At 36.9% G+C, this 72,089-nt stretch overlaps 1 protein-coding gene and 2 pseudogenes across 12 annotated transcripts; all 3 read left to right on the top strand.

Moving 5' to 3' along the window:
* Positions 1-14,075: 14,075 nt before the first annotated feature.
* On the top strand, positions 14,076-16,469 carry LOC114310756 (O-fucosyltransferase 30 pseudogene; annotated as a pseudogene).
* Positions 16,470-23,352: 6,883 nt separating this feature from the next.
* LOC145799679 (transcription factor KUA1 pseudogene) lies at positions 23,353-23,676 on the top strand (annotated as a pseudogene).
* A 14,021-nt stretch (positions 23,677-37,697) lies between these two features.
* Positions 37,698-46,697, top strand: LOC114310837 (E3 ubiquitin-protein ligase RGLG2). 12 transcript variants are annotated; one of them, XM_082887417.1, is made up of 12 exons: positions 39,147-39,330; positions 40,288-40,406; positions 40,934-41,088; positions 41,194-41,273; positions 41,394-41,499; positions 41,614-41,741; positions 41,828-42,011; positions 43,083-43,180; positions 44,376-44,436; positions 45,001-45,054; positions 46,080-46,277; positions 46,327-46,697. In XM_082887417.1, the coding sequence occupies exons 3-9, from the start codon at positions 41,020-41,022 to the stop codon at positions 44,398-44,400; spliced, it is 690 nt and encodes a 229-aa protein (XP_082743543.1). In that variant the 5' UTR covers positions 39,147-39,330; positions 40,288-40,406; positions 40,934-41,019; the 3' UTR covers positions 44,401-44,436; positions 45,001-45,054; positions 46,080-46,277; positions 46,327-46,697. The 12 variants fall into 12 exon arrangements, with proteins under 12 accessions (XP_082743545.1, XP_082743541.1, XP_082743538.1 ...); XM_082887419.1 differs by lacking the exon at positions 40,288-40,406 and having other exon boundaries at positions 37,698-39,330; XM_082887416.1 differs by having other exon boundaries at positions 39,089-39,330; positions 39,851-40,406; positions 46,080-46,697.
* The last annotated feature ends 25,392 nt before the right edge of the window (positions 46,698-72,089 follow it).

Raw genomic sequence — 72,089 nt, 5'->3', positions numbered from 1 at the left:
TCGAGTCTTATGTGTACATTCATTGAGTTTTGCACAAGCTTGCTTCTTTGGCTACCATGCATTGAAAATGCTTGGTTGGCGGCTCAAGAGTCAAGTGCCATACTCCTTTGAGCTTGAAATATGATAAGGAGTGTGGAAGTGCATACATTTCCTTGCAAATACACTGTCTTGCCTCTGTCTATGCTCTGTTGCAGCAACAGGAGGAATTTCAGCCCTCAAGGTGTTCTTGAGATCAGAAAGAAGTAATATGGAAATCAGTGTAATTTTCAAAGGTTCAAAAGAGTGCAAACAGAGGCGTCTTGAGGCAAGGCGGTAGATTTCCGGGAGGACGCAGCCAAGCATGCATATCTCCCTCGCCCGCGAGGCCATTTATCACTTTTGTTAGCTAGTTGTAGTTAATTACCTGTGCTGTAATTAATTCAACTTAGTGCTTTGTAATATTCTAATTAGCTTAAATTAGCTAGTTATTCAATTTGGTTTGTAATAATTAATTAGATAGAATAGTTAGTTAATTAGTTGGTTTGTAATAGTTAGCTTAATTAGCGTAGCTAGTTAGCTTTCATTTTATTCGGACCCTCCGTCGAGAGGGCAAATGTTGTAATAAGTGTGCGTGCGTGTGTGAATGTCTTCCAACCCCGCGTCTTTCTCCCTTTTACTTATCCGCTTTCGATGGTTAGTTTAGGGCATATTTCAATTAGCATACCTTATGCTTTGCATGTTTGCATCATTCATTTGTCTTGCATGCACCAGGCTCGGCGCATCATTCAAACTGCATCGTATTTCAATACTTAATTGAATACGTGATTCAAAGCATGTTATCGAGTGTTGCATTCATATGCCATCTTAGATAGCCAAGCCTACTTAATTGCATTTTGCATATGTTGCAATAGGCATTGTTGACATAGCTAGGATCATGCATTGATTACTAACTAGCTTCTGTTTTGGCTTGGAGTACACTGTGAGTGTTTATGCTTTAGCATCTTTGCATGCGTATAAGTGATTGCCATGACAACATGCTTGCCATGAGGCTATCTACTTAAGTGTTTAAACTGCCTGAATGCCTGTGAATGAAGGCTTCATTGCTTGAATTGGGACAATTCATCAAATGCAAGTTTTAAGCCCACTTGGTTGTGGCAAATCATCATGTTTTAAGCCATTTGAGGGTGGCAAATCCACGCTTTAGCCTACTTGAGGGTAGCACTTTCAAACCATTTTCAAAAAATAAACATGAGATGTTTTGTTCCAAATTGAGTGATTTAGTCTATACTTGTATGTTGTGCGCATCACATAATAAGTTAGCTAATAAATCAGAATAAGAACACATGTGTTTTCAAAAACAACATATCATGTTAGTAGAGGTCGATCTTTGATCGGGCGAGTGGGGGTGCTCATTTCAGAACCTTCCCTCCTCGTACCCAAGTTCCCGATCCGAGGCAACTTTGGTGATGACGGATACGTGGCCTTAGGCACGAGTCAGGGTTTCCTAAATTTTCCAAAATAAAATATTTAGGTGGCAACTCTGAAATCTGGCAAAGCAGTCCATGTTTGGCGCTTTTTGCTTAAAATTGATTTTTCAAAACCAATTGTCGGATTTAGACTCTTTGGTGATTTATCAGTCTCGCATTGCACTTTGCGAGATTAGATTCAGAACCGTGACAGGAGTCCGAACTGTAGTAGCTATGAACCCAATCCGCACCCTCGCGCGCAGAGCGCGTTCGAGGCGGTCTACACTAGGGGTTTTCACTCAATTTGCCTAAGAATCCAAGAACATTAACAATAATGGTACTAAAATCAATAATGAAACCTAAATTGAAAGCAAGAGAATATGATTAATGAGGGTTTTTCACTCAAATTGACTAGGAATCTGAGAACATTAACAACAATGGTACTAAAATCAACAATGAAACCTAAATTGAAAGCAAAAGAACATGATTAACTATAGTTTTCAGTCAATATGACTCAAAGTCTGATAATATTCATAGCAATCATGTCAAACTCAACATTGAAACCTAAATTGAAAGCAAGAGAATATGATTAAGTCGGGTTTTTGACTTAAATTGACTCAGAATTTGAGAACATTAACAACAATGGTACCAAAATCAACATTGAAACCAAAATTGAAAGCAAGAAAATATGATTAGTGAGGGTTTTTGACTCAAATTGATTTGAAATCTGAGAACATTAACAGCAATGGTACCAAAATCAACAATGAAATCTAAATTGAAAGCATAAGAACTTGATTAACTAGGGGTTTTCACTCAAATTGACTAAGAATCTGAGAACATTCATATCAATGGTACCAAAATCAACATTGAAACCTAAATTAAAAGCCAAAAGAATATGATCAATGAGGGTTTTTGACTCAAATTGATTCGAAATCTGAGAACATTAACAGCAATGGTACCAAAATCAACAATGAAATCTAAATTGAAAGCATGAGAACTGTTGGAAAATAATGGTTTTTTCGGCAACTTTAATTCGAAATTAAAGTGGGACCCAACCGCCGGTTGAGGTGGGTCTGAGTAGTTTTGCATTCTCTCATGTGAGAAGATTACAATATAAAAATGATGGGCCGAAACCATTGAGGTGTGAATGAGAATTGTCTCATAAAGTGGACATCAATAAAAGTTGGGCTTAGATTTGGACTTAATCTTAGTTTAGACTGGGCCTAGACTTGTACTTGTGCTTGTGCATGTGTTGGGTTTGGTCTTAGACTTAGACTTGGACTTAATCTTAAGCTTGAGCTAAGTTATGTTGTGTTGGGCTTAGCTTGTGCATGCGTTTGAGAATTGGGTTTGGATCCGGTTGTGACCCAACATTGGTATCCATTGTGTGACCCATCTAGTTGGTTTATTTAAACATCATTATATACATATTTATTTGTATATATTAAGCACATGGGAGGTTAAGACCTTTGTAACTCTCATCTTTTGATGATGGAGTTGATGACCATATTAGTGGCCATAGGTTTTCAACCTTTGTAACTCCAGCCCTAAAAGCTAGAATTGATGGCCATGGTTAATGGCATTTGATGAGCCTATTGATGTATAGCCTTTATGGATAGGGATTCCCCTACTTGTATAAATAGAGGCCTTTCCCCTCCAACTTAAAAGATATAAGTTTTGAGAGTTTTTTTTTTTTATGGAAAATAGAGATGGTGTTTTGATAAAGAGTTGGAGATGGTTTTACACCAAAGAAAATTTTCCTATCTTCTTTTGCTAGTCCCTTCTTTGATTCTTGTTAGAGAGAGTGCAACCATTATCAAGTTCGCCGAAGCTATTCAGAAGGTGTTTCTGCATTAGCTAGTTTTGACCGTCGTATCCTGCGAGACAGAAGTTGACATACCTCCAGCACCCATGGTGAGGCGGCTAATCTGTTTTTAGGACACTGTGGTATCACACAGGCTTCGGTTTGCTTCCTATTACTAGTTTTATTTATTATGAATTTCTATAAATTTTAGTATGTTCTTATTCTGAAATTCAAAGTAGTTGGTTCAATATGAATCTATTTATTTGATTTAAGTACACAATTTCACAACAAACTTAAAACAAATTATGTATTTCTCATGGGAAAAATAAATAGATTCATATGTAATTATTTTCCTGGAAATTTATACTTGTAAATCATGCTTTTTTGACCTGTTAATTATTTTCTAGATTTTAGTTTTCGTACATGATTTAATTTTTAGAATTATTTACATGTTAATTGCTCAATGATTATTGTTTTGTAACAAGCATATATAAGTTTTCCTATTAAAATGTTTGTAACTTGTTTATATTTATGTACATAGTTTATGTATAAATTAAACTATCAATTTAATTTTTTTGGAGTTTTAATTTTATAATTTTACAAGCTTATGGAAGTTACAAATTAAGAGTTTACTATTTTCTATGCACATGTATTTGCACAGTTTCTTTAGGCTGCCTTTGATGACTAGATCTCTAGCATATTTGGATAATCTGATTATATGAGTACTAATTTAGTTTTGTATCTTAGCATGCTCATGATTTATAACTTTATAATAAAATTTGCATGTTCAAAATTCCTGGATTTTAATTTTTATTACATGCTTATTGTTTCTAGAGTTATGTGTATGATATTTACATATTAATTGTCCATAAAGTTTTAATTTAATTTAGGAGTTACATATTTTAATTTAAAGTTTTAATTTAATTATGGAGTTACAAACTTTATTTTAAAAGTTTCAATTTAATATTTAGAGTTATAAAGTTTGTAATTTGTTTAGGTGAGTTAAATTTTGAATTAAATTTATTTATTTGGAGTTATATGTCTAAATGGTTATTGTGAATTAAGTTCATTCATAACTCATGGCTATTAACTTTTAAATTAATTGTGAAGTTACATATATTTAGTTAGGTAACTCATCTAGCATTTTAATTCATTGGTTAATTTGATTATTTAATAGTTGGCTAGATGGTTTCAATTAATTTAGTACATTTACATTTTGTTTAGATTGTTTGGTTTGTATTTTCTTGTGTTTTCTGCTAACTTTCTTTACAGGAATTCTTATGCGAAAGGAAATGGAAAAAAAAATACAAAACCAAATGAATAGTATTTGGGGTGTCAAAACAAAAAGTCTGGACGACTAACCTTTGTGATGAATAGGAATTTCTAAGCGTGGAAAAGTTTTTGGACTAAATAGAATCCTGATGGATTGGCTATTTTATTTAAATGGTTGAAGCATTTTTTGCTTGAGATTTAGTTGGTTTGTTTACCAATTTGTAGTAGCAAGTTTTATTTGCTTGTATTATTAGAAGCATTTTATATGCATGTATTTGATTGTAGCAATTTTTAAATTGCTTGTAAGTTTGGAACTGGGTTTGGTTTTCTGGAATAGAAACCAATGTGTTTAGCCTTAGCCAAAGAGTAGATCTTATTTGTTCAGAAATGACAACTAAGACAGATTTAGTTTCAAACCTTTGGGGTTTGAGGAAGCCTTTGGGTTTAATCATTTTATTCCCAAAGTGTTGAAAAACCAAGTTTGGAGAAAGTCTTTGGTTATAATCTAATTATTTCCAAAGTATTTTGGTTTGAAAAAAGAAACCAAATTTTAGCATTAGCTAAAATATTTTTGAGTTTATTCAAAAATAATGGGCTTAGTTCCGGGAGTACCAGTTAACTTTTATGAGTGGTATAATTCTGGTAGCAAATTTTATTTGCTTGGGAATTGGTTTGTTATAACCTATAACCTGATTTATCCCCTGAAAAACTTAATTTTAAATTTGTTTCCCATGGACTAGGAGTCAACATGCTCTTGAAAGTTTTGTCAAAAGGTTAACTGGGTTTCAAGTGGGACCGATGTGACCCCTCCAGTCTTCCTAGGAACATTCTTGACCATGTTCGATTCTAGGTTAAAGTGGTAAGACTAATTTGAATTAAATTTCCAACTATGGATTTTCTAGTGTTAAGTTTAGATTATGGAAAAAACAAAATAATGAAATTCTGTTGTGATTTTTCAGAAATGACTTCAAGAGGTGACAGCATAAATGTTGCTTCACCTGACAACGTTAAGGCTTGCGAGATTCTTAAAAGAAGATATAGAGAAGTGTGATTAAAGGAAATCATAAGATTGCATGATAACATATCTGAATTAATCAAAGGCAATTAGTATGTTATCCTTGTGTGAATTATAGCATATATGATTGCTATGTGACTTTGCTTGAAAGCAAAGATGAGACAATCCGTTAGGGTGGGTGAATATATTTTTGAATTTTTAAATTCCAAATATATTCTTAAATTGGTGGCTCCTAGTGAGTATAAGATCCCGGATCACAAAGATAGAAAACTGGTGGTTCCTAGGAGGTGTTAGACCACTAGTTACACAGTTATGAGATTGTGGTTCCTAGTAGTGAACAGATTACTGATCACATGTCAAGACATGATGGTTCCTAGTAGTAGAGAGGCTACTGACCATATGTCAAGACATGTTGATTCCGAGTAATGAAAGAGTCTATTGATCCTATGTTAGGACGTTGTGATTCTTAGTAGTAAAGTGACTGCTGATCACAGGTTAAGAATTGTGATTCCTAGTAGTAAAAAGTCTACTGACCACATGCTAAGAAATTAGTGATTCCTAGTGATAAGACTACTGGCCATGTTATGAAGTTCTGAGTAGTAGACTATTGAACACTGGATTTGTGTTTCCTAGTAGTTAGACTATTGGCTTCAGAGTGATAGGTTAGACCAAATATGTTTGGGTGCCTAATTCAGTTGATGACAGTCTGGGAATGTATTTACTGTGATATGATTTTGAGAGTTTCATAATCATTGTGATACAGGGAATTATTTAAAGACCTTGTATAAATTTTCAGAAAAGGCCAAAAGCCTTTGTATAAATTCTACAAATGTGGGGGTGTCATGCAAAAGGTGGGAATACCTAAACCCAAGAGGGTTAGGATAAGCCTAAATATCCGTTGACTTTGTATTCAACAGTTGTGCACAATATAACAGTGCATATCGATTTCTTGTGGTTCAGTCTGCTATTCCAGATATACACAAGAATACTATCATGGAATCAAGAAATGCATCTTTCTTTGAAAATGTATTCTGAGTTCCATGAAAGAGGTTGAAAGTGACAATGATCACATAGCTGATCAAACAGATGATCACTTAGATGATCAAGTTGATGATCAAATTGAGGATTTAAATGAGCCAAGAAGGAGTAAGAGGGCTAGGACTACCAAGTCCTTTGGCTCGGACTTCTTGACTTATATATTAGAGGGAGAACCTCGAACTTTCCATGAAGCAGTGACTTCACCAGAAAGTCCCTTATAGAAAGAAGCTATTAAAAGTGAAATTGACTCCATCTTACAGAACCATACTTGAGAGTTGGTTGATCTAACCCCAGGCAGTAAGGCCTTGGGGAGTAAGTGGATCTTTAGAAAGTTGATGGGTCAATTGGTAAATATAAAGCTAGGCTAGTTATCAAAGGATATAAGCATAGAGAAGGCCTGGATTACTTTGATATGTATTCACCTATGACAAGGATTACATCCATTCCAATGGTAATTGCGATAGCCGCTTTACGTGGTTTAGAGATACATCAGATGGATGTAAAGACAGCTTTCTTAAATGAAGATTTAGATGAAGAAATCTACATGGAACAACCCAAGGGGTTTTCAGTTCTAGGGAAAAATAAGAAAGTCTGTAAGCTTGTCAAGTCATTACATGGTTTGAAACAAGCGCCGAAGCAATGGCATTAGAAGTTTGACAACACTATGTTGTTAAATGGATTTAAAATCAATGAGTGTGACAAGTGCATATATGTTAAAGACACTGACAGAGGTTATGTCATTTTGTGTCTATACGTAGACAACATACTCATTGTTGGTAGTAATAATGAAATGGTTCAAACTACCAAGAGAATGTTAAACTTAAAGTTTGACATGAAAGATATGGGCCTTGCAGATGTCATTCTAGGTATTGAGATTACTAGAACATCTAGTGGTATTGTACTTTCTCAATCTCACTATGTTGAGAAAATACTTGAGAAATTTAGTAAATCAGACACAAGTGTGTCTAGGACACCGGTAGACGTGAGTCTACACTTAACGAAGAATAATGTAAGAGTGTCTCTCAGCTAGAATATTCTTGGGTCATTGGAAGTTTAATGTATTTGATGAGTTGTACAAGGCCGGATATAGCCTACTCTATTTGTATGCTTAGTAGATACAGGAGTAATCCAAATGCCACTCATTGGAGAGGCATTATGAGGGTGTTAGGTTATCTACGCTACACTCGGGATTATAGGTTGCATTATACCAGATACCCAACGGTACTAGAGAGGTATAGTGACGCTAATTGGATATCTGATATAAAAGACTCCAAATCCACTGGTGGTTATGTGTTTACCCTCAGAAGGGTAGCCGTGTCTTGGAAATCTTCCAAGCAAACGTGTATATTGAGATCAGCGATGGAATTTGAGTTTATTGCTTTGGATAAAACAACTAAAGAGGCTAAATGGCTTCGCCAGTTCGTTGAAGATATTCCACGTTGGCCGAAACCTGTGCCTGTTATCTGTATTTATTGTGATAGTCAATCGGTGATTGGACGGGCACAGAGTAATATATATAATGGAAAGTCTAGACGTATCTGTCATAGACATAATTCCATACGACAACTACTCTCTAAATGGAGTTGTCTCTCTAGACTATGTAAAGTCTAAAGACAACATTATGGATCCACTAACCAAAGGGTTAACTCGAGAGTTAGTAGAAATGTCGTCGAGAGGAATGGGGTTAAGGCCTTGAGTAATGTTACCGGAATGGAAAACCTAACCTAGTTGACTGGAGATCCCAAGATTTAGGTTCAAAGGGACAACCTAACTGCGTGTAACGGATGAGTCACTGTGGAGGTAAACCCTCCTGCCCATTCCTCTATACAGTGATACCCTATGGGGTGGGAGGTTAAGCTGATACTTTTAATGACCTAAGTGTTATGAATGGTCAACTGTAGTATAGAGAGATACTTTATGTAGGTCACCTATGTAAGTGCGAAGTGGGGCTGCTTCTTTAAGAATTAACAAGGCTGGATTCTTTAAAAACACTCACTGAACCAGGCTAGTGTTCCAGGGCCAAACCGGACACACCAGTGAGAACAAGAATAATGGTTGGAGTAACTCCTATGTGAGGTCTATTGTCTCGATTTACACAAACGGCAGAACAGTTCAAGACATTACGTTCACTGGTCAGCCAGTAAATCCGATAGGCTTTCACTACGAAAGGTTCAAGGCCAACAGCTACCTTTTCTGATGCAGGATTATTTTGTGCGCTCTCTCTCTCTCTCTCTGAGTCTTTGTTGTAAAGCGTTGTCCATTTTCTTTAATCGGCCAATTTTATTCATGTGGGGGATTGTTGGAAAATAATGGTTTTTCGGCAACTTTAATTCGAAATTAAAGTGGGATCCAACTGCTGGTTGAGGTGGGTCTGAGTAGTTTTGCATTCTCTCATGTGAGAAGATTACAATATAAAAATGATGGGCCGAAACCATTGAGGTGTGAATGAGAATTGTCTCATAAAGTGGACATCAATAAAAGTTGGGCTTAGATTTGGACTTAATCTTAGTTTAGACTGGGCCTAGACTTGTACTTGTGCTTGTGCATGTGTTGGGTTTGGTCTTAGACTTAGACTTGGACTTAATCTTAAGCTTGAGCTAAGTTATGTTGTGTTGGGCTTAGCTTGTGCATGCGTTTGAGAATTGGGTTTGGATCGAGTTGTGACCCAACATTGGTATCCATTGTGTGACCCATCTAGTTGGTTTATTCAAACATCATTATATACATATTTATTTGTATATATTAAGCACATGGAAGGTTAAGACCTTTGTAACTCATCTTTTGATGATGGAGTTGATGACCATATTAGTGCCCATAGGTTTTCAACTTTTGTAACTCCAACCCTAATGGCTAGAATTGATGGCCATGGTTAATGGCATTTGATGAGCCTATTGATGTATAGCCTTTATGGCTAGGGATTCCCCTACTTGTATAAATAAAGGCCTTTCCTCTCCAACTTAAAAGATATAAGTTTTGAGAGTTTTTTTATGGAAAATAGAGATGGTGTTTTGATAAAGAGTTGGAGATGGTTTTACACCAAAGAAAATTTTCCTATCTTCTTTTGCTAGTCCCTTCTTTGGTTCTTGTTAGAGAGAGTGCAACCATTATCAAGTTTGCCGAAGCTATTCAGAAGGTGCTTCTGCATTAGCTGGTTTTGACCGCCGTATCCTGGAAGACAGAAGTCGACATACCTCCAGCACCCATGGTGAGGCGGCTAATCTATTTTAAGGACACTGTGGTATCACACAGGTTTCGGTTTGCTTCTTACTACTAGTTTTATTTTATTATGAATTTCTGTAAATTTTAGTATGCTCTTATTCTGAAATTCAAAGTAGTTGTTCAATATGAATCTATTTATTTGATTTAAGTACACAATTTCACAACAAGAACATGATTAACTAGGTTTTTTTCACTCAAATTGACTAAGAATCTAAGAACATTCACAGTAATGGTACCAAAATTAATATTGAAACCTAAATTGAAAGCAAAAGCATATGATTAACTAGGGTTTTTCACTCAAATTGATTCAGAATCTGAGAATAATCACAACAATGATACCACAATCAACATTCGAATCTAAATTGGAAGTAAGAGAATATGATTAATTAGGGTTTTTCACTCAAATTGATTCAGAATCTGACAATATTCACAGCAATTGTACCAAAATCAACCATGAAACCTAAACTGAAAGCTTGAGGACATGATTTTGGTACCATTACAGTGAATGTTCTCAAATTCACAAAGAAAAACAAAAACAAAAGTTTCAAAAACAAAAGTTTCGAACTCAACATTCAAACTGAAATGGAAATCAAAAACTAAAGTTTCGAAAATGAAAGATTTTGCAAAAACTAAGGTTTAAGATCCTTGAATCTTACTTGTTTTTACCATTTTGGTTGTTCGGATCTCAGAATGTTTGATGATCTAGTTTGTTCTTTTGAAATCTAAGACGAGATTGATGAAGTAAGACGAAATGTGAGGTGAATTTGATGAAGGTGAGAATGAAATCTGCGAGGGTGTGAAATGACCCGCATGAACTGTGAAGAATGAAATCTACGATTTATGTTTTGTGTTTTTGATTTGATAAGGGTAGCTTCATCATTTAAACTTATTATGGGACTTAATGGTAAAAAATTTTTTAAGTAGGACTTAATGTACCATTATTTCCTACAACGGGACTTGGCTGTAAATCTCCCTTTATTTTTTTTAAAATGAATATGATTTAAACATATAACTACAAATATCTAATCATCTTAATTTTTTATATGAATATTTCCCTCAATAAGTCTTAAAAAGGAACAGTTCAAATCATTGAGATTGATCCCAAAATGAGCTCACTGAGCTCACCAAGCTCAAACGCTCTTTGAAGTTGGATGGCCAACTTGAGAGAATATTCTAATCAATGAACCCTAAAATGCGAATGATTTGCAACACTGAGATCGATGATGGCCAATTTGAGAAAATATTCTACTTAGTGAGTCCTAAAAAGTAAACGGTGAACTTGAGAGAGTGTTTGGGCTTGGTGGGCTTATTTTGGGACCAATCTCGATGATTCGAGTCATTTACTTTAGTCTCAAAAGTTTCTCAAGTTGGCCATCCAACTTGAGAGAAGCGTCTAGGCTTGGTGAGCCCAATTTTGGATCCGAATCGTGTATTTTTTAATACTTGTTGAGTAAAATATTCATATAAAAAATTAAGATAATTAGACATCGGTAGCTATGTATTTGAATCACAATTTTTTTTTTTTAAAGAAAAATATACGACAATCACAATTTCAAGAGTAGCCATCTATTTTTTATAATATAATTGTTTCAAATGTATAGGTATCGATATTTGATTATCTTAATTTTTTATATGAATATTCTACTCATTGAAATTTGAATTAAAAAAAAATGAAAAAGAAAAAAGGTTTGACCCAAAATGAGTCTACCAAATTGAAATACTCTCTCAAATTGAAATGATCAACTTTAGAGAATCTAAACCCTAATAAATAAGTCAAAAGGCTGGTTACGTGGAAACACTTCAAGCTTTATAGGACTTGCTTATTTTCAGATGTAAGATAGATAGGATTGTTAGTGAGGGGATTAAGTAAAATTGTATTTGTTTTGATGATAGATGCTAGTGTGGGGATTGTTAAATTATTAGGTTAATTACATAAAAAACCCCAGGGTTTGATTTCAATCAGTGGTGGTGGTGGTGGTCTAAAAATGGTTCCTTGATTTAATAGTACTGATTGGTTGTTGAGAAAATATGCAAGAAAGAATAATTTCTTTTGGGGGCTTGATTACCCTCTCCCTCCCCCCCTCTCAAAAAAAATGTGTAAAGGACCTTATCGCGTTGAGCAAACTCCTAGCAAAGTAGGATAAAAGCCACAAACGCTTCAAGCATTGAAAATCAAAGGTTGGTAGCCTCGTAACCATTCCATTCCCTTCTTTCTTATCTCAATACTCTATACATTCGATTTTGCCTATTTCTCACTGTGTTCTAACTCATTCTTATCCATCTTTTACAGATCATAATCAGCCCAACAGGGCCTTAAATCCAAGACATGAACAACAACAACAACATCAATGTCTTATTTGTGAACTCTAGGAGCTTCTACCTCTCCCACCCCCACCTCCGGCCGCCACCCACTTCCCACCACGGCGTCCTCGCCGTCCTCACTTAGATGCTCCTCGCTTTCATCCAACTGAAATTTCAAGGACAAAATGTTTCTTCATTCGAAACGTACCAAAAGGCCATCTGGGTCACCACTGTTAGTCTGATCTTGTATTGTTTCGCCTACGAAGCTGAACTCCAATTACCAGCCTATTGCCGTGTAATTCGTCATGGAATGATAGTGTTTGGTTTGGTTTCTTTAGTGTCTCTAACTTTCATCCTTTTCCCAGGTAATGGGAGACATGTGTTCTATCTGTTGTATGCCCCGTTTTTGGCAAGCAAGTCGGCAGTGATTCGTCACCAATTCCAAATGTTATGGAACTGGGTTTATCAGAGAATCATCGGTTATCTTCCGCAAGAATGCAGGCAGCGAATGGGACGTGCCAAGAACATGAGAGACTTGCTTCCACGACATCTGTAAGAAATGAAAGCTATGGTGGATTAAGGGTTGTATGTGTCTCTGTTCTGTTATGCTCTGTTCTGTTACTCCCCTCTTTTGTGGAACTGGGTATCTCAGTTACTTTATCTGTGTATTTAATGCTAATTGGGATTGACAATAAGGTTTCTATATACCCATTTTCTTGTAAGACTTCCTAAAATAAATTAATTAAACACACACAGATTATTGTCCTTTTTTCAAAGTTTCTACATGTGTAAACATCCTAAAAATTTATGAAGTAATGTCCTAAATGAACTGCTTAGAGAACAAATGTGTAGATCAACATATGAATTTGAATTTGAATTTGTTCTCTAAGCAATACATTTAGGACATTACTTCATAAATTTTTAGGATGTTTACACATGTAGAAACTTTGAAAAAATGACAATGATCTGTGTGTGTTTATTTAATTTATTTTAGGAAGTCTTACAAAAAAATGGGTTTGTAGAAACCTTATTGCCAATCCCAATTAGCATTACATACACAGATAAAGTAACTCAGATACCCAGTTCCACAAAACAAGGGAGTAACAGATCAGAGCATAACAGAACAGGGAAACATACAACCCTCAATCCACCATAGCTTTCATTTCTTGCAGATGTCGTGGAAGCAGGTCTCTCCTGTTCCCGGCACGTCCCATTCGCTACCTCTATTCTCGCGGAAGATAACCGATGATTCTCTGATAAACCTAGTTCCACACCTTTTGGAATCGATGGCGAATCACTGCCGACTTGCTTGCCAAAAACGAGGCATACAACAGATAGAACACATGTCTCCCATTACCTGGGCAAAGGATGGAAGTCAAAGACACCGAAGAAACTGAACCAAACACTATCATTCCACGGCGAATTACATGAGAATAGGCCGGTAATCGAAGTTCAGCTTCGTAGGCGAAGCAATACAAGATCAGACTGACAGTGGCGACCCAGATGGCCTTTTGGTACGCTTCAAATGAAGAAACATTTTGTCCTTGAAATTTCAGTTGGATAATGGCGAGGAGCGTCTGAGTGAGGACGGCGAGGACGGCGTGATGGGAAGTAGGTTGCAGCCGGAAATGGAGGTGGGAAAGGTAGAAGCTCCTCGAGTTCACAAATAAGAAGTTGATATTGCTGTTCTTGTTCATGTCTTAAATTTAAGGCCCTGCTGGGCTGATTATGATCTGCAAAAGATGGATAAGAATGAGTTAGAACACAGTGAGAAATAAGCAAAATCAAATGTATAAAGTGCTGAGATAAGAAAAAAGGGAATGGAATGGTTACGAGGCTACCAAGCTTTGATTTTCAATGCTTGAAGCGTTTGTGGCGTTTATACTACTTTGCTAGCAGTTGGCTCAATGCGTTAAGGTCCTCTATCGTTTTTTTTTTTTTTTTTTTTTTTTTTTTTGGGTGATTAAGCCCCCAAAAGAAATTATTCTTTCTTTCATTTTTCTTGCATATTTTCTCAGCAACCAATCAATATTGTTAAATCAAGACCAATTGAAATTAAAACCAGTAATTTTCATCACCCAAGAAGAGAGAGAGAGAGAGTGTGTGACGGAATCTCTTAACTTCAACAATAGAACAAACGTCAGATGGAAGAAGAAACCCCCTCTCAGATCATCCTCCTCTCTACTCCCAATCTTTTTCCTCTTCCTCCTCATCTCTCTTCTCTTCTTCCCTTCCTACAAGCACATTTCCAATTCTCTCATCTCCACCCTAAAAATGCCCCCCAACCCCAGTCCCCCCACCTCTACGCCTCACAGCAAACCCTAGCTGGAGAGAAATTTCTCTGGTACACACCCCGCAGTGGGTTCAACAACCAGTTGTCTGAGTTCAAGTACGCCATTTTGCTGGCCGCAATACTCAATCAAACCCTAATTGTCCCTCCGGTGCTGGATCACCACGCCGTTGTTCTTGGTAGTTGCCCTAAATTTAGGGTTGAGTCCCAACCAGCTTCGTTTTACTGTCTGGAACCACACGATTGAGCTCATTCAAAGTCACAAGCAAGTAATTTGAGATCATATATGTATATATGTACACGTTCTTTATATATAGAACTTTGTATAGATGTGAATTGTTCAGTTTCTCAAGATTGATTGTGGGTCTAATTAAGTCCTGTTAATTTTTTGCAACTTTACATCTAAATTTTTTGACAATTAGACAAATAAGGAAAATGGGTTGAATTTGGAAACATTTATTATGGGAGCAATTAACAATATGGGTTTCTTGAAGAAGAAAAAGAAGTGTGACAAAGGCGTTTGCAATTTTAGATCTAAATTTTTTGGCGAATTGATGAATGAGTAAAATGGGTTGGATTTGAAAACTAGTTGGTATATTTACTGGACCAGTTAACAGTATAGGCATACCTGGGAGGGGGAGGGGGGGAAGGGGGGGAAGGCGTGACAAAGCTTCAAAATTGTTTTGAGATGTGTGCTTTATATAATATAATAGATATACACACAATCGCATTTATATACTTGGGTCTCAAGATTATGTTCTGGCTGTAATTGGTTTTTTTTTCTTCTATTTTTTGCATATGTACTCTATTGTGGAGAAATTGCTGAATTTCGTACTCTAGCCTGGTGAACAACTTAAGAAGAAAAAGAAAATTTCATATGTCGGGAAGCGTCGAGATGCATATCAAACGCTTGGACCCGGTTCCAGAGATGAATTGGCCACTGTTTTGGCATTTTGGAGTCTTTTCACTGCACCATATAAAGGTTCTGAGCTATACGTTGATATTCATGAATCTTCGAGAGATCAAACAATGCAATCGTTAATTGAGAAGTTAAGCTTCCTCCCATTCGTCCCTGAGATCATGAGTGCAGGGAAGGAATTTGCTTCCAAGACAATCAAATCGCCTTTTCTGTGTGCTCAGCTTAGATTGTTGGATACAGTTTTCAAGAACCACTGGAAGACTACTTTTCTGGGTTTACAACAAAAGATTGAATTTTTAAGACATGAAGGTCCTCTCCCAATTCATATTTTTGTGATGACTAATCTTCCACAAGGTAATTGGACTGGAAGTTACTTGGAGGACTTATCAAGAGATTTAGATGCCTTCAAGCTTCATGTTCTGAGAGAAAAAGATGAGCTAGTGACAAGAACTGCAAAGAATCTTGCAGCGGCTGCAAAAGAGATGAAGTTTGGGTTTCTTTCAAAGAGTCTTGATAGAATGAAGAAAAATTGCCGTCCTCCATATTTACCTGATATGCTTCTATACATTGAGGAAGCTGTTTGCAGCTGCGCTTCACTTGGTTTTGTTGGAACTGCTAGGTCAACAATTGTAGACAGTATAGAGCTGATTAGGACACATGGTGTATGCTCGAGTTGAGGACCCACTGAATTGTAGCCATTTGTTTTTATTATAAAGGTTTGAGATTCATTGATGGTGGAGTTCATGTTCTCATTTCAAAGATTGCATTTCACCGATTGCAAGTACACCCGGAATTAGTCATTTTCGTTGGGCAATGCAATCTTCTATAATTTGGCTTTTCTAAACTTCCATGGCAAATCTTCCCATTCTTAAAGGATGGATTATCGCTGTTGAACTTGGCTAGTGTTCCATTTTGTTAAGAATGACTATATTTGGACAAGGTTAATCTAGAGAACAAGAAGAGTTGCTCATTCATATTTTGAAGGTCATGGTTTTTCATTGGTGGGTATCGTCTTTCAACGAGTGCTTGCTTTTCTACTTGGACAATCTCAATCATAGTGGAGCGCTTTGGGTACTTCTATCATTGTAAGAGATAAGTTAAAATATGTTAATGTTTTAATGTACTGTTTCAAATTAGCTAACAGCTATTGATTCCATCTTCTAGTCCGTTAGAGATGATTCTGTCTCTATGTCAAGTTTTAACTCGTTGAGAGTGGAGTAACGGGATGTCACCTTTGGTTGTTTGAAACTGTAACCGGCCAGTAATCCTTGGACTACCGAAGGCCTCTGAATAGATTAACAAGATTAAGGGGCTAGCGGAAGCAAATACATAAATATAATTGTCCAATGAGCTGTACTGACTTATATGAAATAGAGTGTTTAAAAACTTTATATACATATGCAATAGTCATTCATACATTATACCTACACACATTATAGTATCTTAAGTCCAGCCAACAAAATTAAGGGGTTGTTTGGGGTGTCCTAAATAAGTGCACTTTTTGTCTTTTTGGACTAAAAAATTGAGGTTGAAAATATGGATGTTTGGGTTAACTTTTTGACTTTTTATGAAAAAATGTGTAATAAAAAATTGTAAAAATTGATTTGTAGGGAAAAATTCGAATTGGGAGTTGTGCAGCCGTAATTGTTAACTTTTGGTGAATAGTGTTAACTTTTTAACTTTTTAACTTTTTAAGTAACTTTTTGTCTTTTTATCTTTTTTGAAAGATCCCAAACTTGCCCTAAATCAAGTCATAAATATACACAGAACCAATAGAACTTGAACACAGGACACTTCGGGAACCTCCACGTGAGGCACAATGGTTGGCTGACAACAAAACACAGGTCCAGACAAAAAGTCTTCAAGCTCGGGCTCCAGAATGTTCACCTATACATATATATACACACAATGAGCTAAAGCCCAACGAATAACATTAAGGTAAAGGGGTTAGTGAACGAAATCCGAATATATCATAAGCAAAAAACAGACTAGAGCATAATCATTTTCATATCAGAACATAATAATGGTACATCCCATAGAACACATCACAGAACGTCTTCCGACTAGAGTAATCGGTTCCAGATACCGATTAAACACATATCACCATAATGAAGTGGCTAACGAGATCTCGTAATCACATGTATGTCATGGACCTGCATTTTCATGCTGTCCCCCATGACTTAGGACTATCTATGGATGCCATAATAGATTTCAAACATGGAATATTCGTTCACGAAAACAGATATCATTTCAGAAATCAGAACTTATCATATTTCATTGGGAACGTAATTCATATGAATGTATCTTTACAATAACGTTACTCACAGTGGTTCTAGTAAGCGGTCAATCAATTCTCGAGTCTTGATCTACAACCACAAAATACATAACACAAGCATATCCTATCATTGCACATTCAAGTGGCCATTAAGGCTTAGCTTTCATTACATTGGTTTTTATTCTTTCTTATCACATTGCCTAAAACACACACATTTGCAGTCTCGGAACTTAGTACATTCTTTTCTTAGTATGTTTCTAATCCATAACCTCATTACTATGGCTTAATTAAGGCTTAGGAATGCCTAAGATGCAATGAGGATGCCAAAACATGCCTTAGAACACTTAGGCAAAATTTTTGAAAATAAGGTCCACGCTCGAGCGTAGCTTTCCTCGCTCGAGCGGACATACAAAATGTGAATGGTCGCTCGAGCGCACATTCCTTCGCTCGAGCGATCTGTAAAAGACATGAAACTTCTGGGAGCTTGCAATTCACGCTCGAGCGGACTTTTGGTTGCTCGAGCGGAGTGCACGCACTCAGATTGGTCGCTCGAGCGTGAACTCCCACGCTCGAGCGTAGATGCAAATTCTGGAATTTCCAGATTGCACCTTCAAGCTCAAAACTCGAATTTCAACCTTCAAAACACATCTCTTGGGCCCCAAAACTTGAGATAACATAGTAAACTTGTAAAACATGAAGAATTTAGGATCATTTCATAAAATCATGGCCCAAGGGTTTACCAAAAGTTCCCAATTTCAATTTAAACTTCAAGAATGTTTATGAACACAACATGCATGAATTTTTCTTGTATCAAACTTCTCAAAACATGATCAAATACCACAAAACAACTAGAAACTTGATGATTTCCCAAAATGAAGATGAATTTCAAACATGCAAGAGAGGATTCATGGAAATCATGCTCATTTTGTAAGAAAATGCACATGCATGTATGAATTAACTCTAAATTCATCATCTATGATCCAACTCTTGTACATAGTCACAAATTTTTCTTGAAATGATCTACTTGATGGTTAAAACTCATAACTAAGTCTTAAATCCTTACCTAGAGTCTTCAATTAGCTAGGTACTTGCACAATCTTTTATCAATTCAAGCTATAGCCTCCAATCTCTCCTTAATCTCTTCATTTCTCTCTCTAGAATTGTGCTCCCTCACTCTCTAAAATGTTTCACCAGTTTTGGCACTAAGAGGTAAAAGAATTGGGCTAAAAAATGAGCTTAAGGGTTACATATATAGCTATGGTGCTAAAATACATTAATTAGAACATAAGGCTTGCTAAACGCAACTTAACGAATCAGACTGAATCAATTTTTAATAAAATTTGCCATATGGTTCTAAAAATTCCAAATAACATATCGGTATAGTCAATTTCGGTTTCAGACGCCGATAAGACTTTCAATTTACTTACTAAAGTGGAATTCCAAACAAATATTTCTATAAGTAACAGATAGAAAGCCAAAATCATACAAAGTGCAGAATAAACACATAATTTATTTTAATCCTCTCATTAACATCATTAAATACGGATTAGTGGCTAATTACGGATAGGGGTTGTTACAGAAACTTAGCAATTTCTGATTCTACAAAATAATACAATTCCATTGGTCATTTTGATTGTATCTCAATTTAAATCATGGTGGAACATTGCCTATTGGATACATATTTTAAATAATAAAAAAATCCTATTGGATTCACCATTTCAAAATAATGCATTGTGTGACCCTGCCCAATTGATTTCTTTTGGTTTGTTTGTTTGGAGGATGTTGTGGGAAAGAGAATTTTCCTTGGCTAAAATGATTACAGTGAATTTGGGCCTAATGCCATGACAGTGGTTGATGAAATTACTACTTCTGTGTTATTTGTTTGTTTTCAAGTCATTTAAGAATTATCATAACAAATTTTATGTTCACCATTCCTTGGGCTGCATTTATTTAATTCGGAAAATTGAAACTGGAATGTATCATTTCAAAAGAAGAAATATATAGAGAGAGAGGGGGTGAAACCATGGTATCCTTGCCCATCCTCTCTCTCTCTCTCTCTCTGTGTATGTGTGTCTATGTATATATATATATATACATGCATCATCCACTTACTCACTCTTGCCCATTTTCCACAATACCCAGACTCTGATGTTGCAAGTAGGAGATGCCCTAACTGAAAAATTCTTAGAATCCGTGTTCATATGGTGTGCCTATAAGTTTATGTTGGCTGTCAGATTACCACAATCCTACTTTTTTTCTCCAGACTTTGGTTTGGTTGTGTAAACAATGAGATGCACCTAAACACGATATAGTGAAGTTCTTCTAGAGTAAACAGTAGAAATCTTGTGAACACTAGAGGCCAGTACTAGACTTGGGACATTTGCACTTTAGATAGAGATTGTTCTTAACCTGAGATTATGATCTTTTTAGATTCTTCGGATATTGACACCAAGACATCCACAATATCTGAGAGTGCTTTTAAAGGCTCAAGGCACACCGAGGCACTAAAGGTCTCTTGGGGCCTAGGCGCAAACCAAAAGGAGAGGCGCGGACTTTATTGAAGCAAGCACACATTTTTCGTAAAAAATAGAAAATTAACATAGACTAATGATTCATACTAGTACTAAAATCAAGGTAAATTATAGAATAATTCTCAAAGTTATGAAAGTACATATTACAAAGCATTCCACATTAAAAAAAAAAAACCAGAAAAAAAAAAAAAACGTAAACACTAAGGTAGCGTTTGGTAACATTTACGTTTTTTATTTATGTTTACAAAAAATTTATAAACTGATTTTTGTTTATCTTTAGAAAAAAAATAAACTACAAATGCGTTTGGTTTGAACAAAATGTTTGAAAAATTTTAAAAACATAAACTAAAAAATATGTTTGTTAAGGCTTAAAATATTTATAGTTATTTTTGAAAAAAAAAAAATAGTTGAAAAAAAATTAATTGGAAATTTTTTTTTGTTAGTCAAATTTTTAAATTTCTATTTAAAAACCAACGTGAACTCATTTTTTGAGTTTAAAATTTTTCCTTAAATTTACAAATTTATACAACCATTTATAAACTAAAAAAATTATCAAACAAGTTCTTATGATAATTTTTAAAATTTTTGTAAATATAAACTGAAAAAAAAATGATTACCAAACAGCCAATAAACATCCAAAACATAAAGAAGAAAGAAAAAAATAGAGAGCAAAGAAGAAGAAGTAAGAGAGAGAGAGAGAGAGAGAGAGAGAGAGAGAGAGAAGTCAAATCCAAGGTTATTAAGATCGGGATCATACATAGGATTGTTTTGGGGGTCTGCTAGATCGGATTGTAGGATCGGATCGATGATCGTAAGATCCTACTAAAATGATAAAAAAAGACTATAATTTTTATACGACTAAGTAATACTATCAAAATGTATATAGAATGACCCCTCAAAAAAGGAAATATAGCAATTCAAAGTAGCATTCAAACATTTTTTCAGCAAAGAATTGGTATAGAGTTGTGCTGAACAACTTTTGTGGTTCAAATTAAAATATTTTTTTTCAGCAAAGTTCAAGGAAAAAGAACCAAAGAAGAACAACAGTAGCAGCAAAGAAGAACAAGAAAAATGAAGAAGAAAATGGTTGGAAGAATGAAGCAATAGAAAAAAAAAAGAAAAAAAAAAAGAAGAAGAAGAAGAAGAAAAAGTGATTCGAAATTCTTGTCAAATGTTTCAATCAAAGTTCTAGTTTTCAGTCACTCATATGTTTGCTTTGATCAGGAAAAGAAATAGAACAAACAAAAAAATAAAATAAAAGATAAACAGAGAATAACAGTCGAACTACAGAATAGAGAGAGAGAAGAGGATGAACAAAGAAGTCAAGAGAAGAAAAATGGTGATTCGAACTACAGAGAACAATTGAACACATAGAAGAAGAAGAAGAAGAAAAAGAGCAGCAAAGAAAAGGAAAAAGACGTTCTAGCCTATTTGACATTGTAGCCGATGAAGTTAGTATCTTTCTTTCTTCATCTCTCTCTATTTTCTTGCTTTTCTCCTTTAAGCAGCAAGTGTATCCATCCATCCACTTGTGTAACTCATATTAAATTTTACATATCTCTACTGAAGATTCTTATGCCTATGGATAAATTAGTGGCATGGTCATCAACATGACATGTGACATAAATGCATGGGAACAGGACCATCTCTTGCTGTTATTGTGATTGTAATAGTGCATACCCTTTTGGATATTGATTTTGTATATTCATTGGTTGTTCTGAATCATTAATCAATCCCATATTTCAAGTGTGATACACAATGTTTTGAAACTTGGATAATTATGCATTAACATCGAATAGTGACATTATAATTTCATCATAAATATGTTGATAATTATGCATTAATAAACTATAGCTATTAAATTACAAAAATATATACTTATATTATCAGTTTATTTTTAATATAAGATTTTGAATAATATGCATTGTTATTTTATAGAAAGTTGTAATGATTTTTAATAAAGTCGGACCAATAATAAATAATATATACCTTTATAGATGAAGTGTAGTGTGTAGGTCAGTGGTCTTGGGCTAAGCCTTTCCCAACAGAAATGGAAATTCAAGTCTCCAACAGAACAAAAATTTTAAGTGAATGCATTGTGAATGGCCAGTGGTTCTTATGGTTTAACTGATTGCAGGTTCAAACGGTTTATCTAAGAATCACTGGTTCTTGAAAATGTCCAATTCTAATGGTCTATCTGAACTGGAACTTAGACTGGTCGTCGATTTAATCGGATGGTATAGTCTAGTCCAATTTCAAAGACATTCGTGATATGTATATTTTCTCAAAATAGTTTTTGCTTCCTTTGTTTTGAATGTGCATTCATAAATGATAATTGTATTATTCCACTTTTAGGTCAAGTTTGGGAACTTGTAAAAAAGTCAAAAAATCAAAAAATTACTCAAAAAGTTAAAAAGTTAACACTATCATCAAAAGTCAACAATTACGGCCGCACAACTCCCAATTCGAATTTTTCCTTACAAATCAATTTTTACAATTTTTTATTACACATTTTTTCATAAAAAGTCAAAAAATTAACCTAAACATCCATATTTTCAACCTCAATTTTTTAATCTAAAAAGACAAAAAATACACTTATTTAAGACACCCCAAACAACCCCTTAAAATCCTTAAAGAGGTGGCCTAGTGGAGCAAATTTCTTTTCCAAAAGTCCATATTGGGATCAATATGGTTAGATTTCTGTTTTCAGATCCATGCAAATTTGGTGTTTACTTTTATCTTTTCAAATACTTGTCATTTATACACCCCTTTTCTTGCATTTCTCCTTTATGCAGTTAGTTGACACTCACATGTAATCGCATGATTTCTTTACGGTCAACCCTCAAATTGAGACATAAACAAACAACCCATTGCCGGACACTCCTGCTTTGGACGAAGAGCGTGAATTGATGGACCCTCCTGCTTTGGACGAAGAGTGTGAATCAATGGATTATAAAAATATGTACTTATGGCATTGTGATCCATATTTGTCCACCTCCCCTCTCTTTTTTCTTTCACTCATCCTCTCTCTCTCTATATGTATATCGCATCTCCGAATTTTGAGAGAGAAAAAGAAATAGAAAATCTTTGAATCAAAATCCATTCAACCAAACACTAACTCTCGAACTCCACCACAACCAATTTTGTCAAAACCCTAATCGCCTCGGATCATGTATATATCCGAATTCGAATTTGGGTTTTGGTGGATTCAATTTGGAGACTAGAGAGAGAGAGAGAGGGATCATGACTCGACGGTGTTCGTATTGCAGCCACAATGGCCACAACTCTCGAACTTGCCCGAACCGTGGAGTGAAGTTATTCGGAGTCCGGCTGACTGATGGATTGATCCGAAAGAGTGACAGTATGGGTAATTTGACCCATTACACCGGATCCAGTAGCGGTAACCTTCAAAATGGCCTCACCAAAAACAACCACGACTCTCTCGGAGACACGCTAGACCACGGCGGCGCCGCCGGAGATGGGTATGCGTCGGAGGATTTTGTTCCTGGGTTGTCGTCCAGTTGGGAAAGAAAGAAAGGCTGGAACTTTGTTTATGCTAATTTATAGGTTCAGTGGTTTTAATTTTGAAGTTCTGGATCTACAAAGCTTGATTTTTTATTTTTTTAATTGGTGATATTGTGAAGAATCGAATTCAAAATTGAATGAATTAGTCAATATTTTAGAATTGCCTGAGCTTTAAATTTTTATTTATTTTTTAGTTGTTTACAAAGAACGAAGAGTTTAAGCAGAGAAATGATGAGTTTATTTTATTTGGGTTGATGGTTTTCCATGTGAATTTGAGTGATTTGATGAGAAATAATAAAAATTATGAAAAAGGGCTCATATTTGGTTTACAAATTGAATAAGAAATGATGAGAAATGGAAATAAACAGAATTTGCTAGTTCAAGTAGTAGCAGAGCCAATAAATTAAATTAAAAGGGACACTTACTAATTATAATATTAAAAATTTATACAAAAATATTTTATATAAATTTTTATGATTGACTTCAATTAAAGTTAAAAAAATATGTTATTTGTGATTAATGTATCATGGACAATATTAAAAAAAATCATAGGTATGAAGTTTTAAAATAAATTACATAATGATAAAGTAATTTTTATATAAAATATGCGTAACAATTCAATATAATAGTCATACCACATCATCATTTATATGTGATATCACTAACCAATAGTAAAGAAACACATGAATGATGAATCTTACATGTCAAATGTAACTAACAATTTAATAAATTCTATATTTTCATTGATATTAATTATATTTGCATGTTAATAATAATAGACATCTCCATTATATTGAATTTTCATAAATAATAATATCGTAGTCTATTTATTTTCAATCGAAACAACCATTATTGTTCTTATAATTTTAAAAATGTCATTGACATTTCACTCTAGATAATATTTTTATAAATTTTTTTTATTTAAAATATTTTCTTTATGTTTGCACCAAAAAAAAAAAAAAAATTCCAAATCCTAGGGGCGGCACGTGACCACCCAAACTCTCTTTGCCTCCGCCCCTGTATTCAAGCATTATGATTTGCGAGAAAAAACCGTCATATCTTTTCTTTTTTTTACTCAAATGAGAGATCACAATGATTTCTTTTATTTTTTCGCGTAGCTCAAACTAATAATGAATATAAGATTCAGAATTTAGAATTATTTTTTTCATCAATAATTTCTTAGGAACCAACCTTGGATTAGTAACTCGGTTTTGCTCGGATGCCTGCTGTGAAGCATAGACAGGGACACGGGACACAGATATGACACGGATACATCATCACAGAAAATTCCAAAAAAGTAAGACACCGAAGCAGCTCGGACATGGCACAAATAATTATATTTTGATATAATATTATTTAAGAATATATTATATTATAAAGTTATATATGTGCATAATATATAAAAATTAAATAATTACTTTATACTAAGTAAATCTTATATCTAATTCTCTTACATGAATTTTTAGACTACCAGTTTGAACTATAGTAGTTAAAAACTAGACAAAATATAGGAAACATATATAATTGCAACATTTCCCTTATCCTCTTAAGTAATCTATTTATATATATATTTTAAAGAATTATACATTTCATTATTATTAAGAATCATACGTTGTTTTTAAGAATATAAAATATGTATGTCAAATTCTCAAATTTTGAAAATCATGCGTTAGCAAATGTCAAAGTGTTGATCTCATGTTTATATTTTTAGTGATAGACAAAAAGTGACGGACACGTTGTAAAATGAGTGTCGAACATATGTCCAAAATTAATATTTTTAATTTCAATTAAGGACACGTAAAAAAGAGTATCAAATATGTGTCCGAAAGTGTCGGTGTCCGACATAGACATATCTCCTTCTTAGAAGTGTATGTGCTTCTTAGGATGCATGGGAAGGAGAATCTAGGAGCAGTTATTATTATTATTAAAGCTTCTTTGCATTTTATGACCAAAAACTAAAATGTTTGGTCTTTCTTTGTTTTATCTTTTCAGATGAATTTTTAACTAGACTGCTTTAATTTTTGTGAGGTTCAAGTGGGTTTTTATGCATAGATTGTCAATGATTGATTTTAATAAACACTCTTGTTGGATATACCTCCTTATTGGAGTGTGGGACCCAATTGGTTTTGGAAAAAGAGTTTAATTTAGCTTGGTTTAAGTATAATATATTTTTATATATTATATTTGTGGAGGCCCATTTCAATTTAGATACAATTAGGGTTTGATTACAAAACCCTAGATTAACAATATATATATATATATATATATTGTTTATGTTTTTCGCCTAGCGGAAGTAGTGAAAAAAGTGGCAGTAGAATACACTTTTTTCTTGAGTGAAATAGCACTTGGGTTGATCAATCAATTCGGTGGAACAGTGTGGCTACCAATTGATGCTTCTTGGTGAGATAATGTGCTGCGGCTGATTGAGCTTAAAAAGCAATTCGGCGGAATAAAAAACGTTTGGGTCAGTTCTGCTTCATTTGGTTCGGCTTTCGATTTTGTTTTGGTTTGTTATTTTGGGTCTTCTTCAACTCTGATTCTGAAGATTTCGGTTAGTCTATTTGGTGAGGTCTTTCCTCTTTGTTTATTTGTGATTATTTGGAATTCACCTAAGGATGGTTTTGTGAGACCATTCGTGTCTCGTTTGTAATCGTTTGGAACTTATTTGGTTGATAGTGGAATCGGGTTTCGATCCCGTGGACGTACCTTACATTGAGGGAACCACGTAAAAATTCTTGTGTTGCCTTTGATTTAATTTTTCCGCATTAATTTTTATTCCCATTGATTGATTTACTTGTGGGGAATCACAGATTTTCCCTAACAACTGGTATCAGAGCTTACGGTTTATTTGAGTTTATTTATTTGTGTAAATCAATGGAGGGGAATGTGGGTCGTATGTCTAGTTTTAATGGAAGCAATTGGGTAACTTGGAAAACTAAAATGGAGGACCTATTATTTTGTAAAGATTTGTATGGACCCATTGAGGGTGATAGTGGCAAACCCGAGGGTATGAAAGATGATGAATGGAATAGGCTTAATCGAAAAGCCGTTGGTGTTATCCGTCAATGGATTGATGACAGTGTGTTTCATCATGTTGCTACTGAAACTTCAGCACATGATTTATGGAAAAAATTAGAGAGCCTTTATGATAGGAAATCAGCCACAAATAAAGCTTTTCTGTTTCGTAAGTTGGTTAATTTAAAATATAAAGAGGGCAGCCCTATTCCGGAACATCTGAATGAAATAAAGAGTATTGTTAAGCAACTTGCTTTTATGAAAATTGTTTTTGATAATGAGTTGCAGGCTTTGATGCTACTTAGTTCTTTGCCCGAAAGTTGGGAGACTTTGGTTGTGATCGTCAGTAATTCAGCGCCCGATGGAGCTGTCACAATGGGCGAAGTCACTAGTAGCCTATTGAATGAAGAAACTAGAAGAAAATCAGCGGGTTCCTCTCATTCAGAAGCATTTGTTGTGAGAGGCCGAAGCAAAACAAGAGGGAATAGTAAAACTCCTCATGGTCGTGATCAAAGCCGTGATAAATCAAAAGATGGTTCTTTTTTAAAGAAAGACATTGAGTGCTATTATTGCCATGAGAAAGGGCACATGAAGCGAGAATGCCAAAAGCTCAAGAATAAGGAGAAAAGGCGTGACAAAAGTGTGGACAAGAAGCAAGAAGACACAACGGCAGTTACTACCAATGGTGATCTCATGGTCGTTTGTGAAGATGATTGTATCAATTTTGTGGGCCAAGAGAGCAATTGGGTGATTGATTCTGGTGCTTCTTTTCATGTGACTTCTCGAGTTGATTTCTTCACTACCTACACCGAAGGAGATTATGGTTTTGTTCGAATGGGTAATGAAGGTTTGTCCAAGATTATTGGTATGGGTGATGTTTGCTTGGAAACAAATTTGGGCTGCAAGTTGTTGCTTAAAGATGTGAGGCATGTTCCCGACATTCGCCTCAATTTGATCTCTACCGGGAAGCTAGATGATGAAGGCTTCAACAACAAATTTGGTGATAGAATATAGAAGCTCACAAAGGGTTCTTTGGTGGTGGCTAAGTGTAAGAAGACTCATACACTTTATTCGATGCAAGGAAAAATTTGTAAAGGTGTTGTCAATGCACCTCAAGATGATACTTCTACCGAATTGTGGCACAAGCGGCTTGGCCACATGAGTGAAAAGGGGCTGCAAGTTTTGTTCAAGAAAGAGCTTCTACCCGGTTTGAAAGGTACACATCTTAAAACTTGTGTTCATTGTTTGGCGGGTAAACAACATAGAGTTTTTTTTCATAAAAATGTTGCTTCTAGAAAAGAAAATGTTTTGGAGTTAATTCACTCGGATGTTTGTGGTCCTTTAAAAGTTAGAACACATGGTGGTGCACTTTATTTTGTTACTTTCATTGATGATTATTTAAGAAAAGTTTGGGCTTTTCTACTAAAAACTAAAGATCAAGTTCTAGAAGTATTTAAGCATTTTCAGGCCATGGTTGAAAGAGAAACAGGGCAGAAATTGAAGTGCATCCGATCAGACAATGGTGGTGAATACATTGGGCCATTTGCTGTGTATTGTCGCAGCCAAGGTATTCGGCATCAAAAGACAGTTAAGAAGACTCCTCAACAAAATAGAGTTGCCAAGAGGATGAACCGCACCATTGTGGAAAGAACAAGGTGTTTGCTTTCACAAGCTAAATTGCCAAGATCCTTTTGGGGTGAGGCACTGAAGACAGCGATTGACGTGATCAATTTGTCACCTTCTTATCCTTTGAATGGTGATGTTCCAGAAAGAGTTTTGACCAGTAAAGATGTGTCTTATGAGCACTTGAGAGTGTTTGGTTGCCGAGCTTTTGTTCACATTCCAAAGGATGAGAGGTCCAAGCTTGATAGTAAGTCAAGGCAATGTATTTTTCTTGGCTATAGGCGTGATGAATTTGGGTATAGATTGTGGGATCCGGTCGACAAGAAAGTCATTCGAAACCGTGATGTTGTGTTTCTTGAAGACCAAACAATTAAAGACTTTGGCAAAGGTGATCAACCGGAGCCAAAAACTAGTGATCTCATTGACATTGATCCATCTCCTTCATCTTCAGTTGATGATAAAAATGGGGGAGATGTGCAGCCACCCATTGAAGATGTAGAAGATGATGCTAATCCTAATGAAGTTGAGCCAGAAATTGAGGAAGAGCATCCAACTCAAGAACCGCCACCACAACTTGAGTTAAGAAAATCTACAAGGGACCGACAACCTTCAAGAAAGTATCCTCCCAATGAATTTGTGTTGATTTCTAATCAAGGGGAGCCGGAGAGCTACCAAGAAACAATTGAGCATGCAAAGAAAGGTGATTGGAAAAAGGCCATGGAAAAGGAGATGAACTCCTTACTTGAAAATCACACCTATGACTTAGTGAAGTTGCCTAAAGGGAGGAAAATTCTGAAAAATAAGTGGGTCTTCAAATTGAAGAATGATGGCAAGAATCTGAGGTACAAGGCACGTCTTGTTGTGAAAGGCTTTGGGCAAAAGAAAGGCATTGACTTTGACGAGATTTTCTCACCTGTTGTAAAGATGTCTTCCATTCGGGTTGTACTTGGCATGGCTGCAAGTATGAACCTTGAAGTTGAGCAACTTGATGTGAAGACCGCATTTCTTCATGGTGACCTTGAAAAAGAAATTTACATGGAGCAACCGGAAGGTTTTGTGGAAAAAGGGAAAGAGAAATTTGTTTGTAAATTGAAGAAAAGTTTGTATGGTCTTAAGCAAGCCCCGCGGCAATGGTACAAAAAATTTGACTCTTTCATGATGAATAATGGTTTTTCTAAAACCACTTCGGACCATTGTGTGTTTGTGAAAAATTTTTCGGATGGCAAATTTATTATTCTTTTGCTTTATGTTGATGACATGTTAATTGTGGGTCAAGATTCTACCATGATAAACAGGTTGAAATTGGAGTTAAGCAAGTCTTTTGCTATGAAAGATTTGGGGCCGGCAAAGCAAATTCTTGGTATGAAAATTTTTCGTGATCGCAAAGAGGGGCTGATTTGGTTGTCTCAAGAGAGCTACATTGAGAAAGTTCTTGAGAGGTTCAACATGGATAAAGCAAAGCCGGTTGGTTGTCCACTTGCGGGTCACTTCAAGCTTAGTTCGAATCAATATCCTACAAGTGAGAAAGACAAGGAAGAGATGCTGAAAGTTCCTTATGCTTCAGCAGTTGGTTCTTTGATGTACGCCATGGTTTGTACAAGGCCGGATATTGCTCACGCAGTTGGTGTGGTGAGTCGGTTTCTCTCTAATCCGGGTAAAGAACATTGGGCAGCGGTAAAATGGATTCTAAGGTATCTTCGAGGGACTTCGAAGGTGTGTTTGTGTTTTGGAGATGGTAAGCCGATGCTTGATGGGTTCACTGATTCTGACATGGCCGGTGATGTTGATTCTAGAAAATCTACTTCGGGGTATTTGATGACTTTTGCAGGGGGAGCTGTGGCATGACAATCTAAATTACAAAAATGTGTTGCTCTCTCAACTACCGAAGCTGAATTTATTACCATTACGGAAGCTTGCAAAGAAGAGTTATGGTTGAAGAAATTCTTGCAAGAATTGGGCTGAAAGCAAGAAAGGTATGTGCTTTATTGTGATAGTCAAAGTGCTATTCACTTAAGTAAAAATTCTACTTTTCATTCGAGATCGAAACACATTGATGTGAGATACCATTAGATTCGTGATGTGTTAGATTCGAAATTGTTACAACTCGAAAAGGTTCACACAGATGATAATATTTCGGATATGTTAACAAAGACTTTGTCGAGGGACAAACATTTAAAGTGTCGAACTTTGGCGGGTATAGTTGATCTCTCCACCTAAGTCGGTAGGGGGAGAATTGTTGGGTATACCTCCTTATCGGAGTGTGGGACCCAATTGGTTTTGGAAAAAAAGTTTAATTTGGTTTAGTTTAGGTATAATATATTTTTATATATTATATTTGTGGAGGCCCAATTCAATTTGGATACAATTAGGGTTTGATTACAAAACCCTAGATTAACAATATATATATATATTGTTTATGTTTTTCGCCTAGCGGAAGTAGTGAAAAAAGTGGCAGCAGAATACACTTTTTTCTTGAGTGAAATAGCACTTGGGTTGATCAATCAATTCGGTGGAACAGTGTGGCTACCAATTGATGCTTCTTGGTGAGATAATGTGCTGCGGCTGATTGAGCTTAAAAAGCAATTCGGCAGAATCAAAAACGTTTGGGTCAGTTCTGCTTCGTTTGGTTCGGCTTTCGGTTTTGTTTTGGTTTGTTATTTTGGGTCTTCTTCAACTCTGATTCTGAAGATTTCGGTTCGTCTATTTGGTGAGGTTTTTCCTCTTTGTTTATTTGTGATTATTTGGAATTCACCTAAGGATGGTTTTGTGAGACCATTCGTGTCTCGTTTGTAATCGTTTGGAACTTATTTGGTTGATAGTGGAATCGGATTTCGATCCCGTGGACGTACCTTACATTGAGGGAACCACGTAAAAATTCTTGTGTTGCCTTTGATTTAATTTTTCCACATTAGTTTTTATTCCCATTGATTGATTTACTTGTGGGGAATCACAGATTTTCCCTAACAGCTCTGAGTCACTCTGTAGCTCAACGGCTTTTTGTAGAACAAACACTAATTGTCCCCATAATGCCAAGCAGTGTTATTCATGCATAATAGTGAGTTATATTTTCTGTGAGTAACGGCAATATTGTTTCAAAAGTTTTTTATGGGTGAGTTCTAATTTTGATTGTTGTAGCGTAAAGGACAAAATGAAAAATCTAATTTTTAAGCATATAATGAAGCATCGTACTTTTGTGTTTTCAAGTCAAGAAGTTTATTTTTGTATGGACTAGAGCTATAAAATTGGGGTTTAATTTCAATCTCCGATTCTTGAGTACTTTGACCTATGAGGAGTTTGAAGATTTAGAGTAATGATATATAAATAGAAAAATCATACATAAAATCTATATATAATAATGTGGTTGATTTGTATCTATTTATTTCTAAAGTACCATTACCATATCATTTTGGTAGGATTTTCTATATAAAATTTATGTTTGCAAATTATTTTCCAAATATTTAACATTGAGGTTGGGACACAATTTAATACTACACTAATACTACAAATTCAAATTTAACTACACGAAAATTATCCAGAATTATCATATTGTGGTTCAAATTTATTTTACACATGGATCTCACATTACACAAATTCAATCTCAACCCACAACTCCCATTTGGAATAAATTCGGGGTATTTAAGTGGGTTCATTTTATTTTTCTTAGTACTTTTGTGGTTAGATGAAGCACTTCCGAATGCAACTGCAGACCACTTTAACGCTTTCCATAGGTTGTCTGCTTTACATTGATTCATAAATAGCAATAACGGAGGTTTATTTTATTTTATTTTTACTGGACTGAATGTACATATTTTAGTACTCTACCATAATCTATGTGCAGTTTCTTGTACATTGGACTGAATATCCATCATTTATTCGTCTATCATGTAGTTTTTGTTGTCACATGCTCTGTTTTCCTTTGAAACAATGCGTAATTTGATTTGCAGGTGTTCCATGGACTGAAAAGGAACATTGGATGTTTCTACTTAGCCCTCGTTTGGGAACAGGTTAATTTAGTAACTTTTTGACTATTTGGCTAAAATATGAGTTAAAAAAAATTAGTATGTTTGGGATGACTTTTTAATTTTTTACGAAAAGATGTGCAAAAAGTAGAGAGAAAAGAGAATCTTTGACTTTTTAGTATGAGTTGTTGGCTTTTTGACTAATTTAGTAACTTTTTGACTTTTTTACTAAAATAGAAGGTTTCCAAACGAGGCCTTAGTTTACAAAATCTTGACAAAGGTGATTGGCGTGGAATATCACGCAATTATGTAATATCAAGAACACCCACACAAGTTGCTAGCCACGCCTAGAAATATTTCATTAGGCAATACAATGCTTCTAGGAGAAAAAGACGTTCCAGCCTATTTGACATTGTAGCCGATGAAGTTAGTAACTTTCTTTCTTCTTCTCTCTCTATTTTTTTGCTTTTCTCCTTTAAGCAGCTAGTGTATCCATCCATCCACTTGTGTAACTCATACTAAATTCCACATATCTCTACTGAAGATTCTTATGCCTATGGATAAATTAGTGGCATTGTCATCAGCATGATATGTGACATAAATGCATGGGAACAAGACCATCTCTTGCTGTTATTGTGGGTGTAATGGTGCATACCATTTCGGATATTTTGGTTTCGAGTATTCATTGGTTGTTCTGGATCATTAATTAATCCCGTATTCCGAGTGTGATATACAATGTTCTAAAACCTGGATAATTATGCATTAATATCGAACAGTGACATTATAATTGCATCATAAATATGTTGATAATTATGCATTAATAAACTATAGCTATTAAATTACAAAAATATATATTTATATTATCAATTTATTTTTAATTTAAGATTTTAAATAATATGCATTGTTATTTTATAGAAAGTTATAATGATTTTTAATAAAGTCGGAACAATAATAAATAATATATACCTTGTTATTCCCACAGAGGGTGTGTGTAAATAAAATAAACAACAAAATAAATTAATTTAGAAAATAATTTTAAAAATTAAATTATGAATTAAATGCTTACAGAAATTAAAATCGAGGCTTGTGTTGGACACAATCTCCTTAAAGTAGATTTCGTCCTCGCTCCAGTACTTCGAGTTTTACCGGCATCTACTTCCCAAGATATAACGACTAACACTTAAATTTGCAGCACTACAAATTCAAGTTTGGCGAACCAAAACTCTGTTGTAACTTTCTCTTTTTCTTTCTAAAAAATAAATACAAAAACAGATGCAAAAGCACAGGAAGAACAGAAGAAGAAAGACGAAATTCTTAGAGAAAAATTCAATACAAGAATGCTAGAATTGAAGGCTTTTTATAGTAGAAATGGTGGCTATTCTGAACAGGTAGAAAACCTATTCGGACTGATTGAATAGGTACCAGACAGATTTGAATCTGTTTGAATAGATTTAGTTCGAATTTAATAGGTATGAACTTGTTTTGAACCTATTCGGGTAGGTCTGAACCCGTTAGGGATCTGTTTGGGTGAAATAAAAATTCTAGACCAATTTATTTGGCATTTTGAAATCAATTTTTTTTTTTAAAGAAAATAAATAAATTACAAAATTTTTTGTCCCAAAAAAGATAAGTATTGGGCCGAACAAGCCCAATTCAACCTCACACCTTACACCCACACCCAAGCCCAGACCAGCCCGCTCAACCAACTGGACGAACGGCGGCGGCAGCGCGCACGTTTGTGTTTGTTTTTGGGTCCAATGGATCTAGCCTATTTGCCCATAGCCTCACCCTTCCATAAACTTGGGTGCCCCCCATTGTGGCCCATTCCAAGTATCCCAAGCTAAGGTTTATACACTCATTTAAAAACTTGAAGCTTTTTCAATGGGGGACAAGCACATTTCATAAATGTGTAGGAAACCCACCTAAATTTATTTCCACGAACCCGAAAATGCGCTTTGAATTCTCATTCATCCGGAAATGATTTTGAGCAACCAAATACACGAATTTATTCATTACGCAGCATTAAACATGAATCCAATTAGAAACATTAAAAATAACACTTAAGTTCCACCTTAATTAATGCTCAAAGTTAGCAAAAAATAAGGATTTTCAAAGTCATTTTCCAACAATCCCCCACATGAATGGAATTCATGATAATGGACATATAACAAGATGCAGACAAAGAAAGAGTATATTAAGAAGATACACTACATCGAGATAGGAGCTTTTGGCTTCGAGCCTCCTCTAGTGAAAACCTATCGAACTTACTAGCTGACCAGTGGACACGATGCCTTGAACTGTTCAGCAATTTGTGTAAGCTAAGGTAATAGACTAAACATAGTGTATCCGCAGACACAGTTTAGTTCTTACGGTTGTGTTCATTTTGGCCTTGAACAACCCTTGATAATTCATGAGTGCTCTAGAGAATTTAGCCTTCTCAATTTTCACAGAACCTGCCTAGTTCACACTCATATAGGTGTCCTTTTATTAATAGTATCCTGCCATACTCCACTTGAATGTCCAAGCTATAAGAATCATTAAAAGCAAAGCTTATCCGACTAACGCTGCAGATATCACTCTTCTTATCATAGAAATGGGTAGAAGTAAACCTCCTTAGTGATACGGGAAGTCATCCATAATTCGGTTTTTCCTTTTGAACCTAGATATTGGGATATTCAGTCAACTAGGTTGGGTTGCCATTATGGCGACTTTTAAGTAATAGACTTTAATCCCATTCTCCTAGATAAATAGTACACTCGCTCTCTAGCTAGCCCTTTAGTCAATGGATCCGTAATATTTTCCTTTGACTTTACATATTCTTTAGAAATTATTCCATGTGAGAACAAATGTCTAATGGTATGATGTCTTCGATGAATGTGTCAAGATTTACCGTTATACATATGATTATGTGCCCGTCCTATTGCTACTTCACTATCACAGTAAATGTATATAGCTAGCACAGGTTTAGACCACATTAGAATGTCTTCCAATAAATTATGAAACCATTCTACTTCTTCTCCTGCTTTATCTAATGCGATAAACTCATATTTCATTGTCGACCTAGCTATGCATGTCTACTTGGAAGATTTCGAAGAGACTGCAGCACTTGCCAGGGTAAAGACGTATCCACTAGTGGATTTTGAGTCTTTCGTATCTAATATCCAATTTGCATCGCTGTACCCCTCGAGTACTGCTGGATATTTGGTATAATGTAACCCATAATTCCAGGTATATCTTAGATACCTAAGTACCCTAATTATCACTTTCTAATGATCAGACCCTGGATTACTTGTGTACCTACTCAATTTACTTTCAGCATGGGCTATATCTGGCCTAGTGCAATTCATTAAGTACATCAAGCTTCCGATTATCCGAGAGTATTCTAATTGTGATATGCCTGCACCTGTATTTTTTTGACAAATGAAGACTAATGTCAACAGGTGTTTTAGCTACTTTCCAAATTTCTCCAGAATCTTCTCAACATAGTGAGATTGAGATAAAGCATATCCTTAAGATGTTCTTGTAATTTTTATTCCTAGAATTACATCTGCTACTCCCAGATCTTTCATGTCAAACTTGTTGTTCAACATATTCTTTGTAGATTTAATCATGTCATTATTGCTTCTAATAATGAGCATGTCATCCACATAATGACAAATTATGACATAGCCTTTGTCTATGCTTTTAACATAGACGCATTTGTCACATTCGTTTACCTTAAAACCATCTAAACACATAGCGTGATCAAATTTTTCATGCTATTGTTTTAGACCTTGTTTTAATCCATAAAGAGATTTAACAAGTTTACAAACCTTTTTCTCGTGGCTAGGAACTTGAAACCTTTCTGGTTGTTCCATACAGATTTCCTCATCTAACTCGCCATTCAAAAATGCTATTTTAGCATCCATTTGATGTATCTCTAGATCATACAGGGCTGTAATCGCTATTAGCATGCGAATGAATGTTATTCTTGTCACTGGTAAATAGGTGTCAAAATAATTAAGGTCTTCCTCTGCCTGTATCCCTTAACAACAAGCCTAGCCTTGTATTTATCTATTGAACCATCTGTTTTTATTTTTTTCTTAAATATCCACTTACATCCAAGAGGTTTGCACCTTGGTGGAAGATCCACCAGTTCTCAAGTATGATTTTACAGAATTCATTCAATTTCTCTATTTACAACCTTTTTCCACAATGGAGCTTCAGGACTTGACATTGCTTCCTTGATCATTTTCTAACAAGTATGTCAGAAAATCTGGATCAAATGATTTAGAGATCCTAGCTCTCTTGTTATGTCTAAGTTCATCTGCTTCATTATTATTGTGGTCTTCACTGCTACCCATAGCAGTAAAAGTTCTTTTTTTTTGGAACTTTTTTCTTCAGTTTCCTTAAATGGAAAAATGTGTTCAAAAAACAACGCATTCCTTGATTCAATAATAGTGTTTACATGCATATCAGGATTTTCAGATCTATGTACCAAAAATCTATATGCACTACTATTATTTGCATAACCAATGAACACACAATCAACGGTTTTTTGTCCTATCTTAATCGTTTTAGGACTAGAGACTGCCACCTTGGCCAAACACCCCCACACTTCGAGGTAATTATAGGTAGGTCGTCGACCTTTCCATAATTCATAAGGTGTTTGATTGAGTTTCTTATGGGGTACTGTCACGACCCAAACCTGCCTCTAAAAGTTTGGTCCATGACCGGCCTGTACTTAGGCCTCAAAACAAAATTTCATAAATATTCACTCAAATATGGGGCCTTAAGCGGAAGCAAATACCAACATAAAGATAATGTCCATTGAGCTTATGCATAAATGAAGACTTAAATTAATTTAAGCATTTAAATACACTTTCCATATTTACATATTTACTCACAGAACTTATATAGATCTCACACACTATATGAAAGACTTCAATACAACTAGGCTTAACGAAGTAAAACCATGCCCCTTTCATGGAGGCACTTCTTGGATGGCTTGATAGCTAGGTGAACTTTGGTACAACTTTAATATTGATCCTTCGATGGCTCACCTACATATATATATAAAGTAAAAAGGGTGAGCTAATGCCTAGTGAGTAATATTAGAGTAAAGAGGTTAATGAATGATGTCCTTAATATTAAGAAAACATATTTCACAATTCTGAAATGTATCTTAAATCATGTTAAAACAAACATTTATCATATCAAAATCTATGCTTTTTCAAACGGATTACATACCTAAACTCATCACAAAACATTTTGCATAGTATGTGATACGCCCATTTATACAAAGGGTTAGAATCACATTTCAAAATAGGACGCATATCAAATGACATTTCGTAATCATGAATCATATAATGAAGTAAAAAAAAAAAACATTCTTATTCATATCATATTTTTTGAATGACCTCGGTTCCACGTATAATAAAACGGCCTTAGGCCCAACCATATATCAAATGACCTTAGGTCGAAATGTATCATATCACTTGTCGTGGAGTAGATGGAACATCGACATGTCTCCACCTTTCTTTGGGCCCAATTCATGTATGTATGGACTTAAGAGGTGTCTCGTACAAATTCTAGAGGTGACTCTCAGTGTAACAATTAGGCCTCGTTTGGGAACTCTCATTTTTAGCTAAAAAGTCAAAAAGTTACTAAATTAGCTAAAAAACCAATAATCCATACTAAAAAGTCAAAGATTCTCTTTTCTCTCTACTTTTTGCATATCTTTTCGTAAAAAGCTAAAAAGTCATCCACAACATACTAGTTTTTTTTAGCTCATATTTTAGCCAAATAGCAAAAAAGTTACTAAATTAGCCTGTTCCCAAACGAGGTCTTAGTTCTATACAACACTTTGTTCCATACCAAAGTCAATAGGTCTTAAAAACTGAACAATTCATATCATATCATAACATAAACAGAACGGCTTTGGGCCCACCTTATCATATCACCAACAATTTCACATTTCATATCCATATTCCATATCACAGTTCCTGTAACTCATTCATTCGCAGAAAACATAATTCCAAAACATCACAACATTTATGTATTGAAATAAATATAAATGAACATATCTTTACAATATTATTACTCACATTGATGGGCTTCTGGTAGCAATTGGACGATGTTCTCGTCTTGACCTACAACTACAATTACATAACACAACATATGAATATAACTGATCTCTTGCTTTGCTCTTTAATAAATTATTTATGTTGGTTCTAAACTCATTAGTCCTCAATGGATTATAATTCATATCGAGGAAAATAGGAAGAAACAGAAGGAAACTGGGTTAGGAGAAGAAATAACATGCACTACAATAAAACTTACTTTTTACGGTACCACATTAACGACATACAATAAATACATGCCGTAGTTTCTCACTTTTACGACTTACTTTTTTTGCATGTCGTAAATACTTTTTTAACCACGGCCTGTCTATTGCGTAGGCCGTGAATGCTATTAATGATAATTTTTTTACGACTTACAATGTTAGTCGTAAATAATAAATTTTTTTACGACATGCATATGTTATACCGTTAATACATCAATTATACACAATGCACGTATACTAACCGTTAAAAATATTGAATATTTTACGATGTACAAAAAGTTAACCGTTAAAAATATTAAATCTTTACGATGCACAAAAAATTAATCGTTAAAAAATATACTTTTCACGACACATATACGTTAGCTGTTAAATTTTTTTTTAATTTTCTCGGTACGCAACTTCTGTTGTGAATAATATGAAAAAAAAAAAAAAAAAAAAAAACGCTAAAATGAAAATGTTGAGCGCTACACGCGCAAAAAAAAAAAAAAAAAAAAAAATCAAAATTGATTAACTCGTGGCTTTTTACAATCGCAAGGAACGAGGTTCATCAAAAGGAGCATAGAAGGGGGGGAGGGGGGGGGGGGGGGGGGGACTGACTGACCACCCTTGCTCCGCCATTGTTGCGACCTCTTTCTGCTGTATGAAACAAAAGAAGAAATGGGAAAGGAGAAGCCAAAATCCATAGGAGTATGGCCTGCAGTGAGACCCTTTGTCAATGGCGGAGCGTCTGGCATGCTCGCTACCTGTGTTATCCAACTCATCGACATGATCAAGGTACCCTACTTCTTCTTCTTCTTCTTCTTCTTCTTCTTCTTCCTCATACTCTCTCTCTCCCCATCAGTTAAATTTCGCATATTTGTCCTCTCTTTCAAGGGTTTCAGATCTTCGACTCTGTTAATGTTACATCGTCATTTTGTGCTTCTTTGTTCTACTTCTGTTCTGTTCACTTTTCACCCAAAACTCTTTGATTTTCTGTTTTGCTTTGCTTTGCCCTCAGATCTTAGACCAAAAGCCTCCATCTCCAACCTTCAATATGTTGAATTGTGAGCTGAAAGATGATTTTTATTTTTTATTTTTATATGTTGGTTAGTTAAGATCAAAGTGGAAAGTTATATGCTAAATATGAAGAATTTTGTTTTTGGAATCTAAATATGGTGTTTGATTTTGAGCAACTTCTTTTGATTTTTGACGAATCGAATGCACCATACCTGTTTGTAAATATGCCTCACTGAGAATTTCTTTTCATGTGGACTTTGTATCCTTCGCCCATTTGATTTCATGCAATTCTATGTAGCTCTGAGTTGTGAAGAATTCATCAGAAACTAGATATTGCTTGAGTTATTGGTGCATTTATAATAATAAACCTGTGCCGGATAAATTTTGTAACTTCCACAAATACGCACACTATCTATTTGAGAATGGGAGCTATGAGGAGGCTATGGAACAGTTTTTGCCATCTCAAGTAGAAATCACATATGTGCTTTCTTTATATCCATCTATTGTCCTTCCGAAATCAGCTGTGGTACCTGAGCCGAGGAAGTATATAGACATCACCGGAGATACTCCATATCTGTCAAGAGGCTCGTCTGGTATATCAGATGATGTCTATATACTTCACAGATGATGGAATCCCCACCTACTTCACAGCTGTTGGAATCTGATGAGAGTGCTGCACTGGAGTCCAAGAAAATGAGCCATAACATGCTAATGGTTCTCATCAAGTTTTTGCAGAAGAAGAGATACAGTATAATTGAAAAAGCCATTGCTGAGGAACTGAGGAAGTTGTTTCAGATGCTGTTGGGGATAATTACGTATCGTATGATTCCAATCGGTTTAAGAAATCATCCAAGGTAAATTATTCATATTTTCCTTCATGAGGAAAATTAGGTCATGTCAAATATAATTCAAAAGTATTTTACATTGATTTGTAGTAGCTTTGCTTGATTCCTTCTTTTACTTGTATTTTCAGGAGTATTTATATAGTTCAAAAGTATTTATATTTGATCATGATCATTTGAATTAAATGCACAGATGCTAGACTGCATGGTTGCTAAATTTCATCCTAACATATCCACACACACACATGCATACACACGTAATATGCATGTAATGGCAAATAGTGCTGGCGATGATGCACAAGTAATGATGACATCTATTTATCATCAATATTTCATACAATAAATTATTTGAATTATCATGATTGATTTTACCGATTTAGTGATTTATCAATTGTTATGTTGTGCTTTGAATGTCTTTAATGTCTACCAATAATCCTTGATATTAAATATGGGTATTTGCACAATGTTGTCAATATATTGTTCCATCGTCTGATCTATATTTTATTTTCATCTTCTAATTTTCTGCTTTGGTTTTTTAGGGCCGAGTTAACATTTCCATTAGCTCAGGTGCTAGAGAGATGGCAGCAATGCTGCAGGGTCGACATCATTTGGCCCAATTATTGAAATGGCCATGACAATTGTTGAGAAGAGTGGTGGCCAGTACCATGTTTTGTTAATAATTACAGACGGACAGGTAATCTTGCTTTGTTAATTAAACCTTTAAAATCCTGTGGTGGCCAGCACCATTCTTTGTTAATTAAACCTTCAAACTTACCTAGCCATTTGGGTGTTGCCATAGGTTACTAGAAGTGTTGATACTGAGCATGGTCAGTTGAGTCCACAGGGGAAGAAAACTGTTGAAGCAATTGTAACAGCAAGGTTATTGGGTGTAACTTCTTGTTCTTCAATTGTTGTCTCGCTGCACCATTCTCTTTTCTATTGCTCTTTTTATAATTTATTTTGTCAACTTTTATATTAAATTTGGCTACATTTGTACAGCAAGTTACCCTTGTCTATTATATTAGTTGGGGTTGGAGATGGACCCTGGGACATGATGAGGGAGTTTGATGACAACATCCCGGCTCGGGCCTTCGATAATTTCCAAGTAAGTGATGTACTAGCATTATAAGGTTTATTATGCCTTCTGAGTTGCCACTACTATTGGATGCATATTACTGTTGACAATGCTTAATATGGGACAACTATTTTTTCTCTTTAGTTTGTCAATTTCACAGAAATTATGTCAAAGAATGTGGCCCAATCCCGAAAAGAGACAGAATTCGCTCTTGCAGCGTTGATGGAAATTCCTTCTCAATATAAGGCAACAATAGAGCTCAATATATTAGGGTAATTGATGGTTAACTTGAATATGTAGGTTTTAATTGCCTCAATTTCACATATGATCTCATTGTCTTCTCTTTGCTTGGGTACAGTGGCCAGAAAGGGAATGTTCCTGAGAGGGTTCCCCTCCCACCACCTGTATATAGTGCACCTTCGTTTAGCAGCTCGAAATCTTCATGTTCATCTAATTTCCAGCAGAGCTCGGCTCCTTATCATGGCCACAACAGTCCTATTAGCACAGTTCCACCTGCTTCAAGTTCTACTTTTGATAACCAGGTACTTGGTCCAATTCAAAAATATAAAATTCCCAGTGCTGGTAAAGGGTCTATTTGAACAGAGTGTTGTCTTTAATCCTTTGAAAAAATTTTCATTATACCCTTTGTGTGCGTGATTCGTCTTGTTTGGTGCAATTTATAACTGGAAGTTGATAATGTCCCTTTCCATGCTTCCCAATATTCAACTTTTTTCAACTTATTCAAGTTATTTATGCCTCATAAGTTATAAGCAAAAGTTACCCCAAAGCCTCTGCAATAGACTAAAAAATAATTAGAAAAAATAATCTATAAGCAGCACCATGCTGACGTTGGTATGCTCTTAGCACTATACATGAGAAATCTCATATTTTAATCACTTGTTTTAATCATAGTAAGGCTGTGCTGCAATGTTAGTAATTTCAGGTAGGAAAGAGATGTAGGAATGTATGGCAAAAAGAAAATAAAACTAAGGAATATGTTTTTTGTTGAAAAACTATTTAGTTTACTGGAAAAAAGTATGCCAGAAAATAAAGCATGGACTTTCTTGTGATGCTTTCTTATGTTAAATTAGCATGAAGCACTCACTTAATTTAGCATGCACCTACACTTATCAAACTTGATCAATTCAACTCAAGAGTTCTGATACCTTGTTGTATGCTTAATTAAATTTAAAACTGAAAGATAAAGTTCATGGCATTGAAAACAAAATAACAGAATAAATTTTTTTGGGAACTCACCTGAAATAACTTCAGTTAATGGCCTTTCTGGGGGAAAAAATGGGGAAGAAAACAATTAGAGAATGGTCACAAAGATTACTATTGGATTCTCTACGATCCGATGCCTGCTGAATATGACTATATATAGTGGCAACCCAGTCATAATGTGAATGATTTCAATTCTGGATTTCATATTGAGACTTAAAGTTGTCTTGGAGGCAAAAAGTGTGTATTGTCTGCATATTTTCTATCACTAGGCTACAAAATAGACTCATCTTCTGCACAATTATTTTCAGCTTGACCGTTTTCTCCTTTTTTAGGATTTTGTGTGGCTAATATGTGTTATTTCACTCTGGTGTTTGCTGCGATATCAACAGGTAAATATTGGGACAAGGTTGATGAACAATGAAAGAGAAAGCCTAATTCCATTATGCTTGTTGACAAGAATGCACCTAATGAAGAAGTTTGGTTACGGGTAACTTACTTTTTAGTTGATTGATCATACTGTACTGCATGAATCCTTTCCAGTGCATTGTCGAGTCAAATGAGAGCTTGATAAGAAGTAAAGGGAACAGTGACACTCCTGCTTGGTTTGTAAACATATATGCATCTGACATTGGGAACAAGTGATTTGGGATAGATAAAGAGTTGAAACCCACAATTCTTAAGTCATGGCTGCACTATGATTGTATGCATGTCTAGAGAGCTAAGCATTTTGTACGAAGGTAGGAATATGGTAGCGTGATTTTGGTTGACTGACTTTGGGATAATAATAGGTATTACCATTCAAAAGTCTAAATAGGCATTCCATCCCGTGTGTCTTTTCCTAGGTAGTCTACCTCTTTCCCTTTTTAAGCTGTCATAATGTGAGATTATAAGCAGTTTGAAGCCTAAGCTTACTTTGTTCCTACTTGTGGTATATTTTTATCTCCTTCTCTTTCTCTGTTATCTATGACATATTTGCGGTAAGAAACCTTATCTCTGAGGTCATGTCAAGGAAACAAATATTTCCCGCTAGTTTGGCACTGGGAATTCTCAATTTTTTTGGTGGGTGGATGGATGTTGGAAATCCTTACTGTGGAGGATTGGTGTTGGGAAACATCAGTTCAAGACTGGTGATAATGCCCTGCTCACCACATTATTAATCCCTGTGCATCGATGTAGATTATGTGTCAACTTTTTCTTGCTTGGATGTGGAAGATTATGCCAGTGTATGTGGAATAATTTCTATTTTAATCGAGTGATAAACAGCAGGCCCATAATTTTTAAATTTCATGTTTCAATTAATCTTATTTACAGTCAATATAATACTAAATTTGACCAAAATAACTCACTGACCAACTTGTTTTTAATGCAATTTTAGACTATCTTGCCATGGATAGCCGTGCAATTGATCTAACTGAATGTGAATTGACTTAATAAGTCTGTTTATATTCACATATTTGCACACATCCACATATTTTTGTAGATAAAGACATAAAGCAAGAGTGCTTAGGCAAACTGAAATTCCAAAGTATTGCAGTGTAGGTATTCGACCCCAAAGTGAGAGCTGGGTAGAATTTCAATCTCAAAGCTGCTTATCAGAGACCTGTTCTAGATGAACCATAAATTTCTTATGTCCTTTTTTGAAATCAGATTTGCTTTATGTCATCTTTTTCTTATTTCTGCAGATTGAGGAAATGTGCAGAAGAATGAGAGCATCTGCGGTTCCTATTATGTCTGATTCTGAAGGTTATTATGTTTACTTGTTCCTTAATATATTTACTCCCTTAATTTTGTAATTCTTTAGCTTTAACTAGTTTTTATCATTATTTTTTTAGGCTTCACCTTGCTAATTCAATTGGTACTTATGTTGGATGTATTGGTTATGACTTAGTGACTAATTCCGAATGCTCTATGTTCCACAAGGATGACATGAATGTTAGTTTGCACCTCAATTATATAAAAAATTCTCTTTAGTCTTGGCGATGTAATTCCAGCAGACCAAGTAAGTCAATAAGCTATCGACGTAAAGAGATAGCTTATTCATCATTCAATTTTCACGGATGGTGACAAGTCTTCGTGGAAGCTAGATTCTTCCTCAAACATTGATTCCACTGTTTATCCTCTTTTTACTCTTTTCAAATTGTTGAAAACTAAACCATTTCAGAAGGTACTTTATTTGTCTCTTTGAGCTCCTTTGAAATCCAACATCTGATGAGCACTTGAAATTTATGATTATTTTTATTTTCTGTAACATTCATAATGGTTGCCAATCAAAAACATTTATATTGCTTCTATCACTGCTTCAATCAGGTTGAATTCACCCCAGAGGAACTTGATTCTCGGAATGGGTCACTAAATCTACAAGTATGTGTTGTTATTTCCTCATCCATTTCTCTTATTATTTATGTCCTCTCCATATCTCAAATCCTATTATACCTGTCATAAGAGATGAAAGATTTTAACCACCCTCAGCAGAAATATACAGTACCTATATATTACCAATACCAAAACACACACTCCTTAGCAGGTTTTGAGGATGGATTGGGGCAATCTCCAAGAGTTAAAAAAACTGCATATTCTACATTGATTATAGAAGAGAATGTGTTTCACTCAACCAACATTATTTATGGGATATAGTTCCAACAGTTTTTTGCATCACCCATCAATGGGGAATTTCGGGTCCTCAATTCAATATTTGCTCATATTAATTTGCATTTTTTTCCTCTAATTAAATTCTTAGATTTTGACCATCTCTTTTTGGTTGCTTGGAATATTAGTTAGGTGATTAGATTTGCTGCAGAACCATGTTCTGCACATTTTTTTTTTTTTTTTGCAACAATGTGAAACCCATTTAGGCTATTATTCATGGGTATAAAACAGATGACCTGCAAATAAGCATGCATTGTGGTTGTAACCAAAAGTTAATGGTGGCAATGAGAGAATCTGTTGAGTGGATTTTAAGGGTTAGGAGTTAAAAGGATGTAACCAAAAGTAAAAGCCAAGTGTGGTACAATTAACTCTTTATACAACAGAAATGGTGATCATCAGGGCTGGAACTTAAATTTTAGAACTCTGTTTCAATGGAAGGTAGAGGAAATAATGAGATTAAATGATGCTCTACTTGCTGCACCTGCTATTAGAGACAACAGGTTTGACAATTTAAGGTGGTCTACTGGTTGTTCAAATAGATTTGTCTCCTCAGCTTATCATTGGTTTGAATTGTCCTTGGGCCCTATTTGTATAATTACTGCCTCTATTTGAAAAAGTGTTGCCCCTCCCAAAGCTCAATTCTTTGGGTGCTTGGCATGGAGGAGGATCAAATCATCCAGCTATCTTCAAAGGATTGGAGTTCTCAATAATAATGCTATTGTTCTTTCTGTTTTCTGCAGGACTAAGATGGAGTCTGCTGATCATGTGTTATTGCACTGTCCATTTGTTTGGTTACTTTGGTCACATGTTATTAGATGGTGGGGTTTAGTTTGGGCATTACCAGGCTCTGTTAATGACTTACTCCAATGGTGGGTCGGTGTAAATCTGTCAAAACTGGAGAGGAAAATCTGGAATTCCATTCTATTTGCTGTTTTATGGTCAGTTTGGAAGCTTAGGAATTGATTTATTTCTTTGTGTTGTGATTAGGCGGAGGAATCAAAGTTTGTGTTTGAAGCTAAGATAATCCAGAGAATGGATCTTCTGGTGCTATCTACTCTTCAATGGAAGATGAATTCTCTGACCCAATTTCATTTGTTGATCACATTGTGAGGGGGTTTGGATTTAAGACAGATTTGCATTTGGAGTTTTTGTGGTGTATGGTCACACAATCACTAGATTTATTCGTAAATCTTCAAAGTTGTTGATATGTTTAGAAAGTTAGATATGCATAGTTTTGGATGGTTTAAATTTTTTGTACAGTTTGGAATTTAAGGATATAGTTTTCAAATGTTTGAAATGTACAGACAATTGTTGAATATTTATAATTTATGGATATAGTTTTTTTTTGATGTTTTAAATAATATTTTGGTGGTTGATTAATGTTTTGTGATGTTTGTTTGTAATATTTGTTAAATTGTACAAATTGGTCGAATAGGACTTGCTGAATTTAAAAAAAAAAAAAAATTGTGTATTCTATGATAGTCATAATAAGTCGTATTACATATTTTATGGCGTGCAAAAGTAGTCGTAGAAAAAATAATGACAACGCACAAAATTTGTCGTTAAATAGTTTTTAACGGCGTGCTATAGCATGTCGTAGAAAAAATAACAATGATGTACAAAATCTGTCGTTAAATAGTTTTAAATGGCGCACGAAGCATGTCGTTGAAAGTGAAGAACTTTTCATGACTAGTCATAATATGACGTGCGTTGCATGTCGTAGAAACCCTTTTTCGTTGTAGTGATGGAACGGGTAGACAGAAAGTGAACAACTTTTACTAATTTAAACATATCTATTAAAATTTGGGTGTGAGACCACCACCATTAGAAACTGGACTTCTGGGGCTTGAATTTAGGCCCAAGAATCACGTAAAACGGAGTTCGAATGAGGGAAATATGCTTATTTGAAGTTGGGCTAAAACAGGGGTGCCACGCACTTGTGGGAAATAGGGCTGCACGTGCGGGACGACGTGCTTTTATTTCAGAATCAATTTGGATGCTGGAAATGGACTGCTGTACGTGTGAAAAGCCCCGCCGCATGTGCAGCTCTGGGCAAAATCTGCTGCCGAAAATATGTGTTGGCTTCAACACTTGTTCTTCTATTTTCTAAGCTAGGTTTCAACTCAAATCACTCCAAATCTTGTAAAACCAATGGAAAACATGAGATTATGATTGTTTCTAAATCAAACATCAAAACACACAATGAATCTTCAAGTAAGGAAGATCTTTTTCAAAACTTCTTCTTCTATATTCACATAGATCTTCATTTCATATATAATTAACCATACAAAATGACAAGATTAAGGCTCAACTTCTCATAATCAACTTCAAGATAAGCAAATATAATGAGATTGACTCTTAAATCAAGCAAATCTAAGGAATCAAGGTTCAATTTCATGAAGAGAGCTCATTTAAGCTTGTACTTCAAAACTTTAACTCAATTAGGTTTTTAATCTTCATCTTGAGTCATGAATTCAAACAAATAATAGGTTAATCCTAAGAAGTTAAGTTGATTTCTACTTGACTCAATTCAAATCCTTGTTTTTCTTCTTCAATTTTGTCTTCAAATTCCTTGGGTGTTGAGCTCTCTCTCTTTCTCTAAAAGCTTTCTCTTCCTTTCTCTTTCTCTCTCTCTCTCTCGGTTCTTCTCCAGAACCCCCTTCTCAAAATATCTCTCTTTCTCTCTCTTCTTTTGTTGAGCCAAGCAAGGCTCATATACATAAACATATATATATATATATATATATAATATTTAATGAAAATCAATTTTATTCATTATGAATCAGATTTTTACAAAGTTTCATACTAAGCTCTAAAAATCATGCTAATCATAACTATATACCCCGTTTTGGTTTCTAAAGCCTCTAAGGCCTTCAATTTGCAATGCAAAGTTACAATTAAACCACCCAAACACACCTTAACGAATCAGACGAAATAAATTTTCAATTAAACTTCTCAAATGGCTCTGAAAATTTCCATTAGTATATCCATATACTCAATTTCTGTTTCTAAACCCATTAAAGCTGTCAATTTCAGTTTCAAAGTCGTAATTCAACAGATAATTCCTCAATTAAAACAAATATAATTAAATTAAAGCACATTAACCCATAATTAAATAAGGATAATTTCTGATATGCATTTTGGGGTCGTTATAGGTGCCCTGTTTAGGATAAAATTAGCAGACAAAATCGTCTTCCCCCACAAGTTCTGAGGTAACCCTGAACTAATCAACATGGCATTCATCATCTCTTTAAGAGTTTGATTCTCTCTCTCAGCAACTCCATTTGATTGAGGAGAACAGAGTGCAGTGGTTTGGTGAATAATACTATGTTCAGAACAAAATTCCTCAAATGGTGCATCATACTCACCACCTCTATCACTCCTCACTATTTTAATAGTTTTGCCAAGTTGATTTTCAACCTCAAGTTTTATATTGCCTAAAAGCTTATATGGTTTCATCTTTACTTCTCAATAAGTAAACATAGCAATATCAAGTGCAATCATCAATAAAAGTAATAAAGTATTTCTTATCTCTTCTAGTTTGAGCAAATTTTAAATCACATATATCTGTGTGAATTAAACTTAGAGGTTCAGTACTTCTTTCTACTTGATTAAATGATGCCTTAGTGAGTTTTGCCTCAACACAAATCTCACATTTATGATTAGGATCAAATTCTAAGTTTGGCAAACATTCTAAAGCAACAAGTCTACGCAAAGAATTAAAATTTACAAGTCCTAATCTACCATGCCATAAAAAAGACGATTTAGCAATATAAACAAAAGATGTGTTCTTATTATTAATACCCAAATTTGGTACAACTGTATTTACATTGAGCTGAAAAAACCCATCACTCATATAACCTCGCCCCACATACATTTCACTCTTGGAGAGTACAACTTTGTCAGATTCAAAGACTAATTTAAACCCATTCTTGATTAACAATGACCCAGAAATCAAATTCTTGTGAATCTCTGGCACATAGAGTATATTGTTAAGAGTGAGTTCTTTCCTTGAGGTCATTTTCAGCACGATCTTTCCTTGTCCTTCCACAGTTGAAGTGGAGGAGATTCCCATAAAAAGTTGTTCCCCACTTTCCACCACTTTGTAGGTTGTGAACATCTTCTTATCTGCATAGATATGGTGGGTTGCTCCAGTATCCACCCACCACTCCTTTGAATTGCCCACATAATTTTCTTTAGAAATTACTGCAACAAGATTGATGTCTGCCACTCCATCGGAAAGATAAAAATCCTCGGTTATGTTTGCTTGTGATGGTTTTTTGCTTGAACTTCTTCCGTACTTGTGAACGTGACAATCCTTAGCGCGATGTCCATCTTTGCCGTACACAAAACACTTACCTTTGAACCTCTTGTTGAACCCGTTGTTGATCCCTTTGTTGATCTTACTAGCGGATCTTTGTTTGGGACCATTGCCATCATGCTTCCACTTCTTGTTGTAGAACTTTGACCCTTGTTCATGTTCCACAACATTTGCTTTAGCTTGTATGGCATGGTTTCCTGACTTCTTGTTGGAACCACGGTTGTCCTCCTCAATCTTGAGTCGCACTATTAGTTCCTCCAATTTCATCTCTTTGCGCTTATGCTTCAGATAATTCTTGAATTCTTTCCAGAATGGTGGCAATTTTTCAATGATTGCTTCTACTTAGAAAGATTTACTGAGAACCATCCCTTTCGCATGTATGTCATGGAGAATTATTTGAAGATCTTGGACCTGGCTAATAACCGTCTTGGAATCCATTATTTTAAAATCTAGGAAACGGCCAACAACAAATTTCTTTGTACCGGCGTCCTCTGTTCTATACTTATGATCTAGAGATTCCCATAGTTCTTTAGCAGCGCTTTTGACACTATACACATTGTACAGTGTATTGTCCAACCCATTGAGGATATAATTCTGACACAGAAAATCACCATATTTCCATGCGTCAACTGTGGCAACCACTTGTCAGTTAGTTTCTTCCTCGTTCAGTGTCGGTGCTTTTTCATGAGTGAAGTGAGCTAAATTCAATATCGTAAGATAAAATATCATTTTTTGTTGCCATCTTTTAAAATCATTTCCATTAAATTTTTCTGGCTTCTCTCCATGATTTATCGGTACTGCCGGAGTCATCACTGGCACAACAGGTGTGGAGGTCGGAGGAATGTAGTCTCAGTACTGTTAGTTGTCATATTTCTGACGAAATAAAAATGTACCAATCACAAATTTATACAAAAAAGAATTTATACACAAAATATACATAATAATATTTTGTAATAAAATTCCAATGATAAACAGTAAATGGCTATTATGTTATCAAAGAAATCATTAAGTAGTATATTATTACTATTTAATAAATTAAACAGTATATGACTACTATTTAATTTTTCAAAACAAAATATTCATCTGTCTAACACAAATAAATAAATAAATAAAAAATCTACTTTAAGATTGTTATTCCCACAGAGGGTGTGTGTGTAAATAAAATAAACAACAAAATAAATTAATTTAGAAATAATTTAAAAACTTAAATTCTGAATTAAATGCTTACAGAAATTTAAGTCGAGGCTTGTGTTGGACACAGTCTTCTTAAAGTAGATTTCGCCCTCGCTCCGGTGCTTTGAGTTTTATCGGTGTCTACTTCCTAGGATGTAACGACTAACACTTAAATTTGCAGCGCTACAAATTCAAGTTTGGCAAACCAAAACTTTGTTGTAACTCTCTCTTTTTCTTCCTAAAAAATAAATGTAGAAACAGATGCAAGAGCACAAGAAGTACAGAAAAAGAAGGAAGAAATTCTTAGGGAAAAATTCAATACAAGAATGTTGGAATTGAAGGCTTTTTATAGTAGAAATGGTGGCTATTTCGAATAGGTAGAAAACCTGTTCGGACAGATTGAATGGGTACCAGCCAGATTTGAATCTATTTGGATAGATTTAGTTCGAATTGAACAGGTATGAACCTGTTTTGAACCCTTTGAACCTATTCGGGTGGGTCTGAACCCATTAGGGATCTATTTAGGTGAAAGAAAAATTCTGGACCAATTTATTTGGAATTTGAAATCAAAATTTAAAAATTAAAAAAAAAATTACAAAAGTTTTTGGCTAAAAAAGATAAGTATTAGGCTGAACAAGCCCAACCCAATCTCACACCTCGCAGCATGCACCCATACCTAAGCCTAGACCAGCCCGCCCGGACGGACGGCGGTGGTAAGTTCGTGTGTTTGTTTTTGGTTCCAATGGGTCTAACCCATTTGCCCATAACCTCACCCTTCCACAAATTTGGATACCCCTTGGGGCCCATCCCAAGTATCCCAAGCTAAGGTTTATACTTTTATTTAAAACCTTAAGTTTTTCCAATCTGGGACAAGCACATTTCACAAATGTGTAGGGAGCCCATCTAAATTGATTTCCACGAACTCGAAAATGTGCGTTGAATTCTCATTCATCTAGAAATGGTTTTGAGCAATCAAATACACGAATTTATTCACTACGCAGCATTAAACATGAACCCAATTAGAAATGTTAAAAATAACGCTTGGGTCCCACCTTAATTAATGCTCAAAGTTAGCAAAAAATAAGGATTTTCAAAGCCATTTTCCAACATACCTTTATAGATGTAGTAAGTGCAGTGTGTAGTTCAATGGTCTTGGGCTAAGCCTTTCTCAACAGAAATGGAAATTCAAGTCTCCATCATAACAAAAATTTTACTTGAATGCATTGTGAACGGCCACTGGTTCTTAAGGTTAATTGATTGCAGGTTCAAACGGTTTATCTAAGAATCACCGGTTCTTGAAAATGTCCAGTTCTAACGGTCTATCTGAACCGGAGCTTAGACTGGTCGATAGTTTAACTGGCCGGTACGGTCCAGTCCGGTTTCAAAGACATTCGTGATGTGTATATTTTCCTAAGACTTTTCCAAATATCTTTTGCTTCCTCTGTTTTGAATGTGCATTCATAAATGATAATTGTATTATTCCACTTTTAAAGTCCTTAAGGAGGGGGCATATTTGTGCAAATTTCTTTTCCAAAAATCCATATTGGGATCAGTATGGTTAGGTTTCTGTTTTCAGATCCATGCAAATTTGGTGTTTGCTTTTATCTTTTTAAATACTTGTCATTTAAATTTATACACCTTTTTTCTTGCATTTCTCCTTTATGCAGTCAGTTGACACTCCCATGGAATCACATGATTTCTTCACGGTCAACCCTCAAACTGAGACACAAACAAACAACCCATTTCCAGACCCTTCTGCTTTAGATGAAGAGTGTGAATTAATGGATTCTACAAACTCCAATGATGGGGAACAACCTGTTCTGCAAAAGCTTGATGGTTCTCAACACTGTTACCCTGTTATGTTTCCTGCTTATATCACTTAATTCTTACCATTTTCAGTTCACAGTACAGAGGCGGCTAAAACGGGAGAGACACACGAAGTGCTTAAGCCCATAGCAGTACATTCAAAGAGCCCAATTAATGTTGATGAGCTGGTTGGAATCTCAAAACTCAACATTGGGGAATCCTTTGGGGATGCGGGCCCCTCCCCTCTCCCGCTCAAACTACTTGAAGGTTCGTCTAGTAGGCAGTCGTCTTTCCAGGCTAATCCTGGCTCGGGGAGCTCACGTGTTAACTTGAGCAGCAATCCAATCCATGCAGTTTAGAACTCTATCTTGAGATTACGGGGTGCTACTTGCTGACGGGGTCTAGAGAGACTTGTTAATACAAGACAATAATGTGCAGTCTAGTTTGAATTTAGTTATAGTTGTCTTTGTTGGATAACCTTTAATAAGTTTTTTATTTCTAGGAATTGTTAACTTAAAAGTCAATTCTAACCTTGTAGGGTTTATATCAACTTGTTTCATAATTTCTTGAACTTTAAGAAATTTTGTGTCAAGTTCTTTTGATCTTCCTAGGTTTATTTTTTGTGGTATACTAACTTAGAGATGTCCTCTAATGTTTTGTTTTAAGTCTACCTTAGAGCTGCAAATGAACAGAGCTGTTTGTGAACAAGCTCGAGTTCGGTTCGGTAAGAGTTCGTTTGAATTCGGTTCGTTAATTTTTTTTTGAGATCGAGCTCGAGCATGTTAAGTTTTTAATAAACAAGCCTGAACACTCTAAAGCTCAGTTCGTAAGCTTGGCTCGTTTAATATGTAATATTTATATATTAAATAATGTAAAAATATGTTATTTATATATTAAAAAAATATAAATGTAAATAATAGTTAACTATAGATAGTACATTTATATAATAGTGATAGTAGATATTATTATTTTGATAAAATATCAACTTTTTTTTAAGAATGTTTATATATATTGTATATATAATTGTATAATCATAGTTTCAATTGTAACTTAAGTCACATACGCAAGTATGAATTTATAAATTTTTTGGCTCGTTAAGGCTGGTGAATAAGCTCGAGCTTGAGACAAACCTAAGCCAACTCGGCTTGAGCTCGGTTCGTTAAATTTTTATTGAGTTTAGGTTCGAGCTCGTTAAAATCTTAATAAACAAGCCCAAACATACTAAAACTTTGCTCGGTTCGGCTTGTTTGCAGACCTAGTTTAACTAGAAAATGAGATACAGTATGGAATTGGGTATTTGTTACAATTTCTTGAACTTTTTAGGGAGTCCTTTTGATCTTCCTAAGTTGATTTTGTGTGTTATATCAACCTAGAAATGTCCTATAATGTTCTGTTGTCATTTTAATTAGAAAAATGAGGTACGGTCTGGAATTGGGTATTAGTTATAAGAAAACCAACCTCCTATAAGCTTTTGCAATTGTGCTATTAGATGGAAAATTGTTATTAGTAGTGTGTTTGGGTACCGGGAAAATTTGAAAGAAATGTTGATCTTTTCTAATGCGCTTTCTTTTGCATGTTGGTTTCATGTGTTTGAAAGGCAGGAATAAAGAATCCTTTTCAACTGTTTGCAGTTGCTATTTTACAATCATAGACGCTGGAACACCAGTAACTATTATGTGTTTTGTGCCCGTTTACTAATAGGGGTTGTGTTTAAATGATTCGTAATGTAACGCCCTCAAAATAATACATATAAACCAATCATTCAAGACATCCATAGCAATAAGAGAATAACACATATTTCCATTTATCAGAGTATTTAGTACAAAAGTATTACATATTGACAACAAAAGTAAATGCCCTATAGGCTTACAACTTTCCAAGTCAACACTTGGTTACACCAAAAGAAGAGTTCTAACTCTTTTACATAATAAGCCCTTGGCTTGATTTACATGTAATACAAAATGATAACAACAAAAATGCTCTTTTAGCCTCTAAGCCTCCCAAGCTACGTCCTTGGAGGTGGCATATCACTTGTACCTGAAAATGATGTCCAATATAGGATGAGCCAAAGCCCAGTAGAGATACGCTAAACCAAATATGAATAATAACTAAAACATTAGCATTTGATAAATGTTTAACTCATATAAACAACCGTACATCTCTTTCATAACCAATTCATATTCACAACCACATTTCAATCCCTTTCCGTTTCATTATCCAATTTAAATCATAGATATGGTTCTCTGTTCATCCAGACAGTTTATAATGAGACTATAACTCATATTAACAATACTGCTATCATGATCAATTAATATAAGACTACAACTCACATTATTAACACTTCAATACTTCAATTCATCTACGTTATGCAAACGTAATTAGGATTTCTAGACTTTCACCCTGGACGCTCCGGCCAACTTAGTTATCAACGGAGTCCATCCCCTATCTCCTCCCAAACAGGTTTGAGAGTACATCCCCTATCTCCTCTCAAACCATGGAGTACATCCCCTATCTCCTCCCAAACAAGATACATATGCAATGTATTTAAAAGCTCTATCATGTACAATGATCAATCCAGGCACATATTCAATGTGACAATTCAACAGTCATATTCAATGACATAACTCAATTGATTAGTTTCAGTTTTCCCTAATCAACATACAGTGTCTACAACAATCAAGACTATCCTCCACTGATATCTCAAACAATTATTTCTAAACAGATAATAAATTCATCAAACAGATAAATTATCAACAGTTTCATAGGTGAGTGATTAACTAATTCAACTACACCATTCAATCTCATAACTTCTCAATTTCATAACTTTCAACCCAATTTCATATTTCCATAACTTTCCCCAAATTAATTATTTAATTTCAATTAGGGCTTTTCCCTCATTTTCTCAAATATTGATCCTAAGACCAAATTCCACCAATTCGACTCACAAACCCTCATTCCCAAGGCGTTATATGCACATGGAGCTTTAAAAACACAAAACCCCTCTTTTATAATTTCAATTTCAAACCCTAACTTTCCATGTAACGCCTTCAAATCGAACCCATAAAGCATGCATTCATTACATCCATAAACTTAAGAGAGTAAAACATATTGCCATTCATCAGAGTATTCTTACAAAAGATATTACATATTGACAACAAAAGTAAATGCCCTATAGGCTTATAACTTTCTAAGTCAACACTTGAGTTCAACAAAAGTAGAGTTCTAACTCTTTACACAAAATAAGCCCATGGCTTGATATACATGTAATATACAAAAGAGAATTAACAAAAAGAACTATCTGCCTCAAGCCTCCCAAGTTACGTTCTTGGAGGTGGCATATTACCTGAACCTAAAAATGATGTCCCATATAGGGTGAGCTAACGTCCAGTAGAGATATGCTAAACATAATATGAGCAATAACTAAAACATTAGCATTTGATAAATGTCTAACTCACATAAACCAATGTACAACACATTTCAGTACCATGAAAAATATGTCCATGTTTCATTTCACGTTTCTTCAATTATCCAATTTTCAATTTATGAACATGGCTCAGAACCTGGCCAACAATTTAATGAGACTACAACTCATATTAAAACACTTCCTTTTTAAATGAGATAACAACTCATATCAACACACTTCCAAAATTCACAATAGATTCACATATTTGCTGTATCAATATCACATTAAAACACTTCCATACTTCACAAATGATACATAGATTCGCTGTATCAAAGTCACATTAAAATACTTCTATACTTCACAAATGATACACAGATTCGCTGTATCAAAGTCACATTAAAATACTTCTATACTTCACAAATGATACACAGATTCGCTGTATCAATGGAGTCTATCCCCTATCTCCTCCCAAATAATATCCGTTTTAGGAGTTCATCCCATATCTCCTCCTAAACCGTGGAGTACATCCCCTATCTCCTCCCACACAACACAATGTATATAAACACAGATCATATACAAGATCAATCAATACACAAATTCGATGTATTATTCCAACCGTTATATTCAATGACATATTGAATTGATTAGTTTTAATTCGCCTAATCATCATGCAGTGTCTACAACAATCAAGACTATCCTCTATCGATAGCCCAAAGAAATTATTTCTAAACAGATAATAAATGCATCAACAGATAGATTATCAACAATTTCAAGGTGGGTGATTAATCAATCCAACTCCACCATTTATTTTCATAACTTCTCAATTTCATTATTTTCAACTCAATTTCACATTTTCATAACTTTCCCCAATTAATTATACAAATTAATTCACAACCACAACTTTAGGACTTTTCCCCTCATTTTTCCAACATTGACCCAAAGGTCCAAAAATTAACAATAAACATCAATAACCTCTTTTTAAGACCCAAAATACATAAGTATTAGTCAATGGAACAAAGCCCTCTTTATACATTTTGAAACCCTAACATCCAAAATTTCCCAAATCAAACATTATATCAAAATGACTATAGTTCATGTCAAAGATCATAAAAATGAGTAGTTATCCCTACCTCAAGAGATGAAACCAAGTGGAGAAGATGAAGAAATTCAAAACGCTCCAAACCCAAAGATTTTCGGAATGATAGGCAGCCCACACCAAGCTCTACACTTTTTGTAAAGAAACTAAGGTAGAAAATCACTAGAAATGGATCAAACCTTAGAGAGAAGTTGTATTCTAGAGAGAGGAGCTCTCAAATGGAGAGTTTGAAAAGTAAGAGAGAGAGAGAAAGTTGAAAAAGTGATCTAAAATGACCCAGCTGCTAACTGATATACGTATGACCCGCTAGAGCGGAGAATAGGATGCTCTAGTGTTAAACACAAAAAACTTAACCCGCTCGAGCGCAAAAAGGAACCTGCTCGAGCGTAGATTACACTCCTTCAGTACTTTCACAGACTTTGAACACCCGCTCGAGCGCAAAGAGACCCACTCGAGCACAAGAAGACCCGCTCGAGCGTAAGATGACCCACTTGAGCGCGGAAAACACTCTTACAGTATTTCTGCAGACGCACAAAATGCTGAAAGTGTACAAACTCCATTCGAGCGCAATAAGACCCACTTGAGCGGATCACTAGAAATTTGGGCAACAAGAATTGGGACAAAAGCTCAACCAACCTGTTCGAAACACGCCCAAGACAATTCTAAACTCAAATACAAAGAGTTAAAGGACGGAAATGCAACACATACAACCACGGAACCGAGTCCGGAATACAAAGCCAATGAGAGGAAAACCAGGATCGCTATAACCTCCCCTCCTTAGAGAATTTCGTCCCCGAAATTAGATACAAGTTTTCAAAACGTGTTTTCTCAATTCTCAACAATATCACAAATCAATACTCAACAACTTGACCCAATACCAGTCATTCCATCTCTTTTCAAGAGGCAAATTACAACATAAGTTTACAACATGCATTATCAACATGCATTCCCTTGAAATTTATCAATTTCAACACATATTTCACAATTCAATTACATATTCAATGCCAATCAATATATTTGCATTTCTAAAACAGAATTAACATATGCAATGTTAAGATAAACTTTCATTTAAGGCAAGTTCCATAATATTTCCATAAACCGAAACATTTACAATGCTTTACAACTTAAGACATATTCAATGCTCTTAGAGTTTATCTATACAGCAAAATTTCCAATACATGATTACACATTAACAAACAAGTCCGGATATTTCTCACGGACCTCCAACTCACGTTCCCAAGTGGCTTCCTCCACTCCGTGATGGTTCCACAAAACTTTCACCAAGGGTATCGTCTTGCCTCGTAAGACTTGTTCTCTTCTATCCAAGACCCGTACCGGTCTCTCCTCATACGAGGCATCCTCATCAACCTCTAAGTCGGTCTAATCCAATACATGTGATGGATCCGGCATGTACTTCCGAAGCATACTGACATGAAACACGTCATGTACCCCGGACAACTACGGCGGTAAAGCTAAACGGTATGCAACCTCCCCAATCCTCTCAAGGATCTCAAAGGGACCAATAAACCGAGGGGACAACTTCCCACTCTTCCCAAACCTCATCAAACCCCACCTAGGTGATATTTTCAGAAAGACATGATCACCTGCCTCAAATGCCAAAGGCCTCCTCTTACGGTTGGCATAACTCTTTTGGCGACTCTGGGCTGTAACAAGCCTCCTATGGATAAGCTCAACTTTCTCCGTCGTTTCCCTCACTAACTCCAGGCCCAGCAAAGGTGCATCACCCATCTCGGCCCAACAAACTGGAGACCTACACAGTCGGCCATACAAGGCCTCAAACGGTGCCATACCGATACTTGACTGGAAACTGTTATTGTAGGCAAACTCCACCAAGGGCAAGTGCCTCTCCCACAACCCACTAAAGTCAAGGACACAACCTCGAAGCATATCCTCAAGGATCTGTATAGTACGCTCGGACTTTCCGTCAGTCTGAGGATGATAAACCGTGATAAAGGTTAATCTAGTGCCCAAGGTACTTTGCAAACTCTGCCACAACCTAGCAGTAAAACGTGGATCTTTATCTGAGACGATTGACAGTGGGACCCCGTACAACCTCACTATGTCCTGAATATATAAGTCGGCAAGATGATCTACCGAATCTCTCACGCGCATAAGAATAAAGTGCGCCGACTTAGTCAATTGGTTTACAACCATCCAAATAGCATCACTATCCCGCTGAGTCCTCAGAAGACCTATAACGAAGTCCATAGTGACATGCTCCCACTTCCATTCGGCTATAGGCAAGGGTTGTAACAAACCAGCTGGCCTCTGATGTTCAGCCTTCACGTGTTGACAAGTAAGGCATTTCGATACAAAAACTGCCACATCCTTCTTCATTCCCCGCCACCAAAACTGGCGACCCAAATCACGATACATCTTAGTGCCTCCCGGATGCACCGCAAGGCGTGAATGGTGAAACTCTCGGACATTACTTCATAACTTTTTAGGATATTTACACATGTAGAAACTTTGAAAAAAGGACAACGATCTGTGTGTGTTTATTTAATTTATTTTAGGAAGTCTTACAAGAAAATGGGTTTCTAGAAACCTTATTGCCAATCCCAATTAGCATTACATACACAGATAAAGTAACTCATATACCCAGTTCCATAAAATAGGAGAATAGTAGAACAGAGCAAACAGAACAGAGACACATACAACTCTTAATCAACCATAGCTTTCATTTCTTACCAATGCTGTAGAAGCAGGTCTCTCTTATTCCGGGCACGTCCTATTCGCCGTCTCTATTCTCGTGGAAGATAACCAATGATTCTCTGATAAACCCAGTTCCACACCATTTGGAATCGGTGGAGAATCACTACCAACTTGCTTGCCAAAAATAGGGCATATAACAGAAAGAACACATGTCTCCCATTACCTGGCAAAAGGATGGAAGTCATAGACACCGAAGAAACCAAACCAAGCACTATCATTCCATGGTGAATTACACGGGAATAAGCCGGTAACTGGAGTTCAGCTTCGTAGGTGAAACAATACAAGATCAGACTAACAGTGGCGACCCAGATAGCCTTTTGGTACGTTTCGAATGAAGAAACATATTGTCCTTGGAATTTCAGTTGGATAAAGGCAAGGAGCATCTGATTGAGGACGGTAAGGACGGTGTGGTGGGAAGTGGGTGGCGACCAGAGGTGGGGGTGTGAGAGGTAGAAACTCTTCGAGTTCACAAATAAGACGTTGATGTTGTTGTTGTTGTTCATGTCTTGGATTTAAGGCCTTGTTGGGCTGATTATGATCTGCAAAGGACAGATAAGAATGAGTTAGAACATAGTAAGAAAGAGGCAAAATTGAATGTATAAAGTATTGAGATAAGAAAGAAGGGAATGGAATGGTTACGAGGCAACCACGCTTTGATTTTCAATGCTTGAGGAGTTTGTGGCCTTTATACTACTTTGCTAGGAGTTGGCTCAACGCGTTAAGGTCCTCTACACATTTTTTTTTTTAGGGTAATGAAGCCCCTGTAGACGTCCCCGAACGCCCCAAGAGGATGAGTCCCGTTCTGTTCATTTGGGCTTACTACAGTTTAGGACTCTCAAATTGTCATGGTTCTAAATCTGAACCAAAGAGTCCAAATCCGGCAAATCGTTTTGAGAAAACAGATTTTGAAAGAAGTGCCAAACATGGACTGCTTTTCCAGATACAGAGTCGCCACCTAAATGTTTTATTTTGGGGAAATTTAGGAAACCCTGACTCGTTTGCCTAAGGCCACATGTCCGTCATCACCAAAGTTGTCTCGGCTCGGGAACTTGGGTACGATTGGGGAAGGTCACTTCGTGAGCACCCCTGCTCGCCCGATCAAAGATCGGCCTCTACTAACCATGATATCTATTTTTGAAAACATTATGCGTTCTTAGTCCGGTTATTAGCCTAGATTTACTATGTGATGCGCACAGCATACAAGTATAGACTGGATCGCCTGAATTGGAACAAAACATTTCATGTTTGTTTATTTTGAAAATGGTTTGATGGTGTTACCCGCAAGTAGGCTAAGACGTGGATTTGCCACCCTCGGGTGGGCTTTAAAAAAAAAACATGATTTTGCCACTATCTAGTGGGCTTAAAACACACATTTGATGAATTGTTCCAATCCAAATAACCCAACCTTCACCCACAGGCATTCAGGCAGATATATCACATAAGCAATTAGCCTCATGGTAAGCATGCTATCATGGCAATCACTCACACGCATGCAAGGATGCTAAAGCATAAAACTTACCGAGTACTCCAAGCCAAAACAGAAGCTAATTAGAAATCCATGCATGATCCTAATTATACAGAAATGCCTAATGCAACACATGCAAGAGTGCAACTATAGCAGGCTCGACTATTCTAGACATGGCATATGAAATGCTACAGCTAACATGTATTCAACTTGGAATTGAAAATACAATGCAGTTAGTATGATGCGCCGAGCCCGGTGCATGCAAGACAGATGAAATGAATGCAAACATGCTATCATACTGTATGCTAATTGAAACATGCCCTAATCTAACCATCATAAGCGGGTAAATAAAAGGGAGAAAGACGTGGGGTTGGAAGACATACATCACACACACGCACACTTATTACAACATTGCCCTCGCGTAGAGGGTCCGAATAAATAATATACAGTCCCGAATGAATAATTACAATCCAAATATGTACAAAACCCTAATTAATTAATAAATTAAATTGGGAAAGCAATAAATTGGCATGCAAGCCAGGGACTGCCTCAAATCTGCTCCGGATGATAAATGATGCATGCTCTAGTTGCCTTTGTCGGAAAATCCCTTGTGATGCCCCGGTTTGCCTCTGTTTGGAATCGTTCTTAGAATGTGTGCCAAGCTCCGGAAGGCTGCCGATTTCTGATTTGCTGCAACAGAGAGCAACAAAGGGGCATGGCAAAGTATTTTCACATGTGTATGCACGACTACTCTTCGGGGAGTGTAGTCCTCGATCCTCGTGCCACCAATCACGCATATCGATGCATTATGGCCGAGGAGTCGAATTGCATGACTCAATATGAAATGAATGCACATATAAACACAACAAGACCTAAACTCCATCATGGATAATCTGGAGTGTCGGTGACCGGGAATTGAGACACGTTCCGTCACTCGAAGTACGAAACGTCCCTCGTTTTCCGTGCTCAGGCTAACTCCTATCCCAAGCACAATGCAATATGCATGACATGCATGAATGCAACTAATATACAACCTAGCATGCACAATGCTATGAGATGGCATACACAATGCACGATGTAACAAGGCATACACAATGCTCTAACATACAACCTAGCATACGCAATGCTATGAATCGAAATGGCATACACAATGCATAATAGACTTACACCAACATGAGTGGACCTCAGCCACACTCACATCAGTAGCCATTAGATGAAAAATGAGACCGAAATACGTGCACGCATGCACACAAACCGAGGGCCGAGCCTAAGGTATCAAGTGCCACTCTACCCAAAGCATGGCAAGGCAAGGAACATGATATGCAAACATGCAAATTTCAGCGCTGAAATATGATACAAAACAGCCCCGAAACATGGAAACATGGCACCCGATGCATGGAATGAACCCCGAAACTCGAAACTAGGCACATGGAATGACTTACAGCTATACAAAGCATGCATTATTTGATCATGAAGAATGAATACAGATGAAATACAGTCCCAAAACATGCATATTTCCAGTTTATAACAAGTCTCAAAAATGAACACAAATAGGGCTAATCTATCATGCAAAAATGGCCCTAAAAGAGAGGTTAAACACAAGGGATAGAAGCTGACCCCAAATGGCAAAGATCCCTTCATCAAAGTTGAAGAGGGGCTCAAAACAAGTCACTTTACAGTTTACATCAAGCCACGAAAATAATCACAAATAAGGCCAAACTGTCATGCAAGAAAAGGCCTAAAAGAGGGGTAAAGAGACAAGTGGTAGCTGCTGTTCTCAAACAGAGGAGAGCCCTTCAATAATGTTGAAGAGGGGCTCAAAAAAAGATATTTCACAGTTTATGGAAAGGTCCAAAACAGCTCACAAATAAGCCTAAAATACTATGCAAAAAAATGGCCTAAAAGAGAGATAAAGAGGCAAGTGATAGCAGGAGGCCTCAAACAGAGGAGAGACCTTCAACAATGTTGAAGAGTGGCTCAAAAAAAGTTATTTTATAGTTTATGACCAAGTCCAAAACAACTCAAAAACAAGCCTAAAATACTATGCAAAAATTGGCCTAAAAGAGAGATAAACAGGCAAGTGGTAGTAGGAGACCTCAAACAGCAGAAGGTCCTTGATCAAACATGAAAAGAGGCTCAAAATATGACTATTTACAGTTTGGGTCGGAGCCCAAAATTCTTGAAAGCAAGGCTTAGATATAGAGCAAAAAAAGACTAAAAAAGAGAGAAAGAGGACTCACCCTTGAAGACCAATGAACCAGCAGCTTTTGGTTGAAGAAATGGTGCTCCTAACCTCTGGAAATAACCTCCAAGTTTCTGGAATGGAGTATGGAGGTGTGGTGCTATGAGGTGGTGTAGAAATGGTCCAAGAACAAAGGTATTTGATGGTTGAATGAGAGAGATGGAGGATGTATGTATGCAAGGCTCCAATTGGTTTTTTGTCAACCTTTTGAAATGGTGGAGAGGTGCTGGTCTTATAGAAGGAGAGAGGCAAGGAAAGGGGGGGAAAATGAAATTCAAATTTTCTCCCCAAAAGAGCCCCCCTCGGATACAGGATCTGGGGGGAAAAAGAGGACATATCTGTAAGGAACCAGGTGAGGGGTTCATGGCCAGCCAGGTTTTGAGGGTTCAGGGGGCCGGCCGGCCACCCCCCATGGCCGGCCGACCAAGGGTCAAAAGGGTCAATGGCAATTGCTGGTCGGCTACCTCATATTGGTGGCCTCCCATGTCTGCACAACACAACTATGTGGTTGAAACTCGGAGAATGTGAACCAGGCGGGAGAAAAACCCATTTTTTAGAGGGGTTCAAAAGGGTTAGGCATAATTACTGGTCGGCCACCAAATATTGGTGGCCTCCCAGGTGTGTACAACACAAATATGGGGTTTAGGGTTCAAGAAAGTGGCCCCGGGGTGGTCAACATTGGCTTTCAAGTGAGGAAAACGGGCGTTGGAGAGCGATGAAGAAGTAAAGCTGGCTTTTTAGAACAATTGCTAGCCTCCCACCCTCCTACAAGCTTCCTAATTATGAAAATAAGGTTTCCACCAAAAAAGAACCAAAACGGATGCAAAACGGAGGTTCGGGGACCGAAACGCGCGGCCCGGGCCCCCGAAAATGGGCTGTTAAGCACTAGAGGTGGCATTCGACCACGAAGTTGGTCTCTCGGGCCACAGTGTTCCTCAAAAGGGAGGAAATAAGGTGTATACCAAAAATCGGAGCAAACGGAGGTGGTTAGGTGGTCCCGAACCGAGGCACACGGCCGTCGGCTCCGAAAAATCGGAAACCGGGCTCCAAACGGGAAAAATGGCCTACGACCATAAAACATAGCCTACGGCCACTGAGAGATGGTCTACGAGACCTCTCCCTCCCTTTGGGAAGAGAAAACAGAGAAAACAGAGCCTGGTTCGCAAACCGAGGCAAGGCACGAAAGAGTCCGGAAGTCTAGAGGCAAGGCTTGTAGTCGGGACTCTGAAACTTCTGAACGAGCACAATATGCAATATCACTGAGCGCTCAACTGGTGACGTCTGAGTCTTAAGGTCGGTCAAAAATGGGGTGTCTACAGTTGCCCCTCTTTGACAGAACTCGGAAGTCATAAGTGACGGGAGTGAATGTCGAAGCCCAGAGACGACCCATTTTTGACAAGGCCGAAGACTTAGACAAATAGGCAAGATAGATAGAGATGTGCCGGCAGGCATGCCCGCAAGCAGGGGCAAAATGCAACCGACAATGCAAGAAGCCGAAGGTATCTCAATGATCATGCAAATGCAGCAAGCTGTAATGAAGCACATATTCACAATAGATGCAATAGTTTTAAGCAAGAATGCAAAGCAACAACTACATTTCATGGAGTTAAGAATGCGGAGAATTATTCAATTCTCGCCACGTCTCACACGGAGAAGATACAATACCTGCGTGGTTCGTCTGGTCGCACCAGCCTCAAATGAACCGTACATACAATATCGTGCCTGCAAAAGAAAGAAACTCGACAAGCACAACATAATCAGCAACACATGTTCAGAGCGATATTGAATGCAGACAATCGCAGCGTCGATAGAAAGGTGCATCGCAATGCGCGTGACAACGCGGGTTAAGCACGAGGATTTGACAATACCTGTGAAATGTGCACAATAGTATGAGTGGTGTGCATGAGAATGCAAGTGACGTGCATAACAATGCAGAATAAATGTGAATTCGAATGCGAATTTGTCGTAAAACGACGGGCAAAGAAATGCGAGTTTTCGATGAGGGTGACTCAATTGCGACCTCCAGTTTACCTCCCGGAGGGGTCGCAACATGTTCGAAAAGGATACATCTCACTTTTGACGAGTAACGATGAACAACGCATCGAAAGTTGGAGTTGAAGTTTCGGTAGAGCGATTTTGCGACGGAAAATGCACTTCTCTTGTTCTTTTTCAGGTCCCGGGGACTCCAATCCTTCCCAAAATTTGCAAAGAGCTTGGTGGGCACTTGGGGAACACCATCGACTAGGTCTCGTCCCAGGGAGAGGCCACCGACCAGCATTTTGCAAAGGGGGTGGTCGGCCTGCCACAAAAGGTGGTCGGCCGACCCCTTAGCCCAAATCCGGGGCAGTTCGGTCATTTTGCTCTTATTTCTTTAAATACACTCGGACAAAGCCTCATTCCTCACAACTTCAGCTTCAAAAACACCTTTTCTACCTTCCTAGACCATTTTCCCCTTCAGATCTGAGCTCTATACGCGTTTTCCAACGCCCCACGCAAGTTGTTTTCGCAAAATCTTTCAGTTTTCATCACTTTGGACCGATTAAATTTTGATTTCAGTGCTTCTTTTCTCATTTTCGCCACTTGAGATAAGTTTGTCTCAACATTTGGAAGATTTCCTCGGGGGTTGACTTTTGTTGACTTTTTCCAATTTTGGCTCATTTTGCTCATTTTTGCTCCTTTTTGCAGATTTTCTGAAATGGCCGGTCATCTTCCTCACGGTGGAGGTCCTCCGAGCGCCGGGGATGATCCCGATATTATGGCTCTGCCTCCGAGGGTTCAACCCTTCATACCCGAGAGGTACGCCCCTCGAGCACATATCCTTCCGCGGGCTATTTTTTATCACTTCACTGATTTTGATGATCGAGCGCCTGGGGATCTGCTTTTGCGAGAGCCGGAGTCCCACCTCTCTCATGAGGCACGAGAGGTATTTACTTCACCTTTTTTACATTTCTGCAACGTATTTCGCATTTTTGTACGTTTCATGCCTCTTGCTATGCATATCTGCTCTTTTTAGCACGTAGCTTGTTCTGATGCTTAGCCCATGATACAATATTCTGTTTGCATTTTGAACGCTTGAATTTCTGATCACGTAGCCCATAACCTGATGGTGAACACACAGCACACATATATGTTCACAGTTGAACACACAGCCCAAACTCTGAATTTTTGAACACGCAGCCCATTGTTGAGGTGAACACGCAGCACACACTTGTTGAGAGTAGAACACACAGCCCAAACTTCGAATTTCTGAACACGCAGCCCAAGTTGAAGGTGAGCACACAACACACACTTGTTGAGAGTAGAACACACAGCCCAAACTCTGAATTTCTGAACACACAGCCCAAGTTGAAGGTGAACACACAGCCCACACTTGTTGAGAGTAGAACACACAGCCCAAACTCTGAATTTCTGAACACGCAGCCCATTGTTGAGGTGAACACACAGCACACACTTGTTGAGAGTAGAGCACACAGCCCAAACTCTGAATTTCTGAACACGCAGCCCAAGTTGAAGGTGAACACACAACCCACACTTGTTGAGAGTAGAACACATAGCCCAAACTCTGAATTTCTGAACACGCAGCACATTGTTGAGGTGAGCACACAAGACACACTTGTTGAGAGTAGAGCACACAGCCTAAACTCTGAATTTCTGAACATGCAGCCCATTGTTGAAGGTGAACACACAGCCCACACTTGTTGAGAGTAGAACACACAGCCCAAACTCTGAATTTCTGAACACACAGCCCATTGTTGAGGTGAACACACAGCACACACTTGTTGAGAGTAGAACACACAGCCCAAACTCTGAATTTCTGAACACGCAGCCCATTGTTGAGGTGAACACACAGCCCACTGATTTTGAGATCTGAACACACAGCCCAAACACTTTGATGTTGAACACTCGGCTCGAACTTTGAGGTGAACACAAAGCCCACTGGTTTTGAAATCTGAACACGCAGCCCAAACATTTTGAATTCTGAACACGCGGCTCATTGCTGAGGTGAACACACAGTCCACGTTGATTGAGAGTTGAACACGCAGCCCAAACACTTGAATTCTGATTTGATTTTGCATATAGCTTATACATTTCATTTGCACGTAGCTTGTATATCTCATTTGCACGCAGCTTGTTTATTTCATTCTGAAACTGAATATATGTATTCACCGTGAATGCAGGTGTCCTTCCGTGTTACACGGGGATACGACTCCATTGTTGCGAGAGATTGGTACGCGGAGCTCCCAGAGGCCGTCCGCGATTGGGTTGATCTAGCAGGATTCGGGCCCTTTTGTGCCGGGATATCTCGTTATCCAGCTAGCAGGACGTTGATGGGCGCCCTGGTGGAGAGGTGGTGGGACACCACCATCTCCTTTCATTTCTCATCTGCCAGGGATATGACCATGACCCCATTTGACTTTGCCGTATTGACCGGCTTTGACGTGGGAGGCTGGGCGATCCCATATGACGAGGACATGGGCCAGTGGGAGGCCGCTTGGATCTACTTACTGGGAGCTCGTCCACCGGTCGACCGATCCTCGGGCTGAGTCCGGTACACTTGGTTTTCTTCACATTTTAGGCAAACTGAGCCCGAGACTCTGGAGGAGATTACACAGTACGCCCGCGGGTTTTTGATGTTCCTCTTCGGGACCACTTTGTTCTCCGACAGGGGGAACACCGTTGGGCTATATCTGCTGGGTGCCCTGGCAGACCTTACACAGGTTAGTCGGTATGATTGGGGTGGCGCCAGCTTGGCTACCCTTTATTGCTATATGAGCGCGACCTCCCGCGGACGGGGGAACATAGTTGGCGGCTACTAGAGAGCCTGGGAGGTACCTTCTGCCCTCTTGATTTACATTTCTGCTTTTCAATGCATGTATATTGCTGTAGCACGTCCGCGAGGGACCCCGCTACAGCTCAGACTCGATTTTGTGTCACGGTTCTTAATCTGAACCAAAGAGTCCAAATCCGGCAAATCGTTTTGAGAAACAGATTTTTGAAAAGAAGTGCCAAACATGGACTGCTTTGCCAGATACAGAGTCGCCACCTAAATATTTTTTATGGGGGAATTTAGGAAACCTTGACTCGGTGCCAAAGGCCACGTGTCTGTCATCACCAAAGTTGCCTCGGCTCGGGAACTTGGGTACGATCGGGGAAGGTCAGCTATGAGCACCTCCTCTCGCCCGATCCGAAGATCGGCCTCTATTAACCATGATATCCGTTTTTGAAAACGTTATGTGTTCTTATTCCGGTTATTAGCCTAGAATTACTAGGTTATGCGCATAGCAAACAAGTATAGACTAGATTGCCTAATTTGGGAATAAGCATTGCATATCCGTTTGTTTTGGAAAATGTTTTGGAATTTGCTACTCGCAAGTAGGCTAAAATATGGGTTTCAACGAGTTTTTCCAACTCAGACAATCCAACCTTCACCCACAGGCATTCAAACAGTTTATCACATAAGCATCTAGCCACATGGTAAGCATACTGTTATGATAGCATTCACACGCATGCGATATGCTAAAGCATGAAATTACTTACATCGTACTCGATGCCAAAACAATAAACTAGTTAGCCAACATGCATGGTCCTAGTTCATGTCAAATTGACTAATGCAACACATACATGATGCAATTTAGAGTAGGCTCGGCTAACCTAAACATGGGATGTGAAATGCAATCAATTGATGCACGTATTCAATTTGGAATTGAAGTACAAATACAGTTAGCATGATGTACCGAGCCCGGCGCATACAATACTGATAAATGATGCACGCATGCATAGCATAAGGTATGCTAAATTAAACATGACCTAATCTACCTTCATAAGCAGGTAAATAAAAGGGAGAAAGAGGTGGGGGTTGGGAGACATGCACACACTCACCCACACTTATTACAAATTCGCCCTCGCTCGGAGGGACCAAAAGAATAATACAATTAATTAACTACGAGCTAACTAATTATTACAGTCCGTTAACTAGTTAAGCAAATTAACTAATCTAGGAAAACAGTAAACAACCTTGGGAAGAGGGCCCCATGTAATGTATGCGCGGTTCCGTTCGAAAAGTCACAGCCATGCACAAGTTGCCTCCACTTTGACTGTTATCCTCCTCTGAAGACTGCACAAGTCCCAGGGTTGCTTCTCTGAATGCTTCGGAACATCACCGGCTAAGGGGATTTGCCACCGGCCATGGAGAATGACCACCGGCCTCTGATTGAGATATCGACCACGGATGGATGGCCGGTCGGCACTGCATATGGCCGGTCGGCCAAATTTTCCTGCAGAATCTGTTTTGACAGCAGCAGAGGGCAAAACATGGCATGGCAATGCATTTCAAGCAATGTTTGCACCAACCACACTCCTTATCATGTTTATGACTCAAAGGAGGATAGTGCTTGACCCTCGGACCACCAATTGCGCATTTCAATGCGTGATGGCCCAAGAAACCAAGTTGTGCATTTCGATTTCAAATGACATGCAAACCAATTAAACACATAAAGCCCAACCTCTATCATACTCAATTCAAGAGGCAAAGCATGCATGCTCTATGCAATGCAACCTAGGCATGGAGGCTAAGTATGCAACATGGACATGAGGACAAGTATACAAGTTAGCAAACATGCAAAGTGTAATCTTAACCATGCACACATGCAAGGCATGTAACGTGTTAGGAAACTTAGCAAGAAATGCATGCCAAATGCAACACCAATTAAACATGCAACAAAATGTCATGAGCCAAGTACCTAAGCATACAAACATGCATGCAAACATGGTTGAATACCTAAGCATATAGAAGCAACTTTCAAGCACACTTAAAAGGGGCAAACATTGGCACATAGCATACATGATAAGCTTTGAAAAACATGTGGAAGATGATGCCAAATCAACCTACCAATGCAAGCAAAGCATGCATCCAAGCCCAAGGACTTAAGCTATGATCATATGACACACGAAGCAAATGATCAAAGTGAATCAAAACAGTCCCAAATCACGCCAAATTAAGGTCAAAGATACACCTAGATGGCATCTAAATGGCCTATACATGGAAGCATACAAAAGGGGCCAAACATGGAGCATAAGATACCAACCTCTTAAAGCATTAAAGGAGCATCAAATGCAAGCATATAAGCATGCTATAAGGACTGAAATGGCATGATAAATGGTTCCAAACCACTGAAACAAAGCAAGTAAAGCATGCTAGGGGGGTCAACACTCAAGGCCTACAAGGGAGATTGCATGGTAGCTATACAAAGCAAAGCATGGATGACCCAAATGACCAAAAAAAGACCTTAAGCACACTAAAACATGCATAAAAGCTTCACAAAGCTAAGCCAAAATAAGTAAGCATAGCGGTCTAAGTGCTAGATACATGTTAAGGCAGTTTCATAGCATTACAAGACAAGTATGCAAAGCAAGCATGGTGTGTCTAAACCAAGTAAAAACAGTGACATGGTATGTCAAATAAGCCCCAAAAACCCATGGAAACAAGGTCCACACATGCTAGGATGGGGTGTTCCTTTGAAAGGCCAACAAGAGGGTTACTCTACACATGCAATAAGGACATTCAACAAGACCAAACCAACTCTGGAAATGGCTTATGGGGGTCCTAAAACCCACTAAAAAATGCTTGAAACAAGGCTTGGAAGCATGCAAATAGGAGCCCCTTTGGTAGGCCAAAAAGGGCAACAAACAAGGCAACAAGGGAGAGGGTCACCCCTCTCCTTCTTAGGACCTTAAACCACCATCGTCACCACTGAAATCCCTCAAGATTTCAGTGGTGAGGAGGCCCAAACAAGGTGGTCTCGAAGTTCACCAAAAATAGCACAAAATGGGGCCAAACAAGGCCTAAGAGGGGGTAAACGACCCCAAACACAAAAGTGTCCTTAATGAAGTATCTTAAACACAAAAAAAACAGAACTTTTTTATGTTATACACAAAGCTCAAAACAGCAAGCAAGACAGGCTAAAAACTTGTGCAAAAACGGGGGATAAAAGAGGGTTAAAGGCTCACCCTTGTAGACCAACGAAACCAGCAGCTTCTTGGACAAAAAACCAGTCCCTTAGCCTCTGAAAATGGCTTCCAAGCTCCTTAGGTTGATGATGGAGGTGTTAGGCTAGGGGTTGGTGTGCAAAGGAGCCAAGAACCAAGCAATTTGGAGCTAAAATGGAGGAGATATGGAGAGAGATATATGTATGGAGCCTTAGACCAATTCTTGGAACCTCTTGAATGGAAGGATAGGCTCTATATTTATAGAGCAAGACAAGGTGCCAAGCTTCTTAGAGAAGCTAACAAAAAAAGGGGTCAAAGGGGTCAAGCTTCTCTTAGAAGCTTGGAGCAAAAAGGCCAAGAAGGCCAAGCTTCTTGGAGAAGCTAGACAAAAGGGTCAAGCTTCTTGGAGAAGCTAAAAAAAAAGGGTCAAGCTTCTTGGAGAAGCTAAAAAGGGTCAAAAGGTTCAAGCTTCTTGGAGAAGCTAAAAAAAGGTCAAGCTTCTTGGAGAAGCTAAAAAGGGTC

Source organism: Camellia sinensis, chromosome 9 (assembly GCF_055761805.1).
Source record: "Camellia sinensis isolate YWXY chromosome 9, ASM5576180v1, whole genome shotgun sequence".
NCBI lineage: Eukaryota > Viridiplantae > Streptophyta > Magnoliopsida > Ericales > Theaceae > Camellia > Camellia sinensis.
Note: the sequence above shows the minus strand (reverse complement) of the source record. Positions and strands in the feature narration are given on the sequence as shown.

Excerpts from the sequence above, each read along its gene's own strand:
- LOC114310837 (XM_082887410.1), top strand. The coding sequence starts at position 41,020 with ATGGCCATGACAATTGTTGAGAAGAGTGGTGGCCAGTACCATGTTTTG. Across the intron at positions 41,089-41,193 it reads TAATAATTACAGACGGACAG|GTTACTAGAAGTGTTGATAC; the intron begins GTAATCTTGCTT and ends GTGTTGCCATAG. Across the intron at positions 41,742-41,827 it reads ATAGAGCTCAATATATTAGG|TGGCCAGAAAGGGAATGTTC; the intron begins GTAATTGATGGT and ends GCTTGGGTACAG.